Consider the following 66,546-nt stretch of genomic DNA (forward strand, 5'->3'; position numbering starts at 1 on the left):
TGCGTTTCCACAAGTTTCTCTTGAATATATTATCTCATCATTCACATATTTGATATCAATACCAAAAATTGATCCAAAAGAATATGAAAGTAAATCATTACTTATTTCATTGTTAATCAGTCAAATAAAGAACAAGAAACAAGTAATTGAAACACAAACGCCAATGATTCGAATGTTTCTTGATTCTGTTATTAATACCAAAGATATTATTCATTGTAAAGTTTTTTCATATTTTTATATTATCACAATTATACCGAAAAGTTTTCGAAACGAAGAATTTATTAATGATCAAATCCAAATATTAACATCGATCTTAAAGAACCAATTATCCATTAATGAAAAGAATAAAAATAATATCATCGAAATTATCCAATCGATACTTTATTACTTGTCGAAATATCCGAATAATGAATTTGCAAATGCATTAATCGAATCGTTAAAGTTACCAAATAATATGCAATTGTTAACAAACGAATCGATTTTATCATTAGCAAATTATCTTATAAAAGTAACAAACTTTTCATCGTTTTTTGTATTTTTTATCTTAAATAAATTATTATCAACGAAAATAACCAAAAAATTAATTGAAGAAAAATTTTCGTTTTTATTTATAACTGAAAATGATTTATATCATTATAAAAAAGTTAAAGAAAATATTCATATACAAAAACAATCGATTTTCGTTAATGAAGATAAATTTAATTTAATTTTAGTTGATGCATTAGCTGTTCTATATCCGAAATTAAATGAAACAGAACAAACGAAATTTCGTAATTTGTGTTTAAAGGATATTAATGACTTCGGTTTAATAGTTATATTATCAATTTATCAAAACAATTGTAAAAATATTCCTGAAAATTTCATTGATGTTTTACTTAAGTCATTAAATTCTTCGTCAAACGATATTAAAAAACAAATAATATCAGAAATAATATCAAAGCATTTGATAATATACGAAAAATTATTCGATAAAATATTTAATTACATTAAAAAATCGAAAAATTCTTCGTCTTGTTTTTTGATTGCTTCAATCTCAAGAAATTTGAATATTTCTGATGCAATTATACAAGAAATACTTACATTTTTAAATCAACTTGTTAATACTAATTTATGTGATTATGTATTTCATTGCTTAAAGATTTTATATGATTCGAAATCAGTTCAAATTATGAAATTCGTTCAATTGGCAGAAGAAAAGTGTCAAATTTTGTTGAACGTTTTGAACTCCTCAATTTCATTGAATCCGTTTTCACTTCATGTTATAACGTCTTTCATCGAGAAACTTATTCCAACTTTAATGCCTTTTATATCGAATGATATGATAAATTTGTATATAAAATTGATATTAAATTCAGTTTATAATTCAACTGCTTCTTGTTCGAAAATTTTATTTCATATAATTTATAGAGTTATTTTCGCTTTCTCTCCTTTAATAGTTGATAAATATCAAATTCATTATCCATTATCAAACAAAGCTTCAGCTGATTATAAATTAGTTGTATGTACTTCATTGACGAATATTTTCGATGTTTCAAAAGTTTCAACAAAAATAAATAACATTGAAAAAGTCGTTTTTGACATTTTTGTACTTTTGCAAAGAACCGAAGATGATAGAGCCTCAAATTGTTTGGTTTCTTTAGCAAATGTATTGAATAGTATTGAATTTGATCCAAGTGATCTCAAAAAGTGGATTAACGTTACTAAACAAATTTTGATTTCTGATTCAACTCCAGGTTTTGGAAATTTGATAATTAAACCAAATGATAGTGTAAAGATATGTGCATTAAATATTATCTTAACTTTACTACCATCGCTAGAAAAGAAAAAGCCGTTACAAACAGATTGTTTAGATGATATAATCAGTTCAACAATTCGAACAATCGAAACCAAAAACGACATTTTTTATTCATTATCATATACAATATTAAAGAAAGTTGTTGAGTTATTCCAATATGCTCGAAATTCGGAAGGACAAAATCGATTACTTATTGTTTATGATTCGCAATTCTCGATCGCGTTACGTTATTCGTTTTATGGTAACATCGATTTCTCGTATGAATTTCTTGTGATATATTTAGACTTTTATTTCGATGATTTCCAATATAACCAACAAAGCGTTATGAACATTCTTGAATATTATATCAAAGGGATCCAAAAAATCGAAGATAAAACAAATGGTTATTATGCAATAACATCGAAACTTTGTATTTTAGCAATGGAATATACGGAAATTTTCAACAATTTCCGTAATTTCTTCAAATCGTTAATAAATTCTTTCGTTAAAATGTTATTAGATACAATTAAATTAAGAACTTCAAAAGTGAATTGGAACGAAATTAAAAATTATCGCGAAAAGATTTCGCCGTTTTATAAGAACTTTTTAATTTCTTTCGTTTGGTTACAAACAATTTCGACCGAAAATACAAATGATAACTTAGAAATTTACGTCTCGTTCTTCCTTTATGAGTTAACAAGTTCTTCTGAGTCTTGGAGAATATTCGCTGCGTTTGCGGCTCTCACAGAAACATTAAAACTTTGGTATCATTTGATTTCGTTTGATATGAAATCGTTGACAATAAATTATTTAATCGAAGCAATTCTAAAAAATAAAATTTTGTTGGAACCTTTAATCCAACAATTCTTAAAATACGCAGTTAAATTCTTGGATGAAATTAATAATAAAAGAGATTTATGGAGATCATTGGCTTATTTCGCATTAGAGTTTTCGTGCGATGAGAAAACTCTTTGTTCGATCATTTTAAATTCCGATTCAACTGATTCAATTCTTTTGATCGTCGATTTAATTTTGAAACAATTACTCAATAGAAATTATTCTGAGGGAAAAGCGGTTGCATTACTAACGGTCGTCTTTGATAAGTTTCCTCAAACAATTCCTTCAATTGTTAGAAAAATTTGTAATTATAAAGAAGATTTAAGTGATTTCATTGACTTCCAAATGATGGTTTATAAGAGGGCTATTTTAAGATCTGATTTTATTATTTCAATTGATCATATTGCAGATGTTTGTATAAAGAATTTCGATAAAGGTTTGAAATTAATAGGAAATGTTTTAATCAAAAAGCCGAAAACTGGATTCGAAATGCTTGCTTATGGAGTTGCAAATAAAGTTGTTGAAAATATCGACAAATCAATCGAAACTGCAATTATTTGCCTTAACTTTTTGTTTATTGTGCTGGATCAGATCAGAAATGAACCAGTTGCATCTTCTGTAGTGTTAGAAATATCTAAAGCTGCAATTCATTCAATCTGCAAATGGTCAATCAACAAAAAATACGGAAAAGAAATCATTCAAGCTGCTGCAACCATTCTTAAGACATCAGAAACTATTGACAAACAGTCCTTAGTCTCTGCTTTTGAAAACGTAAATAAAAGTGATATCGAAATGAGTATGAAAGCAATCAAATCTTTTGCTAACGTTTCTAGTACAAAGAAACGTCAGCTAAAGAAGTTCTCTTCAAACACAGCAAGAAGACAACGCGATGATGACGGCGAGTGGCAAGATCTCGAAATCGAATAATTCGAACAGACTTAGTCAATTTATGATGGAAAAAGAAATTTAAGAAAAAACATTACACACAATGTAATCATATTCGAAAAAATAGAGTAATTGATTTCTTTTTTTTATCACAAAAAAAAAAAAAATCAATCAAAAAAATTTTAATTTATTTGTCAATTAAAAAAGGAATTAATTTCCGAAAAATACAAAATATTATGAAATTGTTTTTTATTTTTTTATTTAGATTTTGTGCAACTCGAAGGAAACTGCATGTAATTGCTATATAATTGGAAATATTGCCAAATTGGCTAAATTTTCCAAATAACTTTTTGCTTATGTTATATACAAAATAAACATTAAAGGAACAAAAATATTTTCAAATATAAAATTGTTCATGTGGTACTGCATTTTAATTAAATAAAATCTTTCTTATAGTAAATTTTTTATTTGGCCAAATTCTATAACATCTTCACCGGTGCAAAAACCGCCGGATGCAATCAACGGTCAAAATGGGATTTATTTCGTTCCTGCTCCTATCTTTCTTATTCCCAATTGCACTGTTGTTCTTGATTTTCTTCATCATTTTAAAGAGGGCTTTTCGAAAGAGTCAGGAAAAAATAAATATTGTGAAAGGATCAAAAGCTTTATCATACTCTTTAATTTCATTCAAAACAAACAAAGTAGAGTTGACATTCAAGGACTTAACAATAGATTTTAACCCAATAGGTTTGTTTTTGTCAAGTTTTGATCTATTTTTTATTAATTTTGACTATGTCGAAATTGATTTTTTAGGAAAAGAAAGCTCGCCAAAAGAAAAGGCTAGAAGCAATGTGCGCAAAGAAATTTTCCATCAGCTTATATTACACATTTTAGTTATGATAATTAAAAGAATCACAATTCAAGTGAAAAATTTCATCATTAAATCCAAGCCATTCTCATGTGAGTTTACAAAAACAAGAGCAACGTATGTAGGTACTACAAAAACAATATCATTTGATATTTTATTAGGCGGAACACAAATTACATTTGAAAACACAGTTACGTTTAATTTAAATCAACTTTCTTTTCAACTAATTTCAAATTCCGACCCAATTTTATCACTATTAAATCTTGAAGCAATTGTAATTCCTTTTGATTTTCAAATACCACATGTCAAATTCTTCATGGATGGAGGTAACTTTAAACTTGATCCACTTGATGCCTCTATAGTTCTTCCACGAGGAAAAATCGATTTTAATTTTCCAGGATTCGATGGCGTATCGTCATTAAATTTTCCGAAGTTTACAGTTATTTTGAATGAACTTGACGGTTTTATCAGTCGGTCACTTTTAGACATACCTAAATTAATATTAAATGTCACCAAATTTTCGATGAAATCGTTACAATTATTCCATGAAAAACGTCTTTTCATAGGGTTAAATGAATTTGCATTATATAATCAAGTTAATTCATTTTGGACTATTGCGATTCATTCCATCAATTTGAATTATCACACAAAAATCGGCATTAAAATAGTACCATTTTTTGTGTCATTAATTAAGAACATAATGAAAACATATCCACGAAAGAAAACTTCATTAACATTACCACAAATCAATTTAGATATAAATAAATTATCGATCAATATGAAATTAACAGATTCTGCGTTAATTGATATTAACACAGAGAACATTATAATGTTAAATCAAAACATTAAAATACCAATTATTACATTATATTTAAACAATTCTAAGATAATAATATTAAAAGATAATAACATTGATATCAATGAAAAACAATTTTTAAACATTCATATGAAATCATTTCATTTTCATGATCGAAGAACATTTTATATTTCGGACATTTTATTACAAATATTATATGCATGGAGAGCTATAGCGCCAATGATAGTAACGCATGCAACGGACAAAGAAAGTTTACCATTTCCGATTGAAATTTCAGCAAATTTCGCAACATTAAAAATTCATGATTCTTTATTACATTCATCTATTTCAAGAGCTAATAAAATTATACCGACAATACTTAAAGATTCATATGTTCGACAATATTTATTATCCAAGAAAACAGTCGAATCGAATTTATCTGATCATGCATTTGATACTGCATTTCATCAATTAAAGTTCATTGAGTTTAATGAATATTTACAAAAACTTAAAAATATAAAAAGACATAAATTCGTATTAAAAGTGTTATTTGAAAATATTTCATTCTCATTCGATTCACGTGAAATGACCGAGAAAATCCCATTAATTCAACGATTTGATCCAACACTTAAAGAATTATATCCAAACATTGAATGGGAGACAATGTTTGGCGCTGATTTCATTGCTAAATGGAGTCAAATGAATGTATATGCATTTGATATTGATGATCCGATAATATATGGAACAGATATATGTTTCCAAGGACCATTAATATTAGCCGAACCTAAACATAAAGAATTTGTTAACTTAACATTTAAACTTGATGATGAAATAATTCAAGTCTCGAAAAACCCAATGAAAATTAAATTGTTTAGTGAAATGATTATATCAGCTGATCATTTCTATTATTATTTTGGTGATTGTTTCCAGCCAATATATCAAGAAATATTATTAACATTATATGGTATAATACCAAATGGAGTTGATCCATCCAAACGATTAATATTATTTGATAATTTACGATGTCAATTCCGCGGACAATATTTATTTAAAGCAAATACATTTGAAATTCGATATCCTGCGAATAATAATTATCATATATTAGATGATTATATGCCAATTAAATTATTAAAAATGAATTTCATGTGGAGAGAAGGGTATTCAGTATTAAATTGTTATAAATTAGTGTCGCCTCGTATATATAATGGTAAAGAAGGTCCAATTTCGGTCGATTTACCAAAGTTAAATTGGACATTTAAATTCCATTTCGTTACTGATGGTAAAGAAGACCCTAAAAAGTTCATAGTGTATCCAAATGTCTCTAAATTTAATGATGAGAATTATGATACTTATGAACATTATCGAGCTAAAGGTATTATTATGGATGATTCAGCTTTGTCATTTAGTGAAGCTGATAAAATATTACCAAACGTTACAATGGATTTGGTACATTTCGAATGGTTTTGGAAGCCTCTTTTATACTTCGCAAAAACAACACATGTTAAATGTCAATATACAAAGAAGTTAGGTTTTAGATCGATAAATAGATTGCCAATTAAATATTTGATCGATATGAAACGTGATGGAATACTTAGAATTATCGCAGATTGTTTCGTAATTAGGATTTTCGACCATTTCCCAATTGATGGAATTAATGAAATCGAAGGTTCGTCTGTCGATTTTCGTTTTAATAACTTTAATATGATAACAAATTGTGATATGAGTTTTGAGCGTAATATTTTTAAGAGTAAATTTAGATGTGAATCATTTACAATTAACGCAACTGATTTTAGTCATTACTTAAATGGCCATAAAAAGAATACAACGCCAACAATGATGATAATGAGACCGTTTAACATCGATTTTGACGAGAAAATGATCGTCAGCATCGACGAGATATCGTTGCACGTAAATCAATTGCTCATTCAATATTTCCAAGACTTTCTATCGACAATTCAAAATTTGAAGTCAAAGTTCTCAAAACCTCCGAAACCGTATCGCGATTCAAATATTTCTGAGTATCCGATTGAAAAAGTTGTTTTGAACTCACAAAAATTTAGGTTTTATTTTACGAGTTTAAATAATGATGCACAAGTTATAGCACAATTAGACAAAATACATGTTTACTTGTTAGCTAATGATGTTGATACCGCATTAAAATTGACCAGTGATAAATTCCGGATATTAACAAATGCTCAAATGCCAAATTATATTAATGAAGATCATTCATTATTAAATGTAAACTCAATCGATGTCTTTACCGCAAACAAAAGCACGCAATTACAAATCTCAATGTTAAGTATTAATGCAATTCCAGAAGATATCTCAATGTTACACATCTTAATGGAAGAAGTCTTCGGTAGCGACACAATAACGCCACCACTAAAGCAGAACGATTCGCAAGCTACGCAATTCAAAATGGTCTTAAAGATTCCATTATTCAAAATCAAAGTGCAAACAATTATTGGCATTATCGAATCTGAGCTACAAAACATCGATTTAATATTCCAACAAATTGTTGATAACTCGGAGTTATCATTACAAGTTAATATGTTATATGTCAAGAACTTAACTAAAGACACATTATTTCCAAACGTATTAATGCGAATGAATCCATCGAACACATTACTTCGTAATCCAATGTTACAAATACAAATACGTCTTCCGCCTAAAGTAAGTGGCGCGATGATATTTTCACAAGCGGAAGTGAATATGGATCCAATAATAATATATTACGACGCGCAATTCTTCGATAACTTCACAAGTAATTTCATGCAACAAATCGAAATACAGCCGAAGTTTAAGAAGCCATTTCTATTAGAATTAACAAATCATCGACAAATGCAGTTTCGTTTTTATGATGGATCGATATTTCCACAAAACGAAACTCCGAAAGTATCAGTGCATAAGTCATTACATGTGAAGAAGAAGTCGTTGTTGCCGAACGTGATAATGTTACGTTACTTCAGGTTAAACCCAATTTCATTAAACGCAACGTATAAAAACGAGGCAAATAAAGTGCTCTCGGAAATTAATGGGTTCCAAGGGCACCTGCACGAGATCATTTACCACGACTTGTCTACAACTTTCACTGAGTTCACAGAGAAGTTGAAGGCGGATATAGCAACGGATATGATACCGCAGTTCATTAAGCATATGGTAGGAATAAGAAGGCCGAGCATGTCCCCTGAGCAGGAGATAGAGGAGTGGCTGAACAACGAGGACAGGAAAATGTCGCAGAAGGATAAGCAGAAGATGCTACTGTTCGGACAGAAGACAATTAAAAAGAAATGAAAATATATAACAAAAATTGAATTATTGTAAAAATAAATTTTATGAATTATATTTGCGATTTATGATGTAGATGTTAATTATTGTTACTACACGTATATGTTTTATATGTTAAATTGTTATTTACTTGTTTTTATTTGTATTATTGATCCACAAAAGATATATGACGATACATAAAATTATATAGATTTATTGAAAAGTGCTAATGCTGAATGAAAAGAGTTTTTTTCATTCTTGCCGTTATAAATTGTATATTTTTAACATTAACATATTTTTACCTTCCAGAGTCTGTTGTATTGGGTTCTTTAGAAAAAACAAAGTTTATATTTCATGAACATTTTTCTTTATCACACAGAAATTTGAAACATTACACACTCCCAAATACACCACTTCTTACAAATACCTCAAATGTTTCCAGTAGTATTTTATTTTTTCCAAATAATTCCAGAGGAATAGTCAATTGCTCACATTTTGAATCAGAACTTAGATGCGATGAAATTGAATTTGCATCCAATGCAATAAATGCAACTCTTTTGTCTAAACGATTTTTAATATTGGAACTTCCAAATAATTATCAATCTGCAATTAATTCTTTACATTTTGGATTTTTACTTTCTATTATCACAAAAAGGAGGCTATTTGTATTAGGTGTTAAATTCAATTTACCCGAAGTTTTCCAAGTTCCTGCGAAATTACAAAACAAAAAATTTTTTACATTCACGCCATCTAGCTTCAATAAATGTGATCCAAGTCCCATTCTAAATTCTAAGCTCAGAGGATTTAAAATTACTGGTAATTGGGATATTTCACAATTACTTTTATCACCAATTTCATATTCTTTAATCCCTTTTCCTTTTAAAACACATTCTTTCTTTCTTATGTCTAGATGGATGTTTAACATTCAACCAATGAATTTTCCATCTGATCAACTTCAAATTGGGATCTCACTTGAATTCCAACCAGATCAAGCAGCTTTATTACATGTTATAGAAAGAATCACAGAAGGATATTCAAAATGGGTTGTGCATATTTGGCAGCCCAAAAAATTCTCTTTACCAAAAGAATTGAAGAAAAACGTTCGCTTTATCAAAAAGTTCGATGATGCTCTTAACGTTCTCCCTCAATGCGATAAATTTATTGGATCACTTGGATATTTCAGTTCACACGTTCTATGTAGAACGAGAGGTAGGGGAGGTGTATGGCTAGACCCACGAAATACTATGATAATGGAAACAAGTAACAGTCAATCAGGTATGATGTTTTTAATGAAAAAGGAAAAAGTGAATGAGATAATGTGTCCAGGAGGTGCTGATGCACTACAAAGTTTTCTGATGTTTCAGGCCTTGTAGAAAGGTAAAATTTTGTTTGTAAACACGTTTATTAATTTAAATTCTTAATCAAACTACCCAACAGTTGAAAACATGATTGCACATGAATAACTACCCTGACACACGAAATTTAACATTTGTGTAACAAAGTTTCGATGACTTATAGTCAAGTCATTTTAAGTATCAAAAATGTTAGCATTATTTTGAGGAACTTGAGATCCTTCTTTTGGTATGCTTAGCTCATACATTGAGAATAATTCATGGTTTGTAACAACAAAATTTTCGTTTTCAGACATTCTATTAGGGTAGTCAAAAGATTGCAGTTGATTGTTATTCATGCAATAATTAAGTAACGTATTTCCTATACGTGAAGCCTCGCTTTTGAATTCGTCATTAATTCCATAATTATCTTCCAATTTGTTCCATTCTCTTATCATTATCTGTATTCAGCCTCAAAAATTGACTGTATTTACACGGCCGATACCGAATTCAGATGGCCGATAAGAAACACGTTATGAGAAAAAACTTTCTAAATTTAATATAAGAAATTAGTAATCATCCAAAATTTTAATTGATTGCTATAGTTAATAATGATTAAATTTATTTTTAAATTAAATTTTTATAATAATCAAAAATTTTAATTTCAAAATTTTGAAGTATAACAGCAATACAACAAGGTTGAATAAAATGAGAAAGAATTTTAAATAAAAGGAAATTAAAGAATAAAATAACGAGCGACCGTTAAGAGAATTAAAAAATAATGAATAAATAAAAAAGTTTAATAAATAAAAATTAAAAACAAAAATTGATAATAAATAAAATGAATAAAATAAGGTATAAAATATAAATTTAAACAATATTAAATGATTTAAATAATTTTTAAAGTAATTAGATATCGATGGAAAAAATTTCGAATAAAAATTAAAAACAAAAATTTGTTTCTACGATATTTTATTTACTTATTTCTTCTAACTTTTCCAGTTGTGACAGCATACAAAATGCCCTTTCTTCGACCATTTCGTCATTGAAGTCACACAAGTCCTTCAGCCTGTCCTTTAAGTCCTCGACGTCGAATGCGCTCATTAGCTGCATGTTCCCCGTCGTTGTTATTATGTGGAAACACGCAATTATCGCGCTCATGCATCTCAATATGATCAGCGGCGTACCGCATCCGAGCATTTCAACAAGGACGTCAACAATGTCCGGTCGGATCAAAGAAACAGCCATTTCATCGCTCGCAAACGTGATCAAAGTTCCCAACAAATACGCAATTTCTTTCTTCACGTCGTAAGGACAGTTTTCCTTCATTTGAACAAGTTGTTGAATGAAATCGCCAGTGAACATTGGACATATGACCTCGGGAATAGACTCTAAGAGATTGGAGAAGATCCACAAAGAGTCAGAGACGTGGCCCGCGTTGAAAAGTGCAATCAGATGTTCGAACAAATGTTCTTCTAAAAGCTCTTTAACATGCTCTGGTTGTGACACACACATGTTCCCGATAAGACGAAGCGCTGCATCGCGTAATTCGGGGTCACTAAGAAAATTAATTAATTTTTGTGATATGCCCATTTCAAATAAGCGGAAAACTAAGGATGGGACTTTGTTGGTGATCTCTATAAGCGTTCCTAATATCTCAGAAACTTCGGTCTTAAGTGGAAGATCAAGGAACTTCACTAGTGAATTGATGCAGATATTGATGACATCAGTATCAACTTCTCCATCAGTAGCAAAGATAGCATGGAGGGTTTGACAACCAGTGATGGTAAGAAGTGGAGAAATTTGTTGAGATGTTATTTCAAATAATCTTGAATAAATGCCAAGACAAAGTACTGCATCACGTGCATATTCTGAAACAGAACAAATGACACGAATGAGTATCATCGTGGCTCCAACTATATCAGGTATTGGGCTATTGAGAAGATCTAATAATGACATTGAAATTTCATCAACAAAATCATTTTGAAGTTCTCCACAAAGTGGAAATATCTCTGCTATGGCCTTAATTACTGAAATTAAGGCTTCTGGCGGATAGTTTTGATTGGTTAGAAAGTTTGCTAAAAGTTGAAGAAATTCTGGACTCTTCAAATGTAATGAAATGGAATTTGGTGAAACATGAGCAGCTACTGCTAATTCTTGTGATACTTCTTGGATTTTTTTCAAATCATTTGATTGAAAAATTGATATTGCTGTTTCAAGATCAGTTACTTGAATGTTTTGTTGTAACGATAGCTTTCCACGAGCTTTATGATGAATTTTAGGTACATCTCTATTAAACAATTTGCGTAATGCAAGAGAGCGAAAATCTCTTTCGTTTTTGACTTGCTCTGAAATATTGGATAAGTCGTGCGCATCTGTTTGATTATCTTGCACCTGGGCAGGATTTGGAACATTCAGCTCCATAAATGGGGGTGAGGATTATTTGATTGTGGCTTGGTGCGTTAGAACCGTTGGGTTTTGAATAATTTACATCCTGAAGAAAAGCTGTTCCACAAAATTTTTTGGGGTGCTCTATATTGTAATAGAAGATGATACATCTAAAAATTATTTTGAATCAATGTTTTATTAAAACAATAAAATATCATATAAACAAAGTATGGTGGCAAATTATAGAAAACGGTCGTTTTATACGTCTATAAGGATGAGACAAAAATCTCCTGGAAAAATTTTTTAGGACATATGATATGAAATAATTTATGTAAAATTTGAATAAATAAAATACGTATTAGGTTTACACAAAAACAACATTAAAAACAATTTTAACTTATATTGTAAAAAAATCTTTCTATTGACCAAAATATAATTTGGAATGTCATAATCTGAGACTTTGATCATTCTTTTATGTTTTGCTTAAATAACGGTCATTATTATTGAATAGAACCGGTTGATATTTAAGGAAAAATCGTTTCAATTAACTCATATAAAATTTTGTATCATAAATGGGGTGCACCATGAGGTCAAATTTGAAAGTCGGATCAAAACCGTCAAAAACTGAGGATGGAAACTCAAGAACTTATAACTGAAGAGCATTCACCATCTAATTGTAATATTTTCAAACGAATTTACCACCACTTTATGTATGGAAATATGCCATTTGGAAATCAAGAATTTCAATACCAGCTCCCATTTATTTTTCCATTTGATTCACATCCAGGACCCGTTAAAGATGCAATTGAAGATGCAAAAAATTTAAACAGATCTCTATTTTTGTTTATTTATTGTATCGACAACCCAAATACATATAAAGTTTCAAAAATTCTTCAATCTGATGCAATTGCTAACGAAATCCACTCTAATTTTATATTTCTTCCTTTGGATGTTTCTTTTCCTGAAGGATGGCATTCAGCTTGTGATCTTAAATTTACCGAGATTCCAATGATCGCAATCGTTAGACCAGAAGGCACAACATTGAATGAATCCCATGTCTTTGCCGAATTTAAAGGAATCATTAGTGAAGATGATTTACTTTCCTCAATTAGAATTGAAAATCATCACAGATCACCAGATGTCGAAATCATTGAACAACAAAATGAAGAGTTCAATGAAGCAATTCGACGAGATACTGAAGCAACAAGAGAAGAAGTCGAAGAGGAGCAAAGAGTTCAAAATCAGCAAGAAGAGGAAAAACGGGAAAAAGAAAAAATCGAAAAAGAATTCGACGAACTTCCCGAAATCGAAGAAGGAATGGACGTGGCAACAATCAGATTCCAGTTTCCGGACAATGTTAGTCGCATTCATAAGTTTCCAAGGGATCAAACAGTTAATCTGTTGTTTGTGTTTGCGAGGAAATTTATGTTCCCGAAGAAGTTCGTACTTGTGACTGGTTTCCCGCAATATAAAATAGATGAAAATGGAAAGAAATTAAGCGACGTTTGTAGAGAAAAGAATTTCATCGTTCATGTGGAAGAAGATGAATGAAAACATATTTTTGTGTAACTAAACAAAACTATCTCTTATCGATTTAAGAAATTTGTAATGACAAAAATATATTATCTTTTTGCTCTTGAGTGAATAATAATTCTCATTAATGATCACAGTGTCTCAACATTCACAAGCAATATCGATTGAAGCTCATTTAAAAATATAAAATGATAAATCTCGAGTATGATTATTATTTATACAAAATGGAAATTTTTGGACTATTTTCGTGAAAGCTTTGACTCTAAAAGGCGGTTGGTTTGTTCGAGTTCTTTGGCTTGCTTTTGGAGTTTGCTTATTTCATTTTTCTGATATACATAATTATTTACAAGGCTGCAGTTTGAAATGGATTCTTGAGGTGTTTTGTTAGATTCTAATATTTCATTTTCAATTTTTGTTTGAAATTGATTTCTTCCAAAGTATGGTAAAGTAGATATAAAATGAAAATAGTTTTCATCAACATTTCTTTCTGCTGCCTCAGAAATTGCTTCTAGCTCACGAATCTTTGAGCAAAGGTCTGCATTTTGAAGTGCATTATTGTTGTTTTTCATTTTAGCCGTTTGTGCAGGTGTCACTTTTTTTGTAATTCGTTTCAAAACAAGAATCATATACAAGATATCCAGGTTTACGTAATTAAGCATCCTTCAATGATTTCTTTAACTGTTTTGTCGGTCATATAGTTGATGTATGAGAAGATCCTGCACATTTTTCTTCACTGAAGATTATATATAGCACAAAAAAAGTTGTTTCCAGTTTTTTATAGAAAATAACGGTTTGACCAAACAAATTTGTTGTGCTTCACTTTCAAAAGGTGCCACTCTCCATTATTGCTGAATATGAATATTGAGACTTTTGTCTTTTGTTTTTTGTTATACGAACTATTGAATGTTCTTCATTTTCATATGTTTGATCCCAAATGTAACATCCGCGGATGTACTGAGTGAACATTTAAAAGTGTTTCAGCACTAATTATATGTCTGCATTGTAGTGCATATGGTGAATTTATATTTCGCAGCCATGAAACTATCGAAAATCAAACTTATAAAAGATATATTAAACAGCCAAGAGATTGGAGATCTTGTATTCGATCAACAACTATTTATAAACAACTTTATTTTATTTTTTATTGAATGCCTTAATCACGTATCAAAAGGTCATTAAGAAAAGTTCGTTGAAAACGACAAATAAATCGCCAACAAAATAATCTTATTAATCGCAGACAAGCTGCTATACCAGTAACTCCTAGTCAAAACGTTAATTGGAATAATATTAATAGAATTAGAAATGCTAATGAAACCAAACAACAAGAACTAAATGAGATCAGAACAAAAGAACATAGTTTTATTGCACAACGAAATGAATTAGACAACAGATTACACAAGCAAAAAAGTACAAGCTATTAAGAAAGCTAAGGAAAAAGAAGAATCACGTAAATTATTAGAACAATATAGACAAAAGACTTTAGAACTCAATGGTTTAAAAAATCAATATGATTTAAATGAACTTAAAAATAATCGAGATATTCTTATGGCATCTTTAAATGTAATGGATATGAATATACAAAATCAACAAGTTGCTATTGAACAGAGTGGTATTAAAAGACAGATTAATGAATTAGAAGCAAAAAATACAGAATTAGATCATAAAAAGAAAGAACTACAAGAATAATAGATATGTTGGTGAAACAGGATTAGCTAAATTAGTTAGAGTTAAACATCAGAATAATTCAAAAAGAATGGCAATAGATAGACTTAAAAAAAAGTGAACTTTTAAAAGAAAATTATGGATTAAAATCAGACTATCAATTAGCATTATCAACAGATGATGTTAATAAAATTGATGAAGAAGAAGCAGAGAGATTACAAGGAATTATTCAAGAAAATGCTATATTAAAAAAGAAAAGTAATAATCTTAATTCTGATTATAGTATTTATGCTGAATCAAAAATATTAAATATGATAAAAAACACTAAAATGTTCATTCGAAAGCTAAAATTTTTGAATTCGAGAAAACTCAAGAAGAATTATCCAATTACAAAGATACTAATGAAAACATGAAAAAAGTTATTGAAGAAAATGCTATTGTGAACTTAGAATAAAACGAATGAATGAATTAAAAAAATAATAATATTTCCAAATCAAAATATTCAGGAAACAGTTTCTAAAATAAAGAAAAAATTAAAATTACCAAATTTGAAATATTTACAAACATCAAATTCATCATTGTCAAAACAAGAGAAAATTACCGAAAAATGGGGAAATGTCATATTATAAATATTTAATAATAATTTATTTGCAGGAAGAAGTTTTAATGATTTAACACAACATCCGGTTTTTCTATTGATAATAAAAGATTAAACAAGTGAAACGATTGATTAAAATGATCCTGGATGCTATAACATCATCAAAGTTTTATGTTTTTCCATGATATTTAATTCATTCAAATTATCTGAATTAAATTTAAATCAGATGGAACTAAAATAAATGATGTAACATTACCGCAATGGAGTAAAAATGCTTATGATTTCATAGAGGAACATCGTGCATCATTAGAAAGTGATTCTGTAAGTTTAAATTTACCTAAATGGAATGACTTTATATTTGGATATAAACAAAATGGGAAAGAATCAGTTTTAGAGAACAATACATTTCATCATCATACATCTTAAACAAATATCACGAAACAAGTATTAAAAGATCCAGAAAAGTTAATTTTATACCAACAATTTAGTAAAAGTTTTGGTACAATCCAAAACAAGTCTTTAAGAATTCACAACCAATGAAAAGTAACTTTTCTACAATTAATTTTATCTTATCATTACTTACACCAACATTACAAATTGAAAATATTTTGATATGGAATGTCCTTAAATAAAATCGAAGAATTGGAAATTCAAAGTCTGAAAATACGATGGTGTGAAATGATCATTGCGCATAAGGATTACGTGTTGTCAGTGTCCGACTTAAATAACAAGTTGACATTGATAAGTTTGCCATGTTTGAGGATTTTAAGGACATTCTAGTTACAGGACGCAGTCGTAACGATGTACTTCGACTCAAGAACAAATGTACTCAATAGATTTCCATTAAACTTTAAGAGTAAATAATATAATGAATAATAATTAATTTTTTATTGTTATTAATTTTTCATAATATTTTTCACAAAAATTATCATCAAATTATATGAAAATCATGCAATGAAATATGATATAAAATATTCTATTTATCAAATATTGATTCATATATTTTATATTAATCAAATTTCATGCGTTAATAATAATGTATTAATAGTGGCTCCAAGTTATTATTCACATCAATTGAAATTGCAAAATCGATGTATAGTTAGTACAATTGAAAGCTGTTAGGGTCTCTTATGTGATTTAACATTTTTGCAAAGCATCCGTTTACAATTTGAAACTTAACAAATGAAATTTAATTTTTATAACTCAAAGTAATTACAAAAAGATATTAATGTTTAATGTGTTTTAAAACATAATTTCGTTTCTAAAAGAATTCAGCCTGTAATTTCCATCGTATACAAGGAGTGTATTCCAAAGTATCACCGACGCTACAATCAAAATGAATGTTGGCACGATGATGGCCACTGCTGAAACATTTTTGAAGAGTTTCTTTGACCTTTCTCGTTCACTGCAATATTCGCCATTGTATTCACTTTCGCAAATACATTTGTTATTGTACCACGTGCCATGAACGCACATCTTTTTGTTGTTCTGTGCTTGGATCCATTTCACAGCATGCGAAATTAATTTTTCTCTTGCATCAGTAATTTGTGCTGTTTCGTTGAACTTTTTATCCATCAAGTCTTGGTTAATGAGGCTGTAGTTCATTTGCTCTATATATAATTCGTTGTATGAGTCACTTTTCACATTGGCCATTAGAGAATTATATGCTCCATATGGATCAACAGTGAAAATGGCATTGGATATCTGTGGCGAGTTACCATTGTATTCAATGTTATATAGAGAAAAGTCACCAATTTTGGATTTGCCAAAGAGATTTTGACATATGTTTTCATAAAACTTAGAATCCACTAGAGGGGATCTGAAAAATATCGAGTGGGCTGTACCTTGAGGTGGTGGAACATGGAATCTTCCCAAATCAAAGCATCGAAGATGCCATGTTGACTTAACGTTCTTTTGATTGTCGGTTAAATCGGTTTCGTTCAGAAAAGTGGGATCGATTTCGGTTTGTGTTAATTTGAGGTATTCAAGTGTTGAGTTGAAGTAAGCCCCATACACGCGTGGAGTAAGTTGTAGTTCATCGCAAATTTTATCCATATAATGAGTGTCTTCGTTGATTTTGTCGAGCTCCCCGAAAAATTCGGAGATTAAATAAAATGCTGTGGAATCATTGATGGTTGGAGGGAGGCCAAAATATGAGAGGGAGGCGCTCCTGGTTGAATAGTCTCCAAAAGAAATAGATTTATTGAGATCATAAATTAAATTTTGTATTTGCTCAAAACAGCTTTGATCCCTTTTGTAAAGTCTGTAGATAATGTTGTAGTCGTAGTCTGCAAATGTTGTCTGGAATAAGAGAGGAGATAACGAGGACCAAGAAGATGAAATATATTGTGGATATTTCGTTCGAAGAAATGAAGCAATGGCTCCTGCATCTCCACCACCAATGACAAAGTTATGAGATGAATTTGGAAATAAGGAATTAACAATGGAAATGACATCAGCCATAATTTCATTAATTGATAAATAACTCATATTTTCGGGTGAGTATACATCAAATGGTCTAGAATTTCCAAAATATCTGTTTTCTATTGTTAATAAAGTTGAATTTGTTAACTCTGCAATTTTTGTTGTGGTTGAAAAAAACGGAGACTCTGTATTAAGCTTCCAAAGATCTGATATTTGGATGACAACTGTGCTATTTGGATCGCCATTCGAAAAACGATCATCAATAATATAAGTTTGATTAAATTTCCCATTAGCAGTGCTGCGGAAGTGGCTTATATCTTGCTGAAAAGTTTTCACTTCAAAAGAACTTGCATGCGTAAGAATAAGAAGAAGCAAGATATTCATTTTGCAGTTATCGTTTCAAAGAAGATGGCGGTTATACGATGGAACAAAAAATCGATAAATATTAAAAAAGTCATTATAGTACAACAAAGCTAAAAATATCAAAAAGCTATTAAAACGCTTGAAGAATGCAAAGGCCATAAAAATGTGTACATAAATTTTCATGATGCTTAATCGAATTTATATGTAAATAATCATGAATATGATAACAATAATATATGGTTTAATTATCTTATATAGTTTCTCAATTTCTATATAACCATTTAGATGCATACTTAAGTACTGTTCTAAATAGTTTTAATAATTTTCAATATGAAATATCGAATTGTCAGGGCAGATGAGATGGGTTGAGATATCTCAAGCATTACATCACTTTTATCTTGTTCAAGAGTGATTTTTCTTTTTTAGATGTAATTATAAGTGCTGTTCTAAATAATTTAAATAATTTCCAAATATCGATTTGCCACAACAATTTCCTTTATCTATATCTTTATTTATTAATATCTCTTCCACATTTCGTCTTGTTGTCTGTAATCCTCTTTATATTGATTCGGGTCCTCATCTTGCTGTTGCATGTTTGCGATTTGTGCCATTGTTAATCTTTTTTCGTTTGCCGGCTTTTTAATTTCTATTTCGTCATCTTTAAATATTTCTCCAGCGTTACCTTGCACGTCTTCATTTTCGTCGTTGATGATTGCTTGCGCGACTTTTCGTTTTTGTTTTTGTGTTTCCAAAATTCTGCTTTCGATTGTTTCATCTGTAATTAAGTTGAACACTGTGACTTGTTTCGTTTGACCCATTCGATGAGCTCTCGCAATCGCTTGGTCATCGTCAGTGAAGTTCCAACTGTTTTCCATAAATATTACGATGTTAGCGACTTGTAAATTTAATCCTAATCCACCGACAGATGTGGTCAACAATAATATGTCGGGGCCATCTTCTTTGTTAAAGTTATCGATGATTTTATGTCGATCTCGTTCAGCTACATTACCATCCAATATTGTATAAGTTAAGCCTTCGATTTTCGATAATAAAATTTCCACTGTAATTTCAATTGTTTGAGTTGACTGTGTAAATATTAAGACACGATTACGCATTGACGTTTTACCACCACCAAAACCTAATCGTGATAATAATAATGATTTCAATTCTTTAAGTTTCGCCGAATATTCTAATAAATGTGGTATCGACGGATCGACTAAACATGGATGAATACATAACTTTCGTTCTTTCTTCATCTTGACAAATGTATGTTCATTAATTTCGTCATCTGAATTGATCGCATGTTTAGAACGAATACTTTGTAATACTTCTCGTTGCTTATCAGTCATCTTAAAAACTTCATCATAGATAACCTTGGGAGGTAACTCTGACATGACATTGATTTTTAAACGTCTCATTATAAACGGTAGCACTTGATTGTGTAAACTTGTCAATATCTGTTGGCCCAATTCAGTCTCGAGTTCAGTCGCTTCTGGCTTAAACATCTTCTTGATTGGGCGTTGATATTTGGTTTGGAACTCTTCTTTAGTACCTAAGAAGCCAGGCATTAAGAAATCCATTAAAGTCCAAAGTTCAGTAACATTATTTTGGATGGGAGTTCCTGTTAATATTAAACGATGTTGTGCAATAATTTGTACTACAGCCTCGGAAACTTTTGTCGATTTGTTCTTAATAATATGACCTTCATCTAATACACAATATACAAATTTCCTTTGTCTTATTATTGGTATTAAATTCCGAACGTTCTGATATGAAATAATTAACAAACCATTCATCATATGAAAGTTTTGTACGTTTAATTCCGTTTTCGAGTAAATTGGATTCACATTAATTTGTGGATAAAATTGTTGCGTTTCAGAAGCCCAATGATGTATAATTGAAGACGGACAAACAATGATACTAAATGCGGAGTTAGAATTCGTTTCAAAATTTTCTTTTGTATGTGCATTCGATATAACAGATAAACATTGAAATGTCTTACCTAAGCCCATATCATCAGCTAAGATACCATTTAAACCATATTGGTATAAGAACCATAACCAATTAATACCATTGACTTGATAATCTTTAATTTTCCCATTTGGTATTGATTCGAAGTTTGGTAATGGGTTTAATATACATTTTGGAGCTTGACTTATATCGAACAATGGCTTTAAATATTTCATTGATTTGATTTTAGCGTTATGTAAATTATCGGGGAATATACTTAAGTCGCCATCATCCAAAGGCAAAAGTTTAACAATTTGTGCTAATGAATGTGAAGCCATTCTTCGGATATAATCTTCTTGATTAGCGATATTATACATACAAGTTTCCACAAAGAACGACGCCCATTTTAATAATTTATCTGATTTGACGTCGAAATTTGTTAATAATAAATCAATGAATTCGATACAACTTGCAGATAATTTATGTGTATTATCTTGGATAAATAAAACAAATAATGTTAAAAATTGGGAATAATTCTCCATTTGACAATAACGATTTGCAATGAATGCTGAAAATGAACCAAAATATCGTTCAGCATTTTGCATTGTATCGATTAACATATATAAATAATTATTTGGTATTTTCATTTTGGATTCGACACAATAATAAAATTGTAATAATGAATGAATTGATAATAAGTTTTGTGGTGGTTTATATACTGCATTAATTGATATTAATTTCGATGTTATTATAATCGGATCACTTTTTATAGTTTTAATTAGTTCTGAATAATGATCAGAATCTTTAAAATTATCATATATCGATTGTTCATTCATTACATTACGAAGTATTAATTGTGATATTTCAGAATCACTTTCAGATTCTTTAAGATATCGTCCAACATATTTACAGACAAATAATCGAATCGATGAAAAAAGTTTCGACGTTGATATTAAAAATTTGTCTTCGATAATTTCCGATGTTTTTAATGTGAATAAACTTAATAATAATCGTAATGGGTCTTTGCTAAAGATATTTGGCTTAATTCCATCGAAGATTGGAGTAGATGTATCATTATGTAAACATAAAATAATGATAAAAGCAACACTCCAAATCGACTTACAATTCTTAAAGACTGGATGTTCATCATTAACTTCTAAATAATGTGCTAACTCAATTAATAATGGCATAATGTTTGGTAACTTTTGGATATCTTCGGCTAAATAATCACAAACTTTGACTGCAAATGTACTATCAAAATAAATACCGCGATATCGCATTAATTCTTGATATTTGTTAATGACATGGATTGATAATGAATATATTTCTTTGTCACGTTCATTTAATGAACAATTAAATAATTGTAAAGTATATTGATGAAAATCAAAATCTTCATATACTTCATGATCCTTTAAAGAAAATAATGACTCTAACAATAAATAAGATGCTCTTCGTGTTGCAATTGATGGATATTGACAATGCGTGACGATAGAAAAAGTGTCTTCGTCAATAAATTCTGAAAATTGACACTTTTCAATGATGACTTTTAAGGCTTTAAGACATGGATAATTATATGGATCGATGTCTTCCGAATTGATAAGAAGTTCCCAGATGCCAGAAGTGATTTGATCAATTTGTGAAAAATATGGTAAGATTTTCATTACAGCTTTAAGCGCTGCTGCAGTGACTTCATCTGCATCACCAGCTTCACTAAAGGCTTCAAAAAGACGTGGCTGAAGCCAATTTGGATCAATACAATTTTTATCAACTTTAAGCATATGATGAACAACAATCCAAAAAGATTGACGAAGTCCCCAATCATCCGTAGATTTACGAAGTCGAAATTGTTCTAAAATATCTAACCCAGATTGAACATTTTGCATTAAACATCGAGCTAATAAATGTGAAGCAGGTTCTACAACAGGAAATACAACCATGTCACCACTAAAGTCTTTAAACCGGTCAAGTGCTAAAAGAGTAAATACTCGAACTGATAAATCTTCTAGATAATCTGAAGGAACATGTGATTGAATAGATCGAAGTAAACATTGTACCGCACCATGTCTGAATTCCCAACGTTGAGAAGTTAGTTTTGGAATCATATCTTCTGAAATTTGACACAATTCGGATAACCTTGATTCTTCATCAACATGAAAAGAGGGTATTGAGGTTGATGTACCACGTAATAGTGGTTCACATTTTTGTATGATATCTTCTAGATTAAATGATTTTAGTTTCATAAAAGGTCGATTTACATTCCATGATTGAAAATTTGGACGAGATAATGGAATTAAATTTTCAAGAGCTATTCCTGCAGCTCTTCTACACTCAAAATCATTGTCTAAAAATAGTGGATACAATTTAAATAAAATGTATGATAAGTCATATGAAAATTCTTTTTGAAGGTGACCGATTTGTATGGCAGCAACAGTTCGAATTGCTCTTGTCTTGCCTTTGTGTATAAGATCAATGAGACGTTCGAATTTGTTTTTCTTCGCCATTTTTAAATATTGAGAGACTTTGTTTGATTTAATGTTACTTCATGTAAAAAGTTGATCAACTAACCAACTTCATATCCTTACATGTAATTACTAAAATTTTTTAATATATATTGTGTCTAATTTTGTTTTCATTTAAGTAATTAATTTTTGTGAAAATAGATCTTTTGATTTTGAGATGTATTTCATTGTTTTATGAAAAATGTTGTGATAATTCTATTTATTAATGACATTAATATTCTTATTGTTGAGTTAAGAATAGGATATAAATATGTTGTATATGTTATGTTATATATGTGTGATTTTCCCCTAGATAAATCTTGGTGTTCTTAACTTTTTGAATACATTTTACAGAATGCAATTCGTGGCAAAAGTGACACTTATCATTGACACTTTTCTTCACACATAAATAAAAATATAAATATCTTGCTTAGATCATTAGCCCCCTTGGGAACGATCGAATGGTATGAATATAAATTATATCTTAATAATAAATATCGAATATTATTTTCCATTATGAGTTAGAATATTTGCCTCAAAATATTGAGCTATTTAAATAGGTAAGAAAATTCATTAAATAAGAAAAACACAGAGATATCTCTGATAAAAGTATAGAAAAATATTATATGAAAAAAATAAATAAAAATTAATTTTATTTACTAAATAAATATTAAAAATGGTATTAAAATTAAAAATTATTATAATAAATTTTAAATAAAACAAATAAATATCTTTAGCATTAATATCAATTCCTTTTTGTTCAAGAAGTAATTTAACTATTTCTGTATGACCTTTATAAAATGCCCAAATAAGTGCTGCATAAAATAAATTAAATAATTTCCAAATATAATTTTGAAATAGAAAATTATTAAAATAAATATAAAATAAAAAAATAAATATCTTTAGTATTAATATTAATTCCTTCTTGTTCAAGAAGTAATTTAACTATTTCAAAATATTCATTTTCTAATGCACGTAAAAGTGCGGTATCAAATAATTTAAATAATTTCCAAATATTATTTTGAAATATCAAATTATTAAAATAAATATCAAATAAAACAAATAAATATCTTTAGCATTAATATCAATTCCTTCTTGTTCAAGAAGTAATTTAACTATTTCTATATAACAATTTCTAGATGCATACATAAGTGCTGTCCATAATATTTTAAATAATTTCCAAATATTATTTTGAAATATAAAATTATTAAAATAAATTTGAAATAATTGATGTTAATTCAAAAAATACAATAAACACAGGAGATAAAAAATTGAATAATCTATCAACCAGCTTGAAATTCTTAATCGAGCTTGAGAAAACTATATTCAGTTTAACCGAAAAAAACATACAGCCATCCATTAAAAAAGTATTGGAATTATTCGATTCAAATTATCCCTATACATTTAATAGTATTATAAGTAACATGGTTTATAATGCATTTTCATCACTAAAACATGAATTTGATATTTACTTAAATTTTTTAAAAACACTTCAAACGAAAGAAGAAGAAAATAATCAAAGTGTCGATAAACTAATTTCAATTTTTATCAAACGTATAACTGAAATCAACACACAAGAATCATATTATTTAATGGAGAAACTAATTGAACAAAATTTGATTGATAAAAATATTACCAAAAATATTAAATCGAGATATTTTTCTCATTATCAGGCAAAAGAAGAAAACCAAATCCACATAGCATTTGGAAATGATCCAATAGAAAAATACTTTTTGGATCATTATGAAGAACTTTCAAAGAATGATTGGGAGCTTCATAAGAAATATGTTAAAGAAGGACATAATCCAAATGACATTGCGAAAATAATTCGAAATGATGAAATAGAAAAACTTCAAGAAATATCATCACAAACAAATTTTGATTTTAATCAATTTATTATGCCATCACTTTATGAAAGATGTTCATTTATTAATCAAAAGAATGTTTCATTAATTGATTATGCAGCATTTTTTGGATCAATTAAATGTTTTAAATATTTACTTATGAATAATGCAAATGTAAATAATACAGGTAAATATGCAGTTGCAGGTGGAAATGAAGAAATCATTCATTTATGTGAACAAAATCATTCAACATTTGAAGATGCATATGAAGCTTCAATAGAATTTCATCGAAATAATATCTTTAAATATATTTATGATAACAAATTAGAAGAAATACAACCAAAGTCAATACTTCAAACGCCTGGAGATGAAACTAATCATTTGGTAAGTTTTTGTATCAAAAAAGATAATTATGATATTTCAGCGTTTTTGGAAGAAATAGGAATTAATGTAAATGCTGATAATTTAAATGAATCAGCAAGAAATGGAAATTTATTTCTCTTGAAATATTTCCTTCAAAATAATCAAATTCCAAAAAATATTTTGCCATTTGCTTCAGAATCAGGAAATAGTGAACTTGTGAAATATGTTTTAGAACAAAAAGAAATTGATGTTAATGCAAAAAGTATTCATTTGAATAATTTAGAATATGTTTTAATATTTTGAAACATGTTTTAATAATTTATAATATGTTTTAATAATTTGTAATATGTTTTAATAATTTGTAATATGTTTTAATAATTTGGAATATGTTTGAATAATTTGAAATATGTTTTAATAATTTGAAACAGCACTTCATATAGCAGTTAGAAATAATAATATAGAAATAGTAAAATTACTTTTAGATAAAGGAATTGATGTTAATGCAAAAACTATTCATTTGAATAATTTGTAATATGTTTTAATAATTTGTAATATGTTTTCATAATTTGGAATATGTTTTAATAATATTTTATATGATTCAATAATTTGGAATATGTTTTAATAATTTAGAATATGTTTTAATAATTTGTAATATGTTTTAATAATTTGTAATATGTTTTAATAATTTGAAATATGTTTTAATAATTTGAAACAGCACTTCATATAGCAGTTAGAAATAATAATATAGAAATAGTAAAATTACTTTTAGATAAAGAAGGAATTGATGTTAATGCAAAAAATATTCATTTGAATAATTTGGAATATGTTTTAATAATTTAAAATATGTTTTCATAATTTGGAATATGTTTTCATAATTTGTAATATGTTTTAATAATTTGGAATATGTTTGAATAATTTGAAATATGTTTTAATAATTTGAAACAGCATATCATATAGCAGTTAGAAATAATAATATAGAAATAGTAAAATTACTTTTAGATAAAGAAGGAATTGATGTTAATGCAAAAAATATTCATTTGAATAATTTGGAATATGTTTTAATAATTTAAAATATGTTTTCATAATTTGGAATATGTTTTCATAATTTGGAATATGTTTTAATAATTTGGAATATGTTTTAATAATTTGAAATATGTTTTAATAATTTGAAACAGCACTTCATATAGCAGTTAGAAATAATAATATAGAAATAGTAAAATTACTTTTAGATAAAGAAGGAATTGATGTTAATGCAAAAAATATTCATTTGAATAATTTGGAATATGTTTTAATAATTTAAAATATGTTTTCATAATTTGGAATATGTTTTCATAATTTGGAATATGTTTTAATAATTTGAAATATGTTTTAATAATTTGAAATATGTTTTAATAATTTGAAACAGCACTTCATATAGCAGTTAGAAATAATAATATAGAAATAGTAAAATTACTTTTAGATAAAGAAGGAATTGATGTTAATGCAAAAAATATTCATTTGAATAATTTGGAATATGTTTTAATAATTTAAAATATGTTTTCATAATTTGGAATATGTTTTAATAATATTTTATATGATTCAATAATTTGGAATATGTTTGAATAATTTGAAATATGTTTTAATAATTTGAAACAGCATATCATATAGCAGTTAGAAATAATAATATAGAAATAGTAAAATTACTTTTAGATAAAGAAGGAATTGATGTTAATGCAAAAAATATTCATTTTAATAATTTGGAATATGTTTTAATAATTTGAAATATGTTTTCATAATTTGGAATATGTTTTCATAATTTGGAATATGTTTTCATAATTTGGAATATGTTTTAATAATATTTTATATGATTCAATAATTTGGAATATGTTTTAATAATTTGTAATATGTTTTAATAATTTGGAATATGTTTTAATAATTTGAAATATGTTTTAATAATTTGAAACAGCACTTCATATAGCAGTTAGAAATAATAATATAGAAATAGTAAAATTACTTTTAGATAAAGAAGGAATTGATGTTAATGCAAAAAATATTCATTTGAATAATTTGGAATATGTTTTAATAATTTAAAATATGTTTTCATAATTTGGAATATGTTTGAATAATTTGAAATATGTTTTCATAATTTGGAATATGTTTTAATAATATTTTATATGATTCAATAATTTGGAATATGTTTTAATAATTTGTAATATGTTTTAATAATTTGTAATATGTTTTAATAATTTGGAATATGTTTGAATAATTTGAAATATGTTTTAATAATTTGAAACAGCACTTCATATAGCAGTTAGAAATAATAATATAGAAATAGTAAAATTACTTTTAGATAAAGAAGGAATTGATGTTAATGCAAAAACTATTCATTTGAATAATTTGGAATATGTTTTAATAATTTGTAATATGTTTTAATAATTTGGAATATGTTTTAATAATTTAAAATATGTTTTCATAATTTGGAATATGTTTTAATAATATTTTATATGATTCAATAATTTGGAATATGTTTTAATAATTTGTAATATGTTTTAATAATTTGTAATATGTTTTAATAATTTGGAATATGTTTGAATAATTTGAAATATGTTTTAATAATTTGAAACAGCACTTCATATAGCAGTTAGAAATAATAATATAGAAATAGTAAAATTACTTTTAGATAAAGAAGGAATTGATGTTAATGCAAAAAATATTCATTTGAATAATTTGGAATATGTTTTAATAATTTGTAATATGTTTTAATAATTTGGAATATGTTTTAATAATTTGGAATATGTTTTAATAATTTGTAATATGTTTTAATAATTTGTAATATGTTTTAATAATTTGTAATATGTTTTAATAATTTAGAATATGTTTTAATAATTTGAAACAGCACTTCATATAGCAGTTAGAAATAATAATATAGAAATAGTAAAATTACTTTTAGATAAAGAAGGAATTGATGTTAATGCAAAAACTATTCATTTGAATAATTTGGAATATGTTTTAATAATTTGTAATATGTTTTCATAATTTGGAATATGTTTTAATAATATTTAACTGCAATTCAAATTGCACAAGAAAAAGGTTACACAGAAATAGTAAATTTACTTCGTGAAAAAAGTATAAACGAAAATTTTCAATCAAAATCTTCTTTTGTAAGCATCAAATCTTCATTTTCAATACGAAATGGAAATGAAGCGTATATTGCTAATAATCAAAATCAACTTGAAGATCAAATTTTCGCAGTAAATACTAAAAAGAAAATTACAAAAAGTGTTGATGTAAACACTCAAACATATGAAAACAAACATATTCGTAAAGCAAAATATAAATACATAAAAACAATAATATTATAAAGTGAATTATAAGAAAAACTTCAACAAATAATTATAGCAACAATAGTAAGATTTGATAAATTTTCACACAATTTAAACGATAATTCTCCAATCATTTGAGAATACCGCCACTGATAATAAACGGTCGTTTCAAAAACTTAAAATTCATTTTTCTTTTTTATTTCAAAAAAATATTTAAATTTTAGTGAATATTTTAAATTTATCTATATGATGATAGTAATATATTTTAATGGTACTGAATAATTTCCAAGAAATCATTCTGAGTATCACATATTGGAGATCCAATTTCACATACAAAAAATAAAATTTAAAACAGATTTTTAAGTTCACACTCGCTTAAAATCAACAAAGAATAAAATAATTTTTGATCAAGAGGAATCTATTGGCTGTTTTTGAAATATGGAATCATTGTGATTACTTTTGATATAAGCAAAATTTAAAAAATCTGTCTTGACAAAATTTTTAAAATTAGATAAATTTTGGATACAAGTATATAATTTTGAAAAATATATCATATTCATTTCATGAATTAATTTCCAAAATTTGAGAGCTTCCATCTTTAATTGAATAGTTTCTAACTTGGATTTTAACTGGATTTTGTTTAAAAGGAACAGTATATGCAGAATTAAATTATTTTGCAGTGAAACTGATTGAATTGGGTTTTATTGATTCACAAAAATTTAAATTTCAGAATAATCCATATTTTATACATTACATGTCAATAAAAGAAATTAATTTTTTGAGTAAATCAATAAATTTTACGAATCATTTTCATAGTAATTATGTGTTTAGGATTGACACAAAAGTGGCATTTCATATGGAATTTCAAGCAAAAAGCCAAATTCATGGGAACGAATGGGAAACATTACAATATATTAAGAATTTAATATTCAATTTAAACAAAGAAAATATCATTCAATCTTCAAAATTAATTATAAGTAAATTTGATAATATTTATCCATTATCTTTTAATTTAATTATTGTTAGGATTACATATGCAATTGTTATCATGCGAATGAAAGATATTGATTTATATTTGAATTTTCTTAAAGAAATAAAAAAACTAGAAATGAACATTCATCAAGAAATTGATATTTTTGATATATATGGACATTTTCTTGTTAGTAAAAGTACACAAGAATCATATTATCTTCTTTCCAAAATGATTGAAGATAATTTACTTGATAAAAAAATCATTAAAAATATAAAACACTCGATTGCTTCTCAAGGATATTTTGTGCAATACATGCCAAATGAAACAATTAAAGAATTAGGGGATGATAAATTTACTGAATATATTCAAAAAAATTATGAAGAACTTTCAAATAATGATTGGGAATTACATAAGAAATTAATTGAAGAAGGAGTTAATCCAAATGAAATTGCGAAAATAATTCGAAATGATGAAATCGAAAAACTTCAAGTAATATCATCACAACAAAATTTTGATTTTAATCAAACAATTGAACCATCACTTTATGAAAGATGTTCATTTATTAATCATTCTAATGTTACATTAATTGATTATGCAGCATTTTTTGGATCAATTGAATGTTTTAAATATTTATTTATGAACAATGCAAATGTAGAAAACACAGGTAAATATGCAGTTGCAGGTGGAAATCAAGAAATTATTCATTTATGCGAACAGAATCATTCATCATTTGAAGGTGCATATGAAACAGCAATTATGTTTCATCGAAATGATATTTTTAAATATATTTATGAAAATGAGATTATCGGAATTGATAATTTAGAAGAATTAGGGAAAAAATGTATTACATATCATAATTATGAACTATTATCATATTTACAAGAAAATGATATGAAAATTAATGACAATATTATTAATGAAGCCGCACAAACAGGAAATTTATTACTTACCAAATATTTTCTTAAATTCTATCAAATCCCAAAAAATATTTTAGTTTTTTCAACAATATCTGGAAATATTGAACTTGTTAAAACCATTTTAGAAAAAGAAGGAATTGATGTTAATACTAAAAATATTTATTTGTTTTATTCGAAATTTGAATTAATAATTTAATATTTCAAAATAATAATTGGAAATTATTTAAATTATTTAATACAGCACTTCTATTAGCATCTGGAAATGGTTATGCAGAAATAGTTAAATTACTTCTTGAACAAGAAGGAATTGATATTAATGCTAAAAATTTTTATTTGTTTTATTTAATATTTATTTGAATAATTTTATATTTCAAAGTAATATTTGGAAATTATTTGAAATATTTTGGTCTGCACTTATTTGGGCATATCTAAAAGGATACATTGAAATCGTTAAATTACTTCTTGAACAAGAAGGAATTGATGTTAATACTCAAAATATTTTTTTGTTTCATTTAATGTTTATTTTAATAATTTTATATTTCAAAGTAATATTTGGAAATTATTTAAATTATTTCAAACAGCACTTATGATTGCATCTGGAATTGGTCATACTGAAATCGTTAAATTCCTTCTTGAACATAAAGGAATTGATGTTAATAGTAAAAATATTTATTTGTTTTATTTAGAATTTATTTTAATAATTTTTTATTTCAAAATGTTGTTTGGAAATTATTTAAATTTTTTAGAACAGCACTTATTAATGCATCTGAAAATGGTTATACAGAAATAGTTAAATTACTTCTTGAACATGAAGGAATTGATGTTAATGCGAAAGATATTTATTTATATTATTTAGAATTTTTTTTAACAATTTCATATTTCAAAATAATATTTGGAAATTATTCAAATTATTTAGAACAGCACTTGTGTATGCATCTGAAAATGGTCATACAAAAATAGTTAAATTAATTACTCAAAAAGAAAGGAATAAAAGTAATACAAAAAATATTTATTAGTTTTACTTGAAATATATTTTTACTATTTCTAATTTCAAAATAATATTTAATTCCCAATCTCTCATTTCTTCTAAATATATATCTTTCTAATCAATTTCTGATTGTGAAAAAGAATTTAAAAGAAAAATAACTTTGTTTGATATAGTTTTAATAATTACGTGGACTGATATTTGTTGATATAAAATGAAAACGCATAATCCAAATACACTGTTAGTTATTCTAAAAGAATTAAGTGGAAAGCTGTGTATTGCTGTGGAGCAAAGTGAAGTTGTTTTGGGCATTACTTGGATATTTTTATAGATTGATGTCGTTCCCAATACATAGCCCAGTAATTACAACTACAAACATCGATATTAATATTTCAGTCGATTATATCCCTGATGAAAGTAGTGAATTCTTTGAAATTTTGAGTTTTACACATTATAATTATGTTTTTGTAATTTACAAAATATTTTGTAATTTGTAACTGCTTTTTTGATATAAAACATATAATCTCTTAATTGGTATATTAATTAGGGAATTTTCTTACTTCAAAACATTGAATATGTTATTCAACTTGTGAATACTTTTTTGACTTTCAAAAAGAACACTTCCAGTATAAGACACTAAATTTACAAAGGAAAATCATAAACTTATTAGATGAATATTAAATAAAACATTTGCAATTTCAATCTAATTGACTCCATTTTCAATTAATTTTTTATGAAGTTCCCAATCATTCGATTTCTGTAGATTGAGAATTATTAATTTTTTTGTTTATTTGATAATGTCACTCGCAAAAAGAAAAAATAAAAAGTGACTTTTAAAAGTTTTCATAATTTCTTTGATTTGCCAAAAAAAAATAGTTGTTTACATATGTTTTTTGATTTTTTCTACATATAATACAGAAAATATGGAATTGATATGTTTCATAATATCTTTAGATCAATATAACTTTGTTAGGACATTTTAAAAAAAGGATAATTTACTTGTTTTTTAAATTTGATAGATCTTTATTTTGTTTTATGATTTTTTTCATGAAATGTTTGTTCATCTTGATCGGCTTTTTTTATTCAGAACTTTATATCATTCCTTCAAAGCTAGCTTTTTGTGTTAGCCTATGAAAACCGATCAAATTTGATTATGTTTTATTCATTTTGATAATTTTAAATTGATAGCGATTGATAATTTTATTCTTAACGTTCGAAATATAAAAAGTCAATGGAAAAACTTTGTAATTATGAATTTTTAGGGTGTTTAACACAAGGCGAGAATTATCGAATTATGAAAGCAACACATAAACCTACAGGGATCATCGTAATTGTCAAAATTTATCCCAAAAATTTAGACGAAGTTCATCAACTTCGAGAAAAAATCGAGAATGAAGTTAATATTACACGTAATCTTCACCATCCTTTTATTAATCGATTATTTGATTATTTTCAAGATGAACAAAATTTTTACTTAGTTCATGAGTTTTTAGAGAACGGGGAGTTAACGAATTTTATCATTAATAATGAAAAATTAACCGAAGAAACGTCATTATTATATTTTTCACAGTTAGTTTCATCAGTTAAATATTTACGAGACCAAGGTTTAGTTCATTGTGACATTTGTTCTAAGAATGTTCATATTGATCATTATTTTCATATTCGATTAACAGGGTTTAGTTTAAGTCAACATTTAAATGATAAATCTACTTTACATGATTCATATAGTCATATTGGATATCTTTCACCAGAAGTTCTTAATGGAGAACCATTTTCTACAATGAGTGATATCTGGAGTTTAGGTGTTTTATTATATTTAATGTGTTCAGGGACATTACCATTTCGTGGTAATAATGCAGGTCTTTTAGTATTTTCAATCATCAATACAGAACCAGAATATCCAGAATATTTTTCATATGAACTTTGTGATCTTTTAACACAAATATTTAAGAAATCACCTATTGAACGTATTACACTTGAAAAGATTGTTCAGCATCCATGGTTTACGCAAGTTCATTATCCATTTATTAATGGTAATTCATTTGAAATTGATCAAGAAATTATCCAAAAATTTCCTAAATATTCATTAGATCCGAATAAAATCTCATTTTTACATGGTAATGAATTTATTAATAATGAAACTGTATCATATTATTTACTTTCACGTGAAAAAGAAGTTATTCAAATATCAGAAAATTATCGCCAAACTCTTATTACGACATATTCCGATACTACGAGTAATAATAGTAATTTAGATAGTAATAATGGACATTCTAATAGTAGTAGTATTACACATATGATTTTATCTAAACGTCAACAAAAGTCACAGCCACTTGCAGCATCATTTATGCAACACAAAATGCGCCACGAACATTCTATCGTTGCGAGAGCAGATAAACGACGTGGAAACGGTCGCCGCCCTATCAAAAAGATAAGCAAAGCGGTTATATGAGGCACCTCAAAAATGTGTGAAAAATAAATATTTACTTTGAAATAAATATATCTTATTATAATTATTATTCCTTATCAATGACTTGAACTAGAACTGGTAAATCTTTGGATAATTGAAGTTTCTCATGATCAATATGAACTAAATTACTTGAAACTTCAAAACAAAAGCATTTCATTCGTTTTATCTAAATGACAATATTTAAATAATTCTTGACAAAGACTAATATAAAAAATATCTTCTTCATTAAAACTTTTCTTTAAAATTGTATTTTCTGTTGGACGAATTTGACCTTTTTGAACAAGTTCTTCAGCTTTTTTCATCGATAATACTTTAAGTTCTGCACGTATTTGTGAGAGATATTCAAATTCTTCAAGGCGATTTGTTATTACTTCCATTAAATTTGCTTCTTGTTGTTGGATTTCGCTCATATCTTCGGTTTGTTTTGGGGTGTCCCATGAATTTGTCTTACTTTGTTCACATTTTGCTTTATTTCAAGTTTATTTATTCTCATATTTTAGCATCTAAATTTAAAAAATTTTGAATCAAATAATTTTTCTTTTTACTTATATTCTTAAATTTACTTGTTACTTTCGTTTGAGCTCAAAGATTTAATACTTGAAAAGCAAATTCAATAGCAAATGTAAATTGGTTGCGAACTCCGATATTTTTAAATATCCCTTGAACAAAATCATGAAACTATTACCAATTTCTTGTGATTAGTTGAATGTATTGTTTGGGCATTAATATTCATAAAATATAAATAATCTGCTTCAACACTAGCTAACTTTGGATGATCAAAATTAGATTGTCAAATTACGATATTTTATCATTATAGACAAAATTATCAAAAATTTTAATGATCATTGTTTATTGAAACCTTGCTTTATTTTCTTAATTTTTCCTCATGCAAACCGCAAGAACTCCGATTATTATGATTACTGCTAAGAATGCAATAATAATTCCTACGATCAAGCCTGCATTTGATTTTTGTCCAGCTGGACTTGGTTGTGGGTTATCTGGGAATTGTACTCCAAGGCAAGTAATAAGTTTTTTATCTTGGTTTGAGAATATTACGTTACATGAACCATATAAGCTTGAAGCATTGAGTTCTTTGTGATTTGAGTTGAAAGTCATTGTTTGATTATATTTGTTACATGTATCCAATGTAAATTTGTCATTTGGTGCGCAGTAAATGATTTGAGTTGTTCCGATGATATCATTTGAAATTTTTGATTCGTTTTCATATTTTACCAAAATTTGTTTTGGCTTTGTCATTAATTCGGTTGTATAAATCTTCGGGAATTCACCTGTTGAATAATCAAATTCGATCATTTTATCAGTAAGATCAATTGAATCGGATATAAAAATCGATTTATTTTTCAGTGACATTTGGTTATTAACTACTAAAGTACCTTTAATTGATGTTGCTGAATTAACATTTATGGTATCGACAATTGTCTTTTGAACTTTTTTACTTTCTTCAACAATTGAAGTTGTGAATGATGATTTACCTACGAAATCAATTTGAGTAAATTTCATGACACCATTAACTTCATAATTTGTATCTTGAGTTACAGTTAATGGATTCTTGAGAGTAATTTCTGTTGCTCCTTTCAATCCGATTAAAACATTACCTTTCCCATTTAATACCAAATTGACATTACTTGTTAAATCTTTTAATTCTATGTCACCTAAGTTATTAATTATTAAGCCATTCTTATAGTCTGTTAATTTATCCCAATTACCAGCAAATGTTATGACGAGTTTGTTAATACTTTTAGATGATTCTAATAAAAATCCATTAAATTGTTTAACGGATGCATCAAGAGTTAAAGTAAGTGCGTCACCAGAGTCTAATTGGTTTTCAAGAGTTCCAGTTAATTTATCATTAGTAATAACTAAATTACCAATTTCTGTTTGAGCATCTTTAAATGTAATATCTTCTTTATTTTCTGATATTATTCTTAAGTTATTATATTTAGCTTTACTTAAGTCTTGGAATGCTTTAGGATCAAGAATCACTTTATTATTTTCGAATTTGATATTATTTTCAATTTTATCATTGAATGTAACCTTTGTTAATTGGATATTAGGGATTTTAATTATGATATCTTCTTTATCTTTAATATCTTTGAATTTGATAGATAATGTACAATCAGAAATCTGAATCTTATTGATATGTTGATCATCTAATTGATTAATATCAATATTAACATTAGCATTAGATGATGAATTAATATAAACTTCCGAATTTAAGTTTTCGAGTTCAGATAATTTAATAGCATCATCAAGTTTATCATTAATTTCTAAATATATTTTCTTAGTTCCTTTATCAACTTTTGATTTAATATCACACATTTCTTTGTTTTCGATCTTAACATAACCATCAGAACACTTTTGGCCAACGCAATATTTTTCAGGTATTATCTCGGGAAGACTTTTCAGAGACATTTGAACACATTTCTTATTATCAACTTGATTAATAGTAAACTGAGTAATATTTTCGAATAAGCCCAAGAAATCCATAGAATTTGTATAATCGAAAGTGTATTTCCAAGAATCATTTGGAATATCTTTTTCGGAACATATTAAAGATATTTTTGTATTTAAAGCTTTCTTTAATTCTTCAAAATTAAATGTTTGCTTAGGAGTTGGGAACATTAAGTTAATTTTTAAATTATATTTGTTATTTCCATCAAATGGAATAGGAGCTTTATAATTAATCAAATTATTTGTAATTTTACCATATTCATCAACATTCATATGAATTCCTAATTGGCCTCCAGGAAGTAAATTAAATTCATCGAAATTTGATTCTTCGATTTTATCGAATAATTCATTCAAAATTTTGATTTTAATATTATCTGTTTTTTCGATTTTCTCAGTATATAATTTCAAGTATAGATTTAATGGATTATTAGAATTTAATTTCGAACTTTTATCAATATTCTTTATTTGATTTACAGAAAATATTACATCCTTTAAATTTGAATTTATCGAATCTTTATCAGTATTTAATGAAATATCACTTGTGATACTAACATTATCAGAGGTAGCTATGATATTTAGTGGATCTTTTCCTTTGTTTGTAATTGATGCAGGAATGTCTAATCCGCCAATTGATATTTCAGACTTAGTATTTTGAATAATTCTAAATAATGGCCCGCCCAAAATTTCAAGATTTCCTTCGTATGATAATGACTTTTGCCAATTGCATTTTTCGGGGAATATAACTTTTCCTCCATCAAGTTCGAAAGTGTAGTTAAATAAGTTATAAATATTTAATGAATTCTCTGGAATTATTGTTACCTTATTTTTGATTCCTTTAAAGTCTACGTCAACTGATGCTACATCTTTCTTGATTATAATCTTCTTTTTGATTTCATTAAGGACAATATCAAATTCAAAATTATTTACATGAACTTCTAAATCATCTTTAATGTTGTTATATATTTGAACAATGCTTTTAACTGAATTTTGAGATAATATATTAATAGTTAAATCCTTTGTTAGAGTTTTATCTACGTTAACTAAATCGAAATTAATTGCTTCAATTTTATTGAAAGCGATAAGAGAATTTGCATCGCTGATTAAATTGTTAATAGAAACATCAACTCCATCTGGTTTTATAACTGTATTTTCTAGATGGAGACCATATCTCTTAATTGTTTTACTAGCAACATTAACTGTTATATCCTTTGTTAATAATGTGTTTTGATTCTTATCTTCACTTGGGAAATCAAGTGTAATTAATGCTTCAACTTTATCTTCTCCAGAGATTCCATAAATTTCAAGGTTATGTGTTAATTTAGTGCCATCAAGTTTTACTGAACTTGCATCACCGTATACATATAATTTACAGTCATCGGTAATGTCTTCTTGTTTGAAATTTTTGATTTCAATGAATTTCATTCCTTGTATTTTTTTACATTGGTCTTCTTTGGTTCCAATACATATCGTTTGTTCTTCAATGCTTAAATATATTAATGTAATATAAATAAACATTTCCAAATTACAAATGAGATGACCAAATATTTTTCATTATAAAAACATTAAATATAAAAAAAACTTAATTCAAATCCAATTTTTGGGGTTTTCAACTGAAGTTAAAATTTTTTAGCGATTTATATAAAACATAAAACAATAAGGTTATAGTTTAAGATTTTTAAGAACTTTAAAATTTGGATCGAAATAATTATTTACAACCATTAGAAGTTGCGAAGTTTTCAAAGAATAAATTACATCAAAATGTGAACAAAGTAAGACAAATTCATGGGACACCCCAAAACAAACCGAAGATATGGGCGAAATCCAACAACAAGAAGCAAATTTAATGGAAGTAATAACAAATCGCCTTGAAGAATTTGAATATCTCTCACAAATACGTGCAGAACTTAAAGTATTATCGATGAAAAAAGCTGAAGAACTTGTTCAAAAAGGTCAAATTCGTCCAACAGAAAATACAATTTTAAAGAAAAGTTTTAATGAAGAAGATATTTTTTATATTAGTCTTTGTCAAGAATTATTTAAATATTGTCATTTAGATAAAACGAATGAAATGCTTTGTTTTGAAGTTTCAAGTAATTTAGTTCATATTGATCATGAGAAACTTCAATTATCCAAAGATTTACCAGTTCTAGTTCAAGTCATTGATAAGGAATAATAATTATAATAAGATATATTTATTTCAAAGTAAATATTTATTTTTCACACATTTTTGAGGTGCCTCATATAACCGCTTTGCTTATCTTTTTGATAGGGCGGCGACCGTTTCCACGTCGTTTATCTGCTCTCGCAACGATAGAATGTTCGTGGCGCATTTTTGTGTTGCATAAATGATGCTGCAAGTGGCTGTGACTTTTGTTGACGTTTAGATAAAATCATATGTGTAATACTACTACTATTAGAATGTCCATTATTACTATCTAAATTACTATTATTACTCGTAGTATCGGAATATGTCGTAATAAGAGTTTGGCGATAATTTTCTGATATTTGAATAACTTCTTTTTTCACGTGAAAGTAAATAATATGATACAGTTTCATTATTAATAAATTCATTACCATGTAAAAATGAGATTTTATTCGGATCTAATGAATATTTAGGAAATTTTTGGATAATTTCTTGATCAATTTCAAATGAATTACCATTAATAAATGGATAATGAACTTGCGTAAACCATGGATGCTGAACAATCTTTTCAAGTGTAATACGTTCAATAGGTGATTTCTTAAATATTTGTGTTAAAAAGATCACAAAGTTCATATGAAAAATATTCTGGATATTCTGGTTCTGTATTGATGATTGAAAATACTAAAAGACCTGCATTATTACCACGAAATGGTAATGTCCCTGAACACATTAAATATAATAAAACACCTAAACTCCAGATATCACTCATTGTAGAAAATGGTTCTCCATTAAGAACTTCTGGTGAAAGATATCCAATATGACTATATGAATCATGTAAAGTAGATTTATCATTTAAATGTTGACTTAAACTAAACCCTGTTAATCGAATATGAAAATAATGATCAATATGAACATTCTTAGAACAAATGTCACAATGAACTAAACCTTGGTCTCGTAAATATTTAACTGATGAAACTAACTGTGAAAAATATAATAATGACGTTTCTTCGGTTAATTTTTCATTATTAATGATAAAATTCGTTAACTCCCCGTTCTCTAAAAACTCATGAACTAAGTAAAAATTTTGTTCATCTTGAAAATAATCAAATAATCGATTAATAAAAGGATGGTGAAGATTACGTGTAATATTAACTTCATTCTCGATTTTTTCTCGAAGTTGATGAACTTCGTCTAAATTTTTGGGATAAATTTTGACAATTACGATGATCCCTGTAGGTTTATGTGTTGCTTTCATAATTCGATAATTCTCGCCTTGTGTTAAACACCCTAAAAATTCATAATTACAAAGTTTTTCCATTGACTTTTTTATATTTCGAACGTTAAGAATAAAATTATCAATCGCTCTCAATTTAGAAACCGTAATGTTTGTTGTAAAATTTAATGTTCTTCGGCTGAAAGTTGTATGGAATAAATAGCTTTAGAAAATTATTCATGCTAAACAAAAACAACATTCACTTATAATTTCTAATGAGTAATTAATATACATCGAGCAGAAAACATGTAAATACATTTCATTAAAAAAACATTAATGTTTTCTAAAAATATTTTTACTAACTATCTATTAGTTATCATTATTCAGGCTAATTCGAACAATTTGGAAATAAGCTTGAAATTGTTATGATATTTTTCTTCTCGAATACTGTAAGTTAAATTGTTAAAAAAATTTGAGCAGTAAGTGTTCGAATATATGTACATTTTATAATCAGTATTTTTTACTTAAATTTCAAATAATCTTATTCAATTTTGAATAAAAAAACAAATATATGAATTGATTAATATTCACTAAATTAAATATTATACACAAATAAGAATTTCAAAAAAATCAATGCAAAAATCTGGAAAATATATTTTTCATTTCGAAATGATACCATGTGATATTTGTGCCCCAAGTAAAATATTCAAAAAGTAATGTTAACCACTGGACAACAAAAAGTGCCTAATCGTTAGTCATTGTTCTGAATACTGCTGTCAATTTGACAATACCAGTAAAATAAAAATGAAAATATCTTAACATATTATCAATATAATTTGTTTATACTGTTAACTAATATATACAATTTGTTTTTTATCATTTTTAATGAACTATTAATAAGATATTTCTTTAATTTTAAAATATATTCTTGTTTCTTAAAAAATGATATTTGAGAGCATTCGTTGCAGTCGTGCTATCAAAATTCAATACATCGATTTCCAAAAAAATGTTTGCGTTTTTACTTGCATTAGGTGCATCAGTAACAACGTACACCGTCAAATCCGGCGACACACTTTCAGGAATCGCTGTTAAATTCGGTGTTACTGTTTCACAACTTTGCTCATGGAACGGAATTTCAAATCCCAACCTTATCTATGTTGGCCAAGTTCTTAAAGTTTCTGCTAGCAGCGGTGGTGGCAGCAGCGGCTCATACACAACATACACAGTTAAGTCTGGTGATACCCTTTCAGCTATTGCTGCAAGATACGGCACAACAGTCTCAGCAATCTGCTCCCTCAATGGCATTTCAAATGCTAACCTTATCTATGTTGGTCAAGTTCTTAAGATCCCAGGCGGCAGCAGCCCACAACCAACAGCAGCTCCACAACCAACATCAGGATCATCAGTTACAGCTTCCCAAATGCAAAGATTCGGATGGGTTGACACATCATCAACAGTTATCAACGACTTAAACAGCTGCCTTAGCAGATTCGGAATCACAAACCGTCAATCACGTCTTCACTTCCTTTCACAATGCGCTCACGAATCAGGTCTTGGTAAGTGGACTAAGGAACTCGCAAGTGGTTCAGCATACGAATATCGTTCCGACTTAGGAAACATTTATGCTGGTGATGGACCAAAGTATAAGGGTGGTGGTTACATCCAATTAACAGGCCGTTACAACTACCAACAATTAGCCAACTACCTCGGTGATCAAAACGTCATGCAAGGTGTCGACTATGTTGCCACCCACTATCCATGGACATCCGCTGGCTTCTGGTGGTACAGGAACGGAATGAACACACTTTGCGCAAACGGCGCTACAGTTGAGCAAGTTACAAAGAGAGTTAACGGCGGCTACAATGGTCTTGAATCACGTAGAGCCTACTACAACAAGGCATGTGGAATCTTCTAAACTGGCTCCTTTACTTTAATTTTGGAAATCGAATTTGTGCAGATTAATTGAAATGTGTTTAATTAAGATTGCAACCAAAATGTATCTGTTTATTGTGTTGAATGTGTGCGAAATTGATATAAATACTTATGTTTTCGTGAGATAAATCCCATTTCGCTTCTTTCTTGATCAAGAAATGAATGTGGTGCAGTTTCAATTTGTATGAGGTGTAAATCGGCGGTTATTTATTGGCTGCACAAAATTGAGAGGCAACGGTTTATACGTCAATCTGACGAAATGGTTTTTTTTAAAACATAAATTTCTCGACATGAAGAAGAAAACCAGTAAATTTAGTCGAAATGTTTTTTAAATAACAAAAATTATGTGTAATATTATAATAAGTTTTGATGATTTTGATTATTCTAAGATATAAACAAATTTTTATTTTTGAAAGCATTAAGTCAAAAAAATGTTTGCGTTTTTGCTTGCATTAGGTGCATCAGCATCAACGTACACCGTAAAGTCCGGCGATACCCTTTCCGGAATTGCCAAGAAGTTCGGTGTTACCGTTTCCCAATTATGTTCATGGAACGGAATTAAAGATGCTAACAAAATCTATGTTGGCCAAGTTCTTAAAGTTTCAGCCAGCAGTGGTGGTGGCAGCAGCGGCTCATACACAACATACACAGTTAAGTCTGGTGATACCCTTTCAGCTATTGCTGCAAGATACGGCACAACAGTCTCAGCAATCTGCTCCCTCAATGGAATTAAGAATGCCAACAAAATCTACGTAGGTCAAAAACTTAAGATTCCAAGCGGCGGATCAAAGCCTCAACCAACAGCAGCTCCAAAACCAACATCAGGTGGTGGTGGCAGCGGATCAACTGTTACAGCATCTCAAATGAAGAAGTTCGGATGGGTCGACACATCATCAACAGTTATCAACGACTTAAACAGCTGCCTCAAGAAATTCGGAATCACAAACCGTCAATCACGTCTTCACTTCCTTTCACAATGCGCTCACGAATCAGGCCTTGGTAAATGGACTAAGGAACTCGCTAGCGGAAAGGCTTATGAAGGACGTAAGGACTTAGGTAACACTCAACCAGGTGATGGTCCCAAGTATAAGGGTGGTGGTTACATCCAATTAACAGGCCGTTACAACTATCAAGCATTAGCTAACTATCTTGGTGACCAAAAAGTTATGCAAGGTGTCGATTATGTTGCTAAGCACTATCCATGGACATCTGCCGGTTTCTGGTGGTACAGAAATGGAATGAACACACTTTGCGCAAACGGCGCTTCAGTTGAACAAGTTACAAAGAGAGTTAATGGTGGTTACAACGGCCTTGAATCACGTAGGAAATACTACAACAAGGCATGTGGAATCTTCTAAAGCAGTTCTTGCTTTTGATTTCTTTTGAGAAAGCAAACCAAAATGATCTCAAATTAGCTCAATAAACTAGTGAAGATCAAAAACTTTTCCAATTTCATGCCGCTATATCAGAGACGACGAAAACTTTTTCTGTGATAATCCACTTTTCAAATGTAAAGAAAACAACATTTTGAGTTATTTTTTCAGAGGAAACCGTGGTCACTTCACATTATAATTGAACGTGTTAAAACGATAAATATTTATCGTTTTTTAAGTTCACTTTTCTCGATGACTAATTACGCTCAAGAATCACTTAAGCTTCATCAAAAGCTCAGAGGTAAGCTCGAAATCGTTTGCCGTGCCCCAGTTACAAACAAAGAAGAATTATCCCTTGCTTATACACCTGGTGTTGCCCAACCATGCCTTGAAATCCAAAAGAACGTCGATCTTTCTTACGAATTAACAAGAAGGTGGAATACTGTCGCTGTTGTTACTGATGGTACTGCTGTTCTTGGCTTAGGTGATATCGGACCAGAAGCTGGCATGCCAGTTATGGAAGGAAAATGCGTCCTTTTCAAGTCCTTTGGTGATGTTGATGCTATCCCACTTTGCATCCGTTCCAAGAATGTTGAAGATATTTGCCGTACTGTTGAATTATTAGCTGGTTCCTTCGGTGGTATCAACCTTGAAGATATCAGCGCTCCACGTTGCTTCGAAATCGAACGCCGCCTTAAGCAAACATGTGACATTCCAATCTATCATGATGATCAACATGGTACAGCTGTTGTTACACTTGCTGCTCTTACAAATGCCCTTCGTATCGTTGGAAAGAAGATCGAGGATATCAAAGTCGTTACATCTGGAGCTGGTGCTGCAGGTATTGCTATCATCAAACTTTTAATTGCTCGTGGTCTTAATCCAAAGAATGTTATCATGACCGATCGTATGGGAGCTATCTATGAAGGTCGTGAAGGTCTTAACCCAGAGAAGGAAGAAATCGCCAAGATCACAAACTCTGAAAAACTTTCTGGTTCACTTGCCGATGTTCTTAAGGGTGCTGATGTCTTCATTGGTGTTTCTGCTCCAAAGACAGTCACTAAGGAAATGGTTAAGTCAATGGCACCAAATGCAGTTCTCTTCCCAATGGCTAACCCAACACCAGAAATCATGCCAAACGAAGCACTTGAAGCAGGTGCTGCTGTTGTTGGTACAGGACGTTCTGATTTCCCCAACCAAATCAACAACGTTCTTGCATTCCCAGCAATCTTCCGTGGTGCACTTGATGTTCGTGCTAAGGATATCAATGATGAAATGAACATTGCTGCTGCTAATGCAATTGCTGACCTTGTTTCCCCAGAAGAACTCAACAAGGATTACATCTTACCTAAGCCATTCGACCCACGTGTTAAAGATGCCGTCAGTAAAGCAGTCGCTGAAGCAGCACGTAAGTCTGGAGTTGCAAGAATTTAAGTAAAACAATGAAAAGGATTTTATGGTACGATAGGAATGAATGAGAAATAATCGTTTTGTTTTCAAAAACCTGAAACTTTGATGTCAAAATCACATTGATGTTAATTGTGTTTACTTTTCCTTGACATAATCAGCTTTGAGGAAAAACTTAGTCAGGATTAACTTTTGCGGCGAAGCAGTAATGCAATTAAAAGGATTGCAACAGCAATTACTATCCAAAACCTCTTCTTGGCCTGATCATAGTCTTCGCCCTTTTTTTCAGTGCTCTGTTTTGGATGTTCATATGCTTCTTTCCACTTTTGGATCAGTTGATTGGCTTCCTTCGACTTCTCCATACTTTGTAAGTCGCTGTCTGTGGGTTCTTTGACTCCAAAAACAATTTTATGGATCTCACAGACAATTGATTTGAATATGTTGCATTTTTCAGTGATTGCATCGCGTTCTTTGACGACTTCTTGATAATCAGTAAGTGGAACTGTGTTTTCTGCATCATCACTTAAATCAAGAGTTATGTCACGTTCTACGATCTCTGGAGATTCTTCTTCGGCTGCCTTTGATTTAATTGAATCAATCTCTTGTTTGAGATTATTCATTTCATCATTTTGATCTTGAACCTTCTTTTGTTGTGAATTGATTTCTTCAGAAAGTTCAGCAAGCTTGTTATTAAGCAAAGTCACAGCTTCCATTTCTTGAGATGTTTCCTTATCTTGTAATTTGCTTAATTTCTTTTGTAAACGTTGGTTTTCTTTTTCATACAAATCAATCTTTTCCTTTAATATTTCGTTTTCCTTTGTTAAGTTTTGAATATGTTTTGAGTTTTCACCAGATCTTTTTCTATTTGCAATCAATTCGGCAAGTTCACGAAGTGGCTTAAAGTCGATAGAGTTTATATGTGCATTCCACGCATTTGGATCACTCTTTTCAGTTGCAATGTCGGAAATAATGCTAATAGGCCTTAGCAAAAGTGAATCCAATCTTCCTTGGATTTTGGAGTATTGCATAGATTCCCCAGGGAGGTTCTCTTCCATGAGCTTCATCCCTCTTTGGAACCTTTCCTCGTCTTGAGACGGAGGGTTTGTTTCCATTGAGTAAACTTCAGAAACAAAAAAAGCCGATGAAACAATTCAAATGGAATTCTTTGTCCAAAAAGAGCTACTGGACTTTCAAGAAGATGACAAAGAAGTCCTTATAAGCTCAGCAACAGAAGCGAAGAAATTCTCGAATTTCACGCCAAACTTGTATTTGGCAAATGATTTAAGTAATTTTTGTAATTTTATTTTACAATTATGTACCGCTGCAAGAGCAAGTTACTTACTAAACATGACGCTGATGGATGATTTCCAATTTTTCGAATCACCAACATTAGATGATATGTTAAAAAATATTATCGATTCACCACAGAAAATCTTAGATCATTTGGAAACAGAGACACTAATGCATTTTTCTCTTCTTATTCTGAGAATACATAGTGACATTGGTAAATTTTGTGAATTAGTTTATAACAATTTTTCAATCGATTCAACATTAAGTTTGGTTTTCTCTAATTCGACTTTTCCGGCGCTTTTTGGGTTCTTTTGTTTCGAAGATTTCTGTGTTCTTGGCGCTCAAATGATACATAATTTATTACCGAAAAATGGAATGCAAACACTTGTTCAATCAATGATAGTTTCATTTTACTTTTCTGTGCAATTTTTCTATGAAAATCTTTGGGCCAATTTTTATTTTGAATATCGATCTAATTTTACTCGGTTTCAAATCTTCGATAGTTTTTCTAATTCGCTTAAAAAATCTGTTCAATATCTAACTCCGAGTCATGTAAAAGTTTTTAAAGAATTTAAAGAAATATATCCAGATAATGTTAAACAATTACTCATCGAAATTATCTTTGATCCATTAAGAAACAAAGGAATATTTGGTACTAATGCTATGCCATGGAAAGACTTCAAATATTTATTTGATTTTTTCGAGAATCTTCCACCACGAGGTTATCATATTTTAGAGAATATAATATCATCGAATGAAAATTTTGTACATTATTTACCAACACTTCCAAGTTCAAATGTATTACAACGAATTCCTTTTGTTATGTCTGATCGTGATGTTCATACATTAATTGAAATAGCAATGGATGATGATACATTTGCATCTGATTTCAAACAATTAATTCATGAAATATTCGATATGTATAAGAAAGGATATTCTTCGTTTTATGTATATTTAATTACACCTATTTCAAAGAATAAAAATAATCAAACAAAACAAAATATTAATAATCAATATAAAAGAGAATTCATTGAACTTCAAAAGTTATGTACTAAAAATAAAGTTTCATATCTTACATTTTTGCCTAAAACGCCATTTTTTCAACCAAATCATCAACATATTCCTTCTTTTTGTTATAAGAAAAATTTCCAAGTATTTGCACTTCAGAATTTTATCGAAGAAACTTCTAAAAAAATTGATACTTTGGATTGTGTTTTAGAACTTAGATATCAAATTAAACTTATTAAAAATCAATTATATTATATGAACTCTATTAAGAAATCATTACTTAATCGATATGCAATTAAATATTTTAAAGGGATTTCAAATAACCCAAATAATATTTTAAGTAATCAAGAAATAATTTCAATTGCTAATGAAAAAATTGATCCAACAATTTTCGAAAATGTTTCTTATGTTTTATCTAATTTATATCATCCTGAACATGATCCATTGTTATTATATGTAAATGAATTCTTTAGTATATTTTTTGATGTTGAAAATAGAATCAAATTTTTAAAGGCAAGAAATCCTCAAATTACTTATGTATTAAAATTTTTTAAGAACAAAATGTCGAATTTCGTACAACTTAATCGTAGTAGACAAATTGCAAAATTATTTGAAATAACAGAAATAATATTATCTGCAAATATTTTCCAATTAGCAAATTCAGATGTGTTTGAATTGGCTTTGTTTAAATGTAGTAATATAGAATTACTTTTTGCTTTTGTTGTGTTTAGAAGATTAATATATCAAAATAAAATCAGAAAAACACAATCAAAAGGTTATAATACTTTGGTGGAAAGTTTAAATTGTTTGATTTTATGCTTCTTCCATAGATGTAAAGAATTACAAGAGGCATATTTGGAAGTAAATGTAAGTTAAATTTTATTATCATTAAATAATATCTTTTACGTATTCTTCTGAACATAAAAAAAATCTTTCGGTTGAGTTTCCTTTTCCTGTGTCGATTAAAATAATTGGTGAAAGTTTTGATATGGTTGTTTTCATATTTAAAAAAATGGTGTTTTGATCTGTTCTTTCCATTTGTATCCAATTTTCTGGCTTATAACCTATCATTCGTTCAATAAGTAATGGTGAGATTTTTAAAATTAATCGATTTTTGCCATCTGAAATTATACAATTCATTGAATAATAATATACATTTCCTTTGTTTTTTGCTATGGATAATGTACCATATGATTTAACTTTACAATTCTTTAATTCAATAAATGAGATTTTATCACTTTCGGATTTGTTAATAAGTTCTTTAATTTGCATAATATTTATTTTGTTTTGTTGTTCATTTGTATTATCATTTTCAATATATTCGAAATCACTTTCATCTGATGATAAAAATTGAGTTTTATTTATTGGTTCTTCAATTAATTTTAAAGTTGGATTTTGTTTAGTTGAATTCTTTTTTGTTTGCGTTTTCTTTTTGGTTGTGTTTTGTCTTTGAGTTTTTTTAATTTCTTTCTTTGGTTGTTGAGTTTGATAAAGTTTTGGATTATATTGTACAATGTTTTTCCTTTTTTCTGTTTTTATTGTTGACTTGCCGCCTATAATTTGGATGTGTTCATCATCTAAGAACACAACTCCATATTTTGCGATTGTACCTTTTAAGATTACAATTTTTATTCCAGGTGTTAATAAAGGATTTAATATTTTCATTTTGTGTTTGGAAATACCTATAAAAGTATTAAAGCCATCATCAAGTAAAAATTTTAAAGTTCCTTTTTCATCTGTCTCAAAATTGATTCTTCTTGAATATGGAATTCCTATATCAACAATTTCATTTATTTGAACAAGACATGGATAATCAAAAATATAAGTTTCACTTCTAATCTGATTTTTATCAATTATTGGTAATGATGTTTCACTTAAATCTGTGATTAAAAATGTTTCGATATTATTTCCATTATTTTGTTTTAGCCAATTTGGGTTTGGATTTGCATAAATCATCTTCAATTGTTCATTCATAATAAATTCTAATTTAATTTGATGTAACACATCAAAGAAAAGTGACATTTAACGATAGGAATTTCAAAAAGACGATAGTTTTTTTCTGTGGAAAACAGTTTCTTGATCATTTAATTTGTCTATCGTTTTTCCACGGGATTTTTGAAATAATTGTTCCTAATAAATCAAATCTGAATATAATTATGTGATGAAAAATTAGTATATCGATTTTAATATTCAATTTGTATAAAAAAATTAAATTTTTATTTTGAATCAAATTTGATCAATTAGATAAAAAATTATAAAATATTCTTAGGTACATTGTGAAAAATAACATATAAAATTCATTGATATATGTTTTACTTCATAATTTTTAAAAATGATTTTTTTTTTCAAGAAGAAATTTTAAAGTAAAATAAAAACGTTTTTAGATGGAAGAATTTTACACACCTGAAGTTGAAGTAATAAATTCTCCACTTGTTGTAGAGGAACCAATTGTTTCGTCCGCTAGTGAAGTAGAGGAGGAAGATCATGTTGATTTAGAAAAAACAAAACAATTAGTATACGATGCAATTTTTACAGAACTTAAATTTCCCCAAGGGTTTGACAAAGAAGATATGATTTTATTTATAAGAGATGTAGAATTTCCACAAGAAACCGATGATGAATCAATCGAAGAGTATAAACAAGAATGTCTTAATATTATTAAAGAGAAAATGTTTCCTTCCCAAGAACAAAATGAAGAAGAAGACACGTTAGAATTAACACCTGATTTTATTGCAGATCGTTTATCAGATCTTCAATCAGTTGAAGGAGACAGTCTTTCTTTTGCATTCACAACTTTTTCTGTTTCAGAAGCTGACATAGCTAATGTGTCGGCGCTTTCCTCCTATCAAACCTTACGTTACATTAAATTAGAATCAAATCTTATTTCAGATATTTCACCATTAACAAACATTTCAGGTCTAAGGGAATTGTATTTAGCAGGCAATAAGATCACTTCTTTTGATAATATTTCATTTCCTTGCCTTGAGATTTTGGATTTAAGACAAAACCAAATCAAAACAATTGAAAAATTATTAATTCCAAAACTTAAAAAACTTTTTTTGTCACAAAACAAAATATGTTTTATATCTCCAAATGCGTTTTCTGATCTGAATGAACTAAATGAATTAGATCTCACAGAGAACAAACTTCATAAGTTCAAAGAAAACACATTTTTAGGCTTAAACAAAATCGAAACATTTAATCTCAGTCAAAACTTAATTGAAGAATGTGATTTCGGTGAAATTCATACATTGAAATCATTAAGCATTGGCGGAAATAGTTTTGATACCATTAACGGAATAAGGTCATTAAAATCATTAGAAAAACTCGATTTGCAAATGTCTTCGATTGCAAATATAAATGATTTAAAGGATTTGTCTGAGCTGAAACATTTGGAATCAATTGCTTTGGACGGTTCACCTGTTTGTGACGTCGAAGCATTTAGAATCGAAATAATTTTATTAGTTCCTTCAATAGAAGAAATTAATGGCGAAGAAGTAAATGACGCAGAAAGACAAGAAGCAGAAGAAATGGAAGCTGAACGAAAGAGAAAGGAAGCAGAGGAAAGCGAAATAAATAATTCAACTGAAAATGCAGATGATGAAAATAATACTGTCTCGGATTCTGCTTATGAAAGTCATTGAAATAAATATATATTATGATGTATTTGTATTTATATTGTTTGCATGCTTAAGTTCTTTTCGATATTAATTTTGTTTGAATAATATTTAATAATTTTTGTTTAAATTTTTAATATAGATGGCCATCTACAGTTGTCTGTAGACCGACAACAAATTTGTTAATAAATATAAATTTTATCATATACTCAGTCTCAAAAACATGAATTAAAATATGTAAAAAAAAAATCGAGAAAAAAGATTTCTTCATGTTAAATTTCTCCTTAGTGAAGTGAGTGAAAATGAGAATATTGTGAAAATTACAAAATTAAATAGAAAAAAAATTTATTAAATATATATATCTAAATATGTTCTCTATGAATAATGCCACAGGGTAGGCGCGGGTTATGTTGAGGTGTCGGTCTACAAGTTTTTCTTCCAGTCTATAACAATTTTATAGAAGAATGTATGAATCTTTTACAAATACCATAGAAGAAATGTTTTCAATGTTACAAGATCTTGTTATCAGGAAAGATTTTCCAGAGTATTTCCTAATAAATTTCATACTCTTCCACCAACGAAATCAGTTTTTTATCTATAATAAAAATCAAGTTTTAAAATTTTAATGAGTAAATACTTTCAACATGAAAAATGTATTTTATTCTATAGAAGTTCACTAAATTTTTTTTAAAAAGAAAATCAATTTTTTCATTCTAAAAATATATTCGTTTTTATTCAAAAAATTTAGTAATTTGTTGAGCCAATCGTTTCTGTTTGATATTATCACATTGCGAGAAACTCTGTACAATTAATTTCAATTTATTTTCACGCAATATTTTCACGTTATCCACGTTACTTTGGAACATCACTAACACCAATTCTAATAATGAAACCGGAACTTGCGATGTCATTTTGAACTTCTCTATAATTATACCTATGAATTCCTTATTTAACAAGTTACTTAAGAACTCTACTGACTGCTGACATATTCCGATTAATTTTCCGATGAATGTTGGCGCGTTATCTTGATTCACCAATTTCAGTCCTTTTCTGAACTTTTTAATTGCTTCTTCTTTTACAATCATTTTTTCTATATGATATTCTTCTTTCATTAATAATGAATAAATTGCAGTGATTGCTTTAGTGCACCAATAAGGCTGAGGTAAGTTATCTAAATATATACCAATCAAATTATCCTCAATTAATTTCATCATTGATTCTTGATTAACATCTGCTACAAGATACATTTCCATAATAACTGAAAGTGTTTGTGATTTAATTTCTGATTCTGTTTGAAGATATTCACATAAATATTTAAGAAGTCGACTTTCAGCTACAAAACAAATACGTGCGCGTGATAACTTACACATTTCTGCAAGTAATGTAATAAGATTTGAATGAATGTGTAACGTATCTGTTTTAGATGACGCTGAATTACCAAAATCAACTTTCAATAATTCGCATGTCATTTCCATTACACCGGAACTTGTTAAGTTATCACGTGTTTCAGGATCCATTCCAATAAACTTCACTGTCTTACATAACTGTAATATATTCTGTGGTGCTAAAACTTGTCGTGCAGACCTTTCAGCTTTAGAATATAATGACTCTACTATCTTCTCCATTACATCTGGCTCACTCATTGCAATTTTAACTTTTGTGTCCGCTTGACTAAATATTAAATCAAGGTCACAAATGTTTTCAATCATTTTATTGACTTCTTGACTTCGATTTTGTAATTCTGCAAGTTCATAAAGTATTGATGCAAGTGGTGGTAATACACCTGCCTTCATAAATAATCGACAAAAATCTGCTTGTTGTGTAGCTCTTTGTGATGAAAATATATCCATTGTTGTTTGTAATGCTATAGAAATCATTTGTTTTTCACTTTCAACATTATAATGAAGAATTTTAACAAGTGCTGAAACTCCATTACAAGCTATAAACATTTGTGTGTTATCTTGAGATTTAGAACATATTTCAGTTAATATATTAACAGCACTTTGGCGACATGTAAAATCAATCGATGGATCAAGAAACTTCATAACAGGTGGTATACCACCAAGTAAACAAAAGTTTTCTTTAATCTGTGATTGACCTACACACATTTCAAATATAATCGAAAGTAATGATCGAGAGATTTCAACATCATTAACTTTCGAAAATTCTAAAATTTCGATTACAGGCATTACACCTTGTTGAGAAATTAATGTTGATCTTACTGATGGTTCTTCTTTAAGAATTGAGAGAATACGTTCTAAATATCCAAGTAATGTATGACTTGGAATTCCAAGTTTTAATAAATGAAGATTTGATATTAATTCACGTGTAAGTTCTTCAACACGAGAGCGCTGTGCAAATATCTTTTGTTCTTCTGGATCTTCATCATCAATAAATCCAAGATCTCCTTGATCACGTACAAAACTTTGTATAGTAAGACTTTCTGTGCCAGATGAATCTTCACCAGATGTAACATCAAATCCACTTTCAGAATCATCTTCAGCAAATAACGCAAGTGCATTCTTCTCTGTACTAGTAACACTTTTTAATGCACTATTAGGATTAACCATTTGTTTCTTATGAAGAGTAAGTGGTCGATCATCACTATCACTACCAAAGACATCACTGGAACTATTTACATTGTTAAGTTGTATTAATGGCTTATTTTTATTGTTTTGTGGAAGTGCTAATGGTTTATCATCACTATCACTTCCAAAAACATTATCTGAACTACTATCATTACCTGGAAGTTTAAGTAATGGTTGATTTTTGTTATTTGGAGGATTATTAATTTGAAGTAATGGTTTGTTTTTATTGTTTTGTGGAAGTGCTAATGGTTTATCATCACTATCACTTCCAAAAACATTATCTGAACTACTATCATTACCTGGAAGTTTAAGTAAAGGTTTGTTTTTGTTATTTGGAGGATTATTAATTTGAAGTAATGGCTTGTTTTTATTGTTTTGTGGAAGCGCTAATGGTTTATCATCACTATCACTTCCGAAAACATTATCTGAACTACTATCATTACCTGGAAGTTTAAGTAAAGGTTTGTTTTTGTTTGGTGCTATTTTTGGTTTATCACTACTACTTCCAAACATATCTGATGATGAATTTTCTTTTTGTTTTTTAGTTTTTGTTGGTGTAAGTTGAAGCAACGGAGCATTATTCTTTCGTGGAGGTTGAGGAGGAATAAAATCATCAGAATCCGAATCAATATCAAATTTATCAAGAGCATTGAAATCAGGTCCAAGTGATGCATTGCCTCTGTTATGATTAATTTGTAATTGTTCACCTTTCTGTTGTTCACTTTCACGCTTTGCAGCAGCTTCTTTTTCGTTATAAAGCCAAAGATAACTTTGAAGCTGTTTAGCAGAAGGACGTTCTGATGGATCTCTTTTAAAACACATTGTAAGAAAATCACAAAGATGTGTAGAAGCATTTGTTGGAAGAGGAGGCGATTCAGAAAGTATTCGCATCCTCGCTTCTTCTGGTGGAAGATCTTTAAATGGTGGTTTACCAGTCATAAGCTCAATAATTGTACATCCAAGTGACCATATGTCAGATTCTTTGGTAAATGTTTTGGAATTAAGAACTTCAGGAGCACTCCAATAAGGATTATCTTGAATATTAAGATTTGTAATGGTAGCACTAAGACCAAAGTCAGTGATTTTAGGAACACCATTTTGAAGAAGAATATTGGAAGCACGAAGATTGTTATGTGTATTACCTTGTTCATGTAAATATTCAAGACCTTGAAGAATATCCCAAACATAACGAGCAACAAGTTTTTCTGGAATGGATTTAAATCGATCAATCGTAGTTCGTAATGAATTTCCTTCACACCAATCCATAACAATAAAAACACCTGTAGTATTATAAATAACTTCGTGGTAATGAACAATGTTTCTGTGACGCATAGATGAAAACATAGCAAAAAGACGTGATATAGCTGCCTTTTCTATTGATTCAATAATTTTTGGTGGAAAAAATTTAATTGCTACAAGAGTACCAGTCCTAGAGCTCATCGCTTGGAAAACTTGAGGATGATCCCCTGGAGTAATTGTCTGTTCAAAAGTATATTCATTAACTGATTTCATTTTATTTTAAACGAACGTTAATCACGGTTTGTTAACAAAAAGCTAAAATAAACGTACTTTTCCAACAGAAGATTTTTAAGCAAGAAGAATGTTTTCATTTTTTTTTTTTTTGAAGAAATTTTAGTTTTTAGCAAGGAAAAAATGGATATATCCATAAAATATATTGCATGAAAAAAAATATTTATTGGTTGGTTTTAAAAATCTCTTTGTAAAAGAGTTTTGCTGGAATTGTTCGTCTTAAACGTTCAACTATCGTCAAAATTTCCTAATGACTGAAAAAAAATGTTTAATTTGTCATGAAACTGTTCGTGCTCCCTTGGTTTCCCCTTGTGGCCACACATTTTGCGCTTCATGCATAAAACGAAAACTAGAAGATGATCATACATGTCCAGAATGTCACCAACCTCTTAGACTCAGTGAATTAAAGCCAACAACAGTAATAGATGTACCTGATGTTGATGAGCCAAGGTGGGAATGCCCAATTTGTTTTGAGCAATTAACATGTCCTGTTATCACTCCATGTGGTCATGCATTTTGTCGAGAGTGTATTGAAACATGGCTAAATCGTTCTGATAAGTGTCCATCTTGTAATAATATCATTCATATAGCAGATCTTACACCAATAAATTTCGGAAACTCCACTTCACAGAATCAAAGAACAACAACACATGCAAGACCACGCTGGACAGATGTTAACAAAAATGTAATCGGACTTTTGCCTGTGAATGAAAATACTCGGGTTGTTGTTTACTCAATTCTTGTATTTTCAATTGTTCTAATGGTCCTTTCTGTTGTTGTCTAATAAACTAATCAACAATATCTCAAAAAAACAATGGAATCGTAATGAATAAAAAAAGGAAAATGATAATATTTTTAAACAAATTTGTTTAAGTAAATCATAAAACTAAGGATAAGAAATATTTACATACAAAAATCTAAATTGATTGTTGACTTAAAACAATATAAGAAAAATTCATTATGAATTCTTCAAATGAAATATTTTGGGGTAATAATAAGTTTATAGATACTGGAAGTATGAAACAAATATACTTGCTATTTAATGAAAAGGTGAATTATTGGGTTCTAATTTGAAAAGTTGATGTGAAATTACAAATTTATTATGAACCTTTTTTAAATGAAAGATCGAAGTAAAAAGCTTTGAACCTTCATATTTGAATTCTATACTTCCATTAACAATAATTAAAATTATTTCAAGTTTTTCCTCATTCGTACAAATGTTTGAATTTTGGATATCAAAATTATCAAGATGAATTTTAGAAAATTCCTTGAAAGAATTATACAAATTTTGAATTTCAATAACACCTGTTCCATTCGTTTTGAGCATATGATCATTTTCATAATTCATTAAATGAACTGAAGAACTTCCATCAAAAAATGAAGAAATTGAAGATTTGTTATTAACAAATGACGAAAAAAAACCTTCAATGAATTCTTTTGCAACACGCCTCTGGGAGAGGGTTTCCATGGTTGTTTTTCACAGACTTCGTTTGAATCGGAGTCTATCATGTTTCGAAACATGAAACAATATCAATCTCCATTTCTCTGCTTTAAAAAATTATTCGCGATATTTACATAATGTAAACATTGGAAGATTTTGTATTGATTTTAAATATTTAATCTTTTTGCTGCTCAATTTTAAAAAAATTTGAAAGCTTGACAATATTTAATGACAAAATGATAAAAACTTTATATTAAAAACAATTTATGTAATTGTTTAATGCTTTGATGAGCATAATGATGATTTTGAATCCTATTTGTGCCAGACTACAATTGAGTTAATTTTATTGAAAATTGCTTTGGCCATACAACTTTTTGAATTGAAATGTGGCCGCATGGTCGTGTTTCATTTTCTTTGATGTCCTCGAAAGCTCCTGAACTTCCAGAGGGATATACAATTGATTCCGAAGGTGTTTACCATGACCCAGATGGTAATGTTGTATCTAAGTCTAAAATCAAAGCAGTTTTAAAAGCACAAAAAATCGCTGCAAACAAAGCAAAGAAGCAAGCTCAACAACCACCCAAAAAGCAAGGAGAATCAGAGAAGCTTGAGGAACTTGATGAAAAGCAATATTATGAACGCAGACTTGCATTAATTACTCAACAATTAAAAGCAGCTCGTGCAGATAAATCTCTTGTTTCTCCATACCCACACTACTTCCCAGTCTCACACTCCATTCCAAAATACATAGAAGAATTTAGTGGCTTACAAAATGGAGAAGAAAAGCCTGAAATCCCAGTTAAAGTTGCTGGTCGTATTTACAACATCCGTAGCTACGGAAAACTTCATTTCCTTGATTTATATGATGGTGAAAAGAAACTTCAACTTCTTTGCCGTGCTCAAAGCTGGCATGACACCTCCAAATTCAAGGACGAATTTGCTCGCTTTTACCTTGGTGACATTGTTGGCGCCGAAGGTTTTCCATGCCGCACAAAGAATGGTGAGCTTTCAGTTTGCTGCACAAATCTTACCTTACTTACACCATGCCTTCATCAATTACCACATTCTGTTAAAGACACAGAAGTTAGGTATCGTCAACGTTTCCTTGATCTCATTGTTAATAGAAAGAATCGTGAAATCTTTGAAAAGCGTGCTACAATCATTCGTGAGTTTAGACATTTCCTTGATGATCATGGCTTTATCGAAGTTGAAACACCAATTATGTGGCAATCTGCAGGTGGTGCTACAGCCAAACCATTTATCACACATCACAATAGCCTCGATATTGATCTTTGGCTTCGTGTTGCACCAGAACTTTTCTTAAAGATGTGCGTTGTTGGTGGTATGAACCGTGTTTATGAAATCGGTCGTAACTTCCGTAATGAAGGAATGGATCCAACACATAACCCAGAATTCACATCATGTGAATTTTACATGGCTTATGCAGATTACAACTTCTTAATGAGTTTCACTGAAGAACTTCTCAGGAACGTTGTAATGAAAGTTAAAGGATCACTTAAATTTGATATTGATACTCCAAATGGAAAGGTAGAAATTGATTTCGAAAAGCCTTTTGGTCGTATTGACATGATTGCAGAACTTAAGAAACATGTTGGTGAACTCCCACCACTTGAGGATACAGAGGAAACTCGTAAGTATCTTGATGACCTTTGCGTTAAGTATGATGTTGAAGTTACACCACCACGTTCTGTTTCAAGAATGCTTGATAAACTCGTTGGCCACTTTGTTGAACCACAATGCATTAATCCAACATTCTTAATGAACCATCCACAAGTTATGTCTCCACTTGCTAAATGGCATCGTGATCTCCCAGGACAAGTTGAGCGTTTCGAATTGTTCATAAATGGCTTAGAATACTGTAATGCTTACACAGAACTTAATGCACCAATGGTACAACGCGAACTTTTCCTTGATCAAATTAAGCAAAAGGAAGCTAATGATGACGAAGCAATGCCATACGATGATACTTTCTGCACTGCTTTGGAATATGGACTTCCTCCAACTGCTGGATGGGGACTTGGTATTGATCGTCTTACAATGCTTCTTACTAACCAAGAATCAATTCGTGAAGTTTTATTATATCCATTAATGAAACCTCTTGATTCAACTGAACAAAAACAATAAAACTCAAGAATTTTTTAATTAATTTTTTTCTAAGAAGAATATGGATTAAAACAAAAAAATTTTGGGCAGAACCAAAGTGACGTTCAGGGTACCCCACAGTAATAGGAACCGTTTATTTTTTATAACTTTGAAGAATTCTTCATAAACTTTTGCTCCTCAGTTCATTTTTTATTGAGAATACAATATATTTTCTTGCTATTATACATATAAATTATGTATGACATTGCCCAGAGGCACTCGAGTGCCACTTTTAATTCAATATGTATTCAAATTTTGGCAAAACGATCATGGCTAAAAAGTAACACTTTATAATAAAGCATTCAATATTTACCTAAAACCGAAAGTGGCAAAAGGGTAAATTTTGTGTTGAAAATATGGTTGAATAAACCACTTTCAATGAGTTCGAAACCTGAGAACCCCATTCCAAAGCAAGCACAAAATAATGCACCACCTAAAAAAAAGATTATTTATGATTACACTGGTGACCGTGGAAATTATGATATGGGAAATATTAATGAATATAAAAAAACAAATTTTAATTCACAAAAAAGTCATAATGCAAATAAAAGTAATGACTCTAATTGGAGATATGTGTCAGGCCAGCAGAGTGATAATTCAAATTATCAACAAAAATTCAATAGAAAAGAAAACGATTCAATCCAAAACTCTAAATCTGTAGACTCTATGCAAAAGCATGTATATCAAACTGGTGACAGAAACAATCGTTCTAAATCAATGAAAACTTCTGAATCGATCGATCAAATGCCAAACAGAAAGCCATCTAATCAAAATTATAGAGATAGAAATAATAAAAAATATTATTCAAACCCTAAGAAATATTCAGAAACGAATTCTAATACAAGTGATAGTCAACATCAAGTTTACAAACCCCCTCATAAAAGAGAACCTACTGTACAGACAGCAGCTGAGACAGAATGGCGGCCAACCTCAATATGATAAACAATAATAATTTGTGAGTTTTTCATTTTCAAAATTGAATTTTTGAACAAATACTTTTTATAAATATTTTAGAATATTACCCTAAACTTTGAATTCTTAATGTGTCCTCCATCTCTAGGAGGGAGTTGAAATATAAGCATTTACTCTTTTGGTTTTGACTTTTACATGAAAAAAAAATATCATAGATTTTTGGGGTACCTCAAAACCGATCATGGTTATTATTTCATATCATATTTCTGGCGACTTTTGAATGTCATTGCCCCAAGAAGATCACCACATAGAAAATGAAGAAATCAAACGAAAGGCATACAAGAGGCTTTCAAAAGAAGAGTTGGCTGAAATCTTGCGATTGAAATCAGAAGGAATACCTGTTTCAATATTGGCAGAAAGATTTTCTATTACTGAAAGACAAATCCATCGAATATTTAAGAACTCCCAATACACCTATGATTTAATGTCAGTAGAACCTAAGTCTAAAAAGAAAGTTCAATCTATTATCCAAGAACAACATTCTGCTTACATTTACGAGGAACTATTAATTGACCCTCACGTATCATTAGACTTTCTCTCTGAAGGTTTGTTATACTTTTTTGGAGTGAAAGTTTCACATTCAACAATTTGGCGTCATATTCGTGGTGGTGGTCTAGAAGCTCACGGATTCCCTGGATTCACAAAAGTATCTTCTCATGAAGTAGAAGATCAATGCTGATAAAATTGTGTTAAAAGAATAATAATTTTAATTGGAAAATAGTTTTTTAATCATATTTGGAATATAGATAGGCCATCATGATGTTAAAACGCAAGAATAAAAGAAATCGCATCGGCCAATCCTTAAAAAAAGTAGATTGAAAAAAATTGGGAAATCGTTTTTTGCTACAAACAAACCTTGTCAATTTTACCAGCAAAATAATTATGTGAAATAAACTCTTTTATGGAAATGTTCTACGAATCTATTCAAAGCAATTCAAGAGAATCTGTGACATATTTTTTGTAATTAATTTAAAAATAAACCATAAATCAATAATAACTGAAATTCTATAATTTTTATATTTTAAAAACAATCTGGCAAAATAAACATATTCTGATGAATTTTTTGATTTTTATTAATTTTCTATCATCACTTAAACAAAAATCTGTTTTCAAATTGAGAAAAAAATATAAAGATCAAATTGAAAATTTCGGAATCATTTTTTCCAAAATATATATTTTTTAAGTCCAATCTTAATTATTTTTGAAGTATATGATATTTTATAGATGGTGGTTCTTGAAATCTTCAGGATGATTTTTTTTTCATTCAATTTTCTTTATTATATTATCACTTTATTTCAAACCGTATCTAAAAATTTCTCTGAAGTGGCGATAGTCTTTTTTTTTTCTATAATATCGAGATAAAGTAAATATTAAAATATATATATCATATTTTTTAATTTTAATGATTTACCAAGATATTTATATTCTGATGGTCAAAAAGTGCTCAAAAATTGGTTTTTTATGTGTTTTTTGTTATGTGATCATTTTCAATCAAAACTGTGGTAATTAAAAATGTTTTATTTGTTTTCGCAAATAGATTGGTTAAAGAAAATATATAACTTCAATTATTCGATTTAATTATAAAAATTTAAGAGATGAATAAAACTAAACGCTTTTATGTGTCAAATAATCTATAATTGATTAGAATGATTTTCATATATATGGTTTTGCATAATATGCATTTTTGATTGAAAAATATAAGATTTTTATTTTTTTGATGAAAAAAAAATTCATATGAATTTTTTCCACACACTATATATGGTATGTATATTATTAATTTAAATTTTCTAAGGGATCTGTGGGAACAATTTTTTTATCTCCCTTTCGAAAATAATGCTAAATAAGAAATTTCAGAAAGATTAAAATTAAAAATCAAAAATATATTAAATTCATCTTTTTAATTATATCTGTTTGATAATTTTTGATTTCTTAAATGTGGATAATTTGCATAAAATGTATCCAATTCGCTTTGACTTACACTCTCTCCTCGAACGAATTTCCTATAGTCAGGTGCTTCTACCCAATGTTTACTATTATCCATGTGTTGATAACATTCAGTTGAAGAATTAAACAAAGCTCCGCAATAATAACAAAAATGTTTTCCGCAACTGCATGCAATGTGATTACATGCCATTGTTTTCTCCACAATTTTATTACAGTTTCCACAAATTCTATAACCACACGGAACAGATGTTGAGAGATTACAACAATTAATTTTATGCCATTGATTACATTCAGGACATAAAGCAAAATTACATCCAGTAGAAATACATTTCATAAATGTATGTGATGGAGGTGCCTTAAGTAATATAGTAGGATGATTCGGACAAAATGTTATAAAAGGAGAAGATTTTAATGTTCTTATAGCATAAGCAGTAATGAATGCTCTTGCGACATTAGCAACATCGTTATCATTAATAAATGCCCATAACATTTGGCCTATAGGAATTATAGGATAAAAACAATCGGAATCTTCATAAGTTTCGAGTATTTGTATTGGTTGAACTAAATTTGTGTTTTCATACATTTTATCGATACGAATCCTATCTGTGTCTTTATCATACATTTGACCAAGTTCATAAATTAATGAATTTCTTATACAATTTCTACAATAATTTCGATTTTTAATGACACCATTTTTATAATACACATTAATTAATTGTTTCGATAATAACGCATTTTCTTCACACAACTCGATATAATCACCAAGAATTTCATCACCATTAACCATAGAAGTAGAATTTGTTGTTGATTCATTATCTTTAAATCGATATTTATTTATAAATGTTTTGATTTTCTTATCATTGATTTCATTTGGTACTGAAATAGTTTTATTTTTAATGTCTACAAACCATTTATTGCCACCTGATTTATTTCTTATTTTAATAGCTAATGATAATGATTGAATATTAATACCACCAGGAATTGATATAGTTTTATATGGAAATATTGGTGGTGAATCATGTAATAATTCTAATGCTAATTTAATTTGATCAGGTTTACCAACCCATTTATTACCATTTTGCATGATTTCTAAATCATGAAGTTGAAGCCAATTCTTGAAGATATTAATAATCTTTCTGTCTTTAAATAATGCATTATTAACAACAGAATTTGGTATTTTAAGTATTTCGACTCCTTCTCCAAAGATTTCATCAGTAAACATTCCTGCTAATGGTATAGAAAATTCGGCTGTATACATATAAGTTATAACATTACCTTGATATAATGAATTTTTATTGATTATATTCTCATGATAAGGTGATATATGATATATAATTGCACCAAATTGTTTTGTTATTTGATAAACTTTTGTTGTAAATTCTTCCTTTGTCAAATTAGAATCAACTGAATGTTTAAAATCGACTTCATAAATTGGTACAATTTGTGTTTTTAGAGGTGCATTCACATTAACAAAACCTGGAAGATCATTTTGAATAAATTTACTTATATATTCATTTAATTCTGTTTCATTCATTTTTTCATTAACATCTATTGCAATTTCATGTTCTTTATTAATTGTTTTTAATTTTTTAATTTCACTTAAATTAGAATTTTTATATTTTATTGCTGCTTCATATACACTATAAATCGGAAAATCCTTTTTAAGTTGTTCATCCCATTGCGTAGGTAAATGATTTAATTGGTTTTGAAGAGAATTTGTTTCTTCTTTATTTGATGAATTATATCCTTGTTGTTTTCTTAGTTGACGTAATTGATATAATCTATCTTGAATTCTTAAATATTCAATATAATCATTTGGCACTTCATCAACTTTAACTTTTAATCTTTTTATATTATATTTATTAAATTTTGGACCATTAATTTGAAATGATTTTAAGTCAACTTGTTGAACTAAATGACTACCATTAATACAACCCATTGCAAATTTATCAAACATTGCTTCAATTGAACGATTTTTAGTAATTGTAGAATAATAATTTTCATCTTCACCAAGTAAAACAGGATAATTACCATCAATTTTAATTTCAGAATTACCATTAGCATATTGAAAGAAAACTCTTTTACCACATGATTTAACACTAATTAAATCAGGACATATTGTATTAACTACATTACATATATAATCACTTGGTGCATATTCTGCATAAATTGCATTTTTAGTCCAAGGAATCGGAGTTTGATTAGGGATTGGCGTTTCAGATATAATTATTAAATGTGAATATCCATAAGTATCTTTATCACTAAATACATAATTAAGTTTTGGATTAATTGTAGGTCTTTTATTTACATTATGATTTATATTCCTTTGAACAAGTGAAAATGAAAAAATTTCACCTGTAATTGCTATATGTAATTTATTTTCGTATGTATTAAGTTTATTAATATTATTTATCATATAATCTAAAGTACTTTTTGTTATTTGATATGGGTAACATTTATTATCTTTAAAGAAATATACACTTGAATTATATTTATCAGATCCAATTGATTCTACTGATATACAACATTGTAAAATAGGATGAGGAATTAATATTGATGATGGTGCATAAGGTAAAAGTTTTGTTACTTCTTTTACTGCAATTTGAAATATTTCATCACTTTCCTTATTTAATGGTGCATAAGTAATAACTCCTTTATCTTGAAATTCGGAAATATAAAAAAGAACTTTCCCACTTTCAGAACCTGTATGTCTAAATGAATTAAATTTATGGAATCCTGATTCAATATATTCTAGAAGATAAGCTTCAAGTAAAGGAGAAACATAATGTTCTTGTGTATATATTGAATAATCAACACATATAGTTTTAGGTTTATAAATTTTATAATCATTATTTGTAGTGTATGGTTCTTCTTCAAGATTACGATGTACAAATGAACCGAAATTAATTTTCATGCTTTCATTATGTGAAACATTAAATATATAAGCAGAACCTGGACATGATAAACCTTTTGAACCTGGTCGAATTGCCAATGAAATTTCTGATTGCGTTTGTTCTTTATCAAATACTATATCTTTTCCTCCAATATAAACTATTAATGGAGTAGTAGTAATATTTTCTATTGTATAAAATCTAGCTTTTCGACAATCAATCCATTCTTTTTTAGCAATCTGAATGTTATTAATGATTTCTTGAATGAAATTCATTATATCAAATTTATTACATACGTCTCTAAGTTGTGAAAATATTTTATCATCTTTATTAAATCCTAAATTTTCAGCAATATTATTAACTGTACCTAAAACTTGTATTACAGTTTTCGAATTTAATCCATAAGAAGTCGCTTGAATTTTCCATGTAGAAGGTTTTAATTTTGTAAGATCTAAAAGAGTTTTAAGTATAGTAATTATATCAGAATCATCACAAAAATTATCTTGAAGTGGTTTAGAATATGGATTTACTACAAGATCATTTGAATTAAATATTAATACTATTAAAGAACCTAAAACTTCAAAAAGACTTTGCACATTATAATATTTAGAAGATGCTTCAATGATAGCAAATGATAAAAATGGAGAAAGTGAATTAAATTTAGAAATTTTTTCACCAGTTTTTGTAATACTTTTAGTCGTATAATCAATTGCATTAAATGAATATAATTCATTTATAAATTGATTAAGTTTAATTGGATCAATTTTTTCAGGTAAATTATCTATATCTTCAAGATTAATACCAATTTTACGTAATGATAATATATTAATACTAATATCAGAGGTTTGAATATCTGGTGGTAATGATTCTTTAAATGGCATATCCTTAATTGATATTTGGATGGAAATACCTGGTTGTATTCTACCTACACGTCCTGCACGTTGTGCTTGACTTTGTAATGATATTGTTTCTTCAGATAGTGTTGTTAAACCTTTAATTGGATCAAAGTTTGGCTGATTAAAAATTCCTGTATCTACTACAACAGATAAATCTTCAATTGTTAATGATGATTCTATTGCATTAGTTGCCATAATAACTTTAATTATATTCTTATGATCTTTAATTGGATTTTTAGCAATTTCTTTTTGTGTTATTGAAACAAAACTTAAGAATTTAATTGGGATAATAAATAATGTTTTCTCATTATTCTTTGTAAGTGAATCAATTTTAGAATTAAATTCTTTTATGTCATTAAATGATATATCAGTAATAAGACGAATTTTATTTTGTTTATTTTCATTTGATGATTGAACTAAGTCACTTAAATATTTATCAATTTCATTAATTCGTGAATTACCTGAAGAAAATATTAATATATGCCCAACATTAATTTCATTGTTTGCCATTTTTTGTATTATATCAAATGTTTGGTTTGCTGCAAGTTTTGAAACATCATTTTTTCTTTTTGCTATTAATTTAATTGTTTGAACAGGGAATAATTGCGTTTCTTTCATTATAAGTTGTTTAACATTACCAAAACAATGTAATACATGATAATCAGGTGTTGCAGACATCATTAAAACTTGTAATGGAAATGTATTTCTTGAAAGCATTTGTTTTGATAACATAGCTATAAGTACATCAGTATCAACACTTCTTTCATGAATTTCATCAAGACAAAACCTTGTTCTTGAAATAATATCAATTCCATACTTATTAGCTTTTGTTAAAAGTCGTAAAACATTATGAGGTGAAAATAATGCTACAATTGGTACTTGGAATGAAGATTTTTTATAAAGCTTTAACATTTCTGGAACACTATCTATAAGTATAACATTATTATCTAATATTTGTTGGAAATCTTTCATTTTATCAGCTATAATTGAAGCACTTGGCTGTGTCATAATGAAAAATGGATATTTTAAATTATCCATTAATGCTTTGATTGAGAAGAAAAATGGTGCACACCTTGTTTTACCACTTCCAGTAGAACTTTTGAAAATAACAAAAGGATCAGCATTAAATAGAAATTCGTCATGCATTTCATATACTGAATAAATCCTTGTATATGATGATTGATCTTCTGATGGTGAAAATACAAGTTTAAATAAAAGATTTTCAATTTCTTTAATTTTAGGATTGCTTTGATTATTCATAAAATTACAATATGTAGTTACTGCATTACAAACTTTCGTAGTATTATCTATGAAAAGATCAATTTGTTCTGATTTAGCTTCATTAAACTTAAACTTAATTAAATTTTCAAATGATCTTAAAATTAATTGAATTTGTATTACGCTATTAGTGTTGTTTTTAATAAATTTGCTATATAATAAAAATACATTGCTACAAATTTGTAATAAATGATTTATTTTTTGTTGTTTCTTAATATTATTTATATTTTTAAGATATTGTAAGACATTGAAAAGTTTTTTAGAAATTTTATTTGGATCAATCATATATTGAGATATAAAAACATTGCATTTGTTCTCTAACTGAGGAGATACTTTAATACAATTAAAAAGTTGATTAAT

General features: G+C 28.3%; 15 protein-coding genes across 15 annotated transcripts; 9 read left to right on the forward strand and 6 right to left on the reverse strand.

The window, feature by feature from the left end:
- Nucleotides 1-3,100: 3,100 nt before the first annotated feature.
- GO595_002499 (uncharacterized protein) lies at nt 3,101-3,538 on the forward strand (the record flags this gene model as incomplete). The annotated part of the gene is made up of 1 exon (XM_067915416.1): nt 3,101-3,538. One exon carries the CDS (start codon nt 3,101-3,103, stop codon nt 3,536-3,538), a length of 438 nt encoding a protein of 145 aa, XP_067777436.1.
- A 2,207-nt stretch (nt 3,539-5,745) lies between these two features.
- GO595_002500 (uncharacterized protein) lies at nt 5,746-8,454 on the forward strand (the record flags this gene model as incomplete). The annotated part of the gene is made up of 1 exon (XM_067915417.1): nt 5,746-8,454. The coding sequence occupies one exon, from the start codon at nt 5,746-5,748 to the stop codon at nt 8,452-8,454; it is 2,709 nt and encodes a 902-aa protein (XP_067777437.1).
- A 2,276-nt stretch (nt 8,455-10,730) lies between these two features.
- GO595_002501 (uncharacterized protein) lies at nt 10,731-12,182 on the reverse strand (the record flags this gene model as incomplete). The annotated part of the gene is made up of 1 exon (XM_067915418.1): nt 10,731-12,182. The coding sequence occupies one exon, from the start codon at nt 12,180-12,182 to the stop codon at nt 10,731-10,733; it is 1,452 nt and encodes a 483-aa protein (XP_067777438.1).
- Nucleotides 12,183-12,866: 684 nt separating this feature from the next.
- Nucleotides 12,867-13,697, forward strand: GO595_002502 (FAS-associated factor 2-B; the record flags this gene model as incomplete). Its single annotated transcript, XM_067915419.1, has 1 exon — nt 12,867-13,697. One exon carries the CDS (start codon nt 12,867-12,869, stop codon nt 13,695-13,697), a length of 831 nt encoding a protein of 276 aa, XP_067777439.1.
- A 3,484-nt stretch (nt 13,698-17,181) lies between these two features.
- On the reverse strand, nt 17,182-18,747 carry GO595_002503 (Clan SC, family S28, unassigned serine peptidase; the record flags this gene model as incomplete). Its single annotated transcript, XM_067915420.1, has 1 exon — nt 17,182-18,747. The coding sequence occupies one exon, from the start codon at nt 18,745-18,747 to the stop codon at nt 17,182-17,184; it is 1,566 nt and encodes a 521-aa protein (XP_067777440.1).
- A 494-nt stretch (nt 18,748-19,241) lies between these two features.
- On the reverse strand, nt 19,242-23,177 carry GO595_002504 (SNF2 family protein; the record flags this gene model as incomplete). Its single annotated transcript, XM_067915421.1, has 2 exons — nt 19,242-21,031; nt 21,785-23,177. 2 exons carry the CDS (start codon nt 23,175-23,177, stop codon nt 19,242-19,244), a joined length of 3,183 nt encoding a protein of 1,060 aa, XP_067777441.1.
- An 11,724-nt stretch (nt 23,178-34,901) lies between these two features.
- Nucleotides 34,902-36,536, reverse strand: GO595_002505 (uncharacterized protein; the record flags this gene model as incomplete). The annotated part of the gene is made up of 1 exon (XM_067915422.1): nt 34,902-36,536. The coding sequence occupies one exon, from the start codon at nt 36,534-36,536 to the stop codon at nt 34,902-34,904; it is 1,635 nt and encodes a 544-aa protein (XP_067777442.1).
- Nucleotides 36,537-40,862: 4,326 nt separating this feature from the next.
- On the forward strand, nt 40,863-41,771 carry GO595_002506 (LysM peptidoglycan-binding domain-containing protein; the record flags this gene model as incomplete). Its single annotated transcript, XM_067915424.1, has 1 exon — nt 40,863-41,771. The coding sequence occupies one exon, from the start codon at nt 40,863-40,865 to the stop codon at nt 41,769-41,771; it is 909 nt and encodes a 302-aa protein (XP_067777443.1).
- Nucleotides 41,772-42,219: 448 nt separating this feature from the next.
- On the forward strand, nt 42,220-43,146 carry GO595_002507 (LysM peptidoglycan-binding domain-containing protein; the record flags this gene model as incomplete). Its single annotated transcript, XM_067915425.1, has 1 exon — nt 42,220-43,146. The coding sequence occupies one exon, from the start codon at nt 42,220-42,222 to the stop codon at nt 43,144-43,146; it is 927 nt and encodes a 308-aa protein (XP_067777444.1).
- Nucleotides 43,147-43,413: 267 nt separating this feature from the next.
- GO595_002508 (NAD-dependent malic enzyme) lies at nt 43,414-44,595 on the forward strand (the record flags this gene model as incomplete). The annotated part of the gene is made up of 1 exon (XM_067915426.1): nt 43,414-44,595. One exon carries the CDS (start codon nt 43,414-43,416, stop codon nt 44,593-44,595), a length of 1,182 nt encoding a protein of 393 aa, XP_067777445.1.
- A 158-nt stretch (nt 44,596-44,753) lies between these two features.
- GO595_002509 (uncharacterized protein) lies at nt 44,754-45,680 on the reverse strand (the record flags this gene model as incomplete). The annotated part of the gene is made up of 1 exon (XM_067915427.1): nt 44,754-45,680. The coding sequence occupies one exon, from the start codon at nt 45,678-45,680 to the stop codon at nt 44,754-44,756; it is 927 nt and encodes a 308-aa protein (XP_067777446.1).
- A 3,570-nt stretch (nt 45,681-49,250) lies between these two features.
- On the forward strand, nt 49,251-50,510 carry GO595_002510 (leucine-rich repeat-containing protein 23; the record flags this gene model as incomplete). Its single annotated transcript, XM_067915428.1, has 1 exon — nt 49,251-50,510. The coding sequence occupies one exon, from the start codon at nt 49,251-49,253 to the stop codon at nt 50,508-50,510; it is 1,260 nt and encodes a 419-aa protein (XP_067777447.1).
- A 704-nt stretch (nt 50,511-51,214) lies between these two features.
- Nucleotides 51,215-54,583, reverse strand: GO595_002511 (cytokinesis protein sepH; the record flags this gene model as incomplete). Its single annotated transcript, XM_067915429.1, has 1 exon — nt 51,215-54,583. The coding sequence occupies one exon, from the start codon at nt 54,581-54,583 to the stop codon at nt 51,215-51,217; it is 3,369 nt and encodes a 1,122-aa protein (XP_067777448.1).
- A 268-nt stretch (nt 54,584-54,851) lies between these two features.
- On the forward strand, nt 54,852-55,385 carry GO595_002512 (TNF receptor-associated factor 6; the record flags this gene model as incomplete). Its single annotated transcript, XM_067915430.1, has 1 exon — nt 54,852-55,385. The coding sequence occupies one exon, from the start codon at nt 54,852-54,854 to the stop codon at nt 55,383-55,385; it is 534 nt and encodes a 177-aa protein (XP_067777449.1).
- A 1,074-nt stretch (nt 55,386-56,459) lies between these two features.
- On the forward strand, nt 56,460-58,187 carry GO595_002513 (lysine--tRNA ligase; the record flags this gene model as incomplete). The annotated part of the gene is made up of 1 exon (XM_067915431.1): nt 56,460-58,187. The coding sequence occupies one exon, from the start codon at nt 56,460-56,462 to the stop codon at nt 58,185-58,187; it is 1,728 nt and encodes a 575-aa protein (XP_067777450.1).
- Nucleotides 58,188-66,546: the final 8,359 nt, after the last annotated feature.

Source organism: Histomonas meleagridis (genome assembly GCF_020186115.1).
Source record: "Histomonas meleagridis strain 2922-C6/04-10x chromosome Unknown contig_18, whole genome shotgun sequence".
Taxonomy (NCBI): domain Eukaryota; phylum Parabasalia; order Tritrichomonadida; family Dientamoebidae; genus Histomonas; species Histomonas meleagridis.